This window comes from Simochromis diagramma, unplaced genomic scaffold, assembly GCF_900408965.1.
Source record: "Simochromis diagramma unplaced genomic scaffold, fSimDia1.1 OVJJ01000412.1, whole genome shotgun sequence".
Classification (NCBI taxonomy): Eukaryota; Metazoa; Chordata; class Actinopteri; order Cichliformes; family Cichlidae; genus Simochromis; species Simochromis diagramma.
This window is the reverse complement of record NW_024387238.1, coordinates 270,351-342,439: the sequence shown is the minus strand read 5'-3', so window position 1 is coordinate 342,439 and position 72,089 is coordinate 270,351. Positions and strand designations below refer to the sequence as shown.

General features: G+C 40.1%; 2 protein-coding genes and 1 long non-coding RNA gene across 4 annotated transcripts; all 3 read right to left on the bottom strand.

The window, feature by feature from the left end:
• Window positions 1-16,942: 16,942 nt before the first annotated feature.
• On the bottom strand, window positions 16,943-18,128 carry LOC120747000. The gene is made up of 3 exons (XR_005699013.1): window positions 17,858-18,128; window positions 17,440-17,472; window positions 16,943-17,060 (listed from the first exon to the last, which is right to left on the bottom strand). It is a non-coding gene; the product is annotated as an uncharacterized LOC120747000 (long non-coding RNA).
• Window positions 18,129-24,261: 6,133 nt separating this feature from the next.
• On the bottom strand, window positions 24,262-45,274 carry LOC120746994 (Down syndrome cell adhesion molecule homolog). Its single transcript, XM_040052569.1, has 18 exons — window positions 44,996-45,274; window positions 44,714-44,746; window positions 42,901-43,161; window positions 42,117-42,383; window positions 38,274-38,537; window positions 37,873-38,151; window positions 34,096-34,359; window positions 33,695-33,973; window positions 31,969-32,232; window positions 31,568-31,846; window positions 27,165-27,425; window positions 26,612-26,722; window positions 26,495-26,510; window positions 26,317-26,408; window positions 26,142-26,192; window positions 26,001-26,057; window positions 25,824-25,886; window positions 24,262-25,537 (listed from the first exon to the last, which is right to left on the bottom strand). The coding sequence occupies exons 1-18, from the start codon at window positions 45,030-45,032 to the stop codon at window positions 25,530-25,532; spliced, it is 2,886 nt and encodes a 961-aa protein (XP_039908503.1). The 5' UTR covers window positions 45,033-45,274; the 3' UTR covers window positions 24,262-25,529.
• Window positions 45,275-48,211: 2,937 nt separating this feature from the next.
• On the bottom strand, window positions 48,212-52,088 carry LOC120746995 (low affinity immunoglobulin gamma Fc region receptor II-like). Of its 2 annotated transcripts, XM_040052570.1 has the most exons (10): window positions 51,718-52,088; window positions 50,855-51,103; window positions 50,584-50,703; window positions 50,411-50,426; window positions 50,240-50,331; window positions 49,637-49,699; window positions 49,485-49,544; window positions 49,070-49,132; window positions 48,358-48,420; window positions 48,212-48,246 (listed from the first exon to the last, which is right to left on the bottom strand). In XM_040052570.1, exons 1-10 carry the CDS (start codon window positions 51,989-51,991, stop codon window positions 48,239-48,241), a joined length of 1,008 nt encoding a protein of 335 aa, XP_039908504.1. In that variant the 5' UTR covers window positions 51,992-52,088; the 3' UTR covers window positions 48,212-48,238. The 2 variants fall into 2 exon arrangements, with proteins under 2 accessions (XP_039908504.1, XP_039908506.1); XM_040052572.1 differs by lacking the exon at window positions 49,637-49,699 and having other exon boundaries at window positions 51,718-52,075.
• Between the last annotated feature and the right edge of the window lie 20,001 nt (window positions 52,089-72,089).

The window sequence follows — 72,089 nt, the reverse complement described above, 5'->3', positions numbered from 1 at the left end:
AAACCAAAGGCCAAACTGAGAGCTGATAACACAGCTGTTCCAGTAGGGGGCAGTGTGACCCTGACCTGCTCTGTGAACCCATCATCATCACTGGATGGAAATACTACTGGTACAGAGATGAGAATCCTCTGAAGCCCTGACCACACAAGATGCAGTTTTCCCACTCAAATGGACAAATCAGTGTCTCACAGGAAGGACTCTACAGGTGCAGAGGAGGAAGAGGAAACCCAGTTTACTACCAGAGGACAGCAGTCAGTCAGGATTGGGAAAACTGGTGAGTTTAACATGAAGTCAGATAAATTCCTGATTAAGGAGGAAGATGAAGAACAAAAGGCATTAACATTTTGACATTCATGTGTTTTTATTGTACTTTCTTGAACAGTAAACAGCCTCAAACAGGCCTGTTGTGACTCTGTATCCAAACTGGTCTGAGATATACAGAGGAGAGACGATCACTGTCAGATGTGAGATCCATGGAGGAACACTGAGTGGGATTATGATTGGGAAACAAACAGCATGATAAAAGCTCCAAATCAAAATGAAACAGGATTAGATCTGCTTCATCATCCAACAGTGGAAACTATCGCTTGTAAGGGCAGAATGAAAGTTCACAGCAGAAAACAACAGAGTGGAGTGATTCAGTCACACTGACAGTTTCTGACAGTAAGTAGAGTCAGAGTTCATTTAACCTGGAATAGAACAGTTTGTAAAAATGTGTTTTTATTAGTACATGTTGAGATATTTGACATGTTTAGATAGTCTCACTCTAAAGTTCATCATAAATATTTGTGAGTCAACATTTTGTGACATTGAATTCAGAGTTAAGGGATGAAAGATTGAGAGAAAATCTTTGTTGAACCAGATGAACCCCGTCCTGTCCTCACTGTGTCTCCACATGGCTGAGTCTGGAGCCTCAGTAACTCTGAACTGTGAGTTGAACATCCATGCAGGATGGAGCTTTCTACTGGTATAAAGCTGTTCCTGATCTATCAGAGAATACTCCAGTTATGAGCTGCTACCTGATGGCAGGTGGGACTGCACAGGATCCTACATCATTCATGGACAGACACACACAGCCAGGATATGTGTGCAGAGCTGGGAAGAGGAGACCCAGAGTATCACACTGATCACGTCAACCAAAGTTTGTCTGGTCTGCAGGTCAGTTTGAGGAATTTTAATCCTCATGTTGATGATTTGAAAGTCTGTAAATCTGGCTGCATGACTATCAGGACTCCTGTGAACTCTCTAATAAGTTGTGTCATCACTTTCATTGACCTTTCCCCCCCAACAATCTTGTTTTATAATGCTAACATCTGTGAGTTTTGTCTCTTCACTGCATGTTGTTTCCAGATGTTCATTCAGCAGCGTCTCTCACAGTGAGTCCTGACAGAGTGCAACACTTCACCTCTGACTCTGTCTCACTGACCTGTGAGGGAAACTTCACTGAGTGGAGAGTGAGGAAGTTCTCTGAGGACGGCCGACTGTACTCTGACTGTAGTAGAATGACTGGATCCACATGTGACATCAACACATCAAAGTCAGATACTGCAGTGTACTGGTGTGAGTCTGGATCAGGAGAGTTCAGCAGTGCAGTCAACATCACTGTACAGAGTATGTTATTATACATATTACTACTGGATCTGAATGATTAAACATCACATGAATTTGTCCCAGCTTTGCTGTATGTGAAGTCATTTCATGTTGAGCACGTGGATTACTTAATTTGATAGACTACTCATACAGTAAAAACCTAGAAACTACAATATTCTCTTTAGACGCAGAAAAAGCATTTGACAGAGTTAACTGGAAATTTCTATTTGCAACTTTACACAAATTTGGTTTTGGATCCTCTTTCATAAACTGGTTAAAAATATTATATAATTCCCCAACAGCTTGTGTCAGAACAAATGACCAGACATCCTCCAGCTTCTGTCTCTTGAGGGGCACCAGGCAGGGATGCCCACTCTCCCCTTCACTGTTTGCAATTTTTATTGAACCACTAGCAGCAGCAATTAGACAGAATTCAGTAATTAAGGGCATAAAATGCAAGAACGTGAAACATAAAATCAGCCTTTATGCAGATGATGTGTTACTCTTTCTCCAAAATTCACAAACCAATATCTCTGGGGTGATTGAATTGATAAACTCTTTTGCAAGAACATCAGATTACTCAATTAACTGGTCAAAATCTACAGTCCTACCTATTAATTGCTCCCTCCATAATTCCTCTTCTACACCACTGCAATCAGGAAATATAAAATATTTAGGTATTAATGTTTCTCCCAAGCTTACAGATCTAACTAAATTAAACCATATCCCACTTTTAAAGAAGGTAGAAGATGATCTGGCTAGGTGGAAATGTCTACCCATATCACTCATGGGAAGGGTTGCCGCTTTAAAAAGGATGGTCTTACCAAAAATAAATTATTTATTCTCAATGATCCCAACTAAACCGCCACAAGATTGGTTCAGATCTCTAGATTCATGTATGTCCAAATTCCTTTGGAAAAATAAACCCCCACGTATAAGCTTAAAAACACTACAAAAGACCAAGGATAAAGGAGGACTAGAACTGCCTAACTTTCAGCACTACTTCTTAGCCAACAGGCTTCAGTTTATCTCAGGATGGCTAAAACATACCCTCTTAGATGAACCTTGGCTAGATGTAGAACAAGCACTTTGCAATAATCTAGAGATCTCAGACCTACCATTTATCAGCTCAAACATCCAACGACATGAATGTTTTAAAAGCATCAACATCAGCTCTTCTCTGACAGCATGGTGGGAGTTTCTAAAATTGACGGCGTCTTCATTAATCCCATGCAAACGTACACCTATCTGGAACAACCCTGACATATTACAAAACAATAATATGATAAACTTTTCAGATTGGAGTGGTAAAGGAATCAAATATTTAGAACATATACTAGAAGGAACAGAATTTATTTCATTTGACGGACTAGTTACACAATATGAGATCAACAAGAAAAGATTTTTAGAATATCAACAAATTAAATCCATAGTAAAAAAGAAATTTAAACCGGGTCAAGTTGAACTACAAACACCACCAAGTGTGGTTCAATTTCTTACTCTTAAAACCCCCAAATTACTATCCAAAATATACAGAATGCTTTCTAAAACAGATGAATCAATATCACTTCCTATTGCAAAATGGGAAGCGGATTTATCAGTTAACTTAGACCTAAACTTCTGGTCTCAGATTTCCTTAAAAACCTTTCATCTAATTAGAAATCCCAGTCTTCAATTAATTCAATACAAAATATTACATAGAGTGCACTATACAGGTCATCGGATGTTCAAGATGGGCCTTACGTCTACCAACAACTGCTCACACTGCCAAACCAATTCACCGGACAATTATATCCACGCTCTTTGGTTCTGTCCACCAGTTAAGAAGTTTTGGCGCGAGATATGTGAAGACTTATCGAAGTATCTGAAATGTAACATTCCAACTTCCCCCTTAGTGTGTTTGTTGGGCAGCTTGGGCCTGGGCCCCCTTTCCCTGGCGGGTCGTGGAGTATGGGGGTGCCTACTGGGGTCAGCGGGGGAGTAAAAAATATTTAAAAAAGAAAGAAAAAAAAAAAAGGAACAAAACTAAATAAATGTTTCTATTTTCCCACATTTCCAAGTAATCTTAATGAACAGAAAGCTCATGTAAGGGTTAATAAACTCACAGCTATATGATCTCTTAGTCTGGTAGAAATAAAATAATTAAACTCACGAGTTTCTGTAACTGTGACGTCACTGCTGTCCTCTGTGTAGTAAACTGGATCTCCTCTCCCTCCTCTGCAGTGGTACAGACCTCCTTGTGAGACACTAATAACTCTGTTTGCTTCATTTCCTCTCATGAGCTGAGCTTTAGAAGAGACTGAATCACGTCTGAACCAGTCAAACTTCCAGCCAGCAGAGCCCTCCACAGAGCAGCTCAGTGTCACACTGCCCCCTGCTGGTATGACTGAACTTTGTGCTGTCAGTGTGGCTCTGGGTTTACTTGCTGTTGAAGAAACAAAAAGTAAAACATTAAATCATTACCAAGAATACTGTTGTCACAGTACTGATCAAACTTTAAACATTCGCTGAGTAATTAATCTAAAAACATAAACAGAAATTGGTAATCCTTCATGTAGTCATGGGAGTAGAGAACTGGATCACAGTAGTCCCAGTCCTGGGAATTGTTAGTCCACTTGCTTATTAATCCTGTTTATTGGTTCTTGCACTCTCGCTACGATCAGCTGATTCCAGTTTGTATCAAAGGAGGAAAATGGTGGTGCAGAAATTACTTTTATTGTTACTGCACAAAGGATGGGGACGATGGTAAAGTGGAGACTGCTGCAGGACAGAAACAACTGCATTAACGTGATCAACTGTTAACACAACTTCAGCTCTTCAAAGTACCTGCACAGACAGTACGCTAACACTAAGCTAGCCAATAACCCAGAGTGATGAATTTCAACAGGTAAGAAACTGATGAGCAGTCAGGCTGCAGCTCCGTTTCTACCTGTTCATGCCTCTACAGTAGAATCACCATGACGACCGATTTGAAGTCTCTTTGTGCTGATTTTGTGTAAGAACTTTTTTGCTTTACTTTTTTTGAGAAATGATCCCAACACTGATTCCAACAAAGAGGGGAAATACCTCCAACATGCACAAACATTTGACCTCACAGCCTCTAATTAATCTGCATGAATGTCTTTGATATTCTGCTCAGAGATGGTGGCGACTCTCAAAGTGGAGCCAATGAGAATCAATAAATTCTTATCCATTCCCATCCCTATCTGCATGTGACACATTAGACTGTTTAACAAACTAAAGATTTCACTGATTTATCATCCTCTTATCAAACTGTCATCTCTGTACATTCCTCTTTACATCGCTGATATTTAAGAGCCTCCATGGTGTCTCTCCTTTCTGTTTGCACAGTGAGAAAAACTGTTGTCCTGAGCTGCCTGCAGACAGCTGGATCATTGTTGGAGTTTTCCTGTTAAGACAGATGTAAACATGAAAACATGAAATGTCAGCATGAATCATGGTCCAACTCACATGAAACTGTCAGTCTGAAGGCATCACTCCATCCTGTGAAGAGATAGTCACTGCTACCCCAACATCTGTAGTCTCCACTGTGGGACACTGAAACTCTGCTGATCCTGTATTCACTGGATGTTGGAGGGCTGTTTGTGTTGGGTGCTGTCCATTCATATTTCCACACCTTTCCTTCACCTCCCTGAATCTCACATCTGAGAGTGATTGTCTCACCAGTGAATATCTGAGACCAGCTGTGCTGCAGTTTCACAGCAGCCCAAACTTTCCCTAACAAACAAATAAACACAAATAAACTGAAAAAAAAAATCAACAAGTAATAAAACAAAATCATATTTATAATGTGTTACTTTCATTTAATCATTAATTTGTGTTATTTCACAACAAAATTTCACCCTCACCTTGTTTCTGAATTGTAACTGCAGCACTGTCCTCTGTGGAGAAAACTGGATCTCCTCTCCCTCCTCTGCAGTAATAGATGCCTCCTTCTGAAATACTGATCGTGTGCTCTGATGTTCCAGCTCCTATTTTCTGACCTCCAGAAAACTGTGAATCACGTCTGAACCAGTCAAACTTCCAGCCAGCAGAGCCCTCCACAGAGCAGCTCAGTGTCACACTGCCCCCTGCTGGTATGACTGAACTTTGTGCTGTCAGTGTGGCTCTGGGTTTACTTGCTGTTGTGTTTACAGGGAAAAGTTTATCAGATTGTTATTTGCTTCAGGAAGAACTCTGTTATAGAAATGATCACACTTTACACATTCACTCAGTCATTTAGCTTCTAGCACCAAACAAAAAATATTTGCCTGCATGTGACACATTAGACCAGGGGTCGGCAACATGCGGCTCTTTAGTCCTTACAGTGCGGCTCTGCGTGGTTTGGGAAAATAAATTAGAAGTATTTAGCTGAAATGTATTTTATTTATGTTAGCTCTTTTTTAACTTGTAGTTCTAAATTGGAAGATTATTGTGATCTTGAAATATAAAAATACAATTCTATTCTATTATTTTTTCATCGCTCAAAATAAGCGTCATACCCGCCGAAACAACATGCATTTATTGAGACTTTCAACCCCAGGTAGGCCAATTATGGATCTTCGGATCCACATTATGTCAGCAGCTATTCTCCTCCGTGAACTATGTTAAAAACAAACACCGCTCACGCCTCACAGATGACAGCTTACAGTCCTGCGTGAAGATGAAGGCCCTGATTTGCAGACGCTGTGCGCAGAGGTTCAGGAGCAGAAGTCCCATTGTAAACATACCACGGCAGACCCGACGATGTTTCCATGAACACGCTTTTTCAGCATCTCTTTATTGACCACTTTTCACACACGGTTGTTGTACGCATACAGCCGGCTGTAGCTTTTCAGCTCACAGCCCGACACATACCAACAACAGCATAGAGAGCACAGACGTTAAGACGGCGAGGCGTGATTGCGGGTGCCGCTCAGGTGGGTCCGCCTCCCCTAAGCGGCACTGCAGACGACGCCCCACCACACACATTGACCAGGTAAAATACATATTTAGGCAGAATTTTGCAAATACCTATTTTTCATCTTTTAGCAGCATAGTGCTTTTTTTCCAATTATTTTTTAAAAGTCAGGTCAAGGCTCCAAAAGCCCAAAGGTGATATAAGGCTGGCAGCTCACCACAGTTTCTGTTTGCTACACGGATCATTTTAGTTCAGCTGGGTGTCTTTCCTTTTGTTATATTTCTTTAAGAGTTCAAAATGTGTTCATTACATAAATAAAATGTAAGTTTCTCTGTAGCACTTCATGGATTTCATAAGCAACACACCTTAGTTGTTCACACAAAGCATAGAGGTAAAAAAACCAATATATACAGTGTTATCTTCATTTTAGATGTCAACAAGTATTTGCGGCTCCCAGTGTTTTCGTTTGCGTGGAAATTGCGTCCAAATGGCTCTTTGGGTGTAAAAGGTTGCTGACCCTGCATTAGACTGAGTGTCTTCATACAAAACTACACTACAGCTTCACTATTCAAAGACGAATGCTGCACAAACAAATTACTTTTAGATGCTTTGTGTGCTCTCTGCATTTTCCTTTAATAACAGTCAAAAGTGACACTAAACTGAATGGTGTCTGTTATTGTGAGAGCACCGTGACCATCAGTCATCACTGACATGGTTCAAGTTTAGGTAGTTTTCTATAATCCTATAATTTAATTTCCAATGATGTAAACAACTGATCGACATAGAAAAACTAAAAAATCAGAGAGGCTGACAGACTCCAATAAAGCCTCCAATAAAATGAGACCACATGGGAGTCTGTTGAGTTTTATTCAACTAAAAAAAGATGGAGTCCAAATGTCAGTTTTGGAGGATCTCGTTTAGCGCTGCCTCTTGTCTAACATCTGATTGGTTACCGTGCACAGTAAGTCAGGACAGATCGATATTAGAAAATCGCTGCTATGAACTGATGGTACTGTGGACGTGGGGCAGCCAGGTATCCCAGCATGAATTTCAACTCACAAGCAGCAATGTTAGTGCTCTACACTGTAAGTAAAGTTTTAAAATACCTTGTTTTTCTGTCTCCAAGTACGGAATTTTTTGGACTGTAAGGCACACTTAAAATCCTTTAATTTTCTCAAAAATCGACAGTGCACTTTATAATCCGGTGCGCTTTATTTATGAATTGTAGTTGTGCTTACTGACCTCGAACTGATTTTATGTGGTACGTGGTGCTCAAAAATCAGTCAAAAAATGTTTTAGTACAACTTTGGTAAAAGCTACACCGCTTGAAGGATTGTCGGAGCATCACGGCTACCACAGTCAGAATCCTCAGTAATCTGCATTAAAACTCAGCTTCAGGTCCCAAAGTCAAAAGAACACATGTGGCATCACTGAGAGTTAAAAATGGTCTAAATTCTTTCATACTTAATAAAATGATCAGTGTTGATGCTTTGCTTGCTGTTGCTGGCCAGCTAGCTTTGCTAATTGTTAGCGGAGGGAATGTTCTGAGCTCACGATGCTACAAAGTATCCAGTCAGACAGTTAAACATGCTGTTCGTGGACACTGAAGACTGCAGCCTGTCTACAAATGGTTAAATGATCAGTTTTGAAATATAAACACAAACTGTCTGTTATCATGTTTGAAAGTTTACTAGAATAAAAAAATAATTAACATCTGATTTGTGATTTTATTTAATAAGCAGACAACTGATTGTCCCAATTAAAGGTTAGTTTAATGAAATAAGTAACTTGAAATAATCTGGATAAAGATCTTACATGATACAGTCAGTGTGATGATATCACTCCACTCTGAGAAGAAATAGTCCCTCCTGCCCCGGCAGCTGTATCCTCCACTGTCAGACTCAGTAGCTCTGATGATTCTGTATTCATTGGATGTTGGAGGTGTGTTTAACTTGGCTGCTCTCCATTCATACGTCCACTGAGCTCCTTCACCTCCCTGAATCTCACATCTGACAGTGACTGTCTCACCGCTGTATATCTGAGTCCAGGATGGCTGCAGGGTCACAGTGGGCTTACTGGGAACTGTTCACAGGAAAATATCCAGTTAGAGACAAATAGAAACATGAAGTCATTTTGAAGCCTGATTTTCTTTTTGCTGTTGTTCAGAGGAGAAAGATTTACTGCATCCTGGTGACATTTTGACTGTAAATGAAGTTGGATTTGAAAATCAGTGTTTACATTTATTTACCGTGTGGTACACGTGTGTGGTGGCCCACTGGTGTATCTGACTCACACAGCCTGTTCTCCACACACTCCACATTTATAAAGTGATCTACAAATCCTAACATTACAGCTAACAGCTGCATTTTCCCTTTGAAGAACCACTTACAGCTGCAGAGACAGGGAGTGAAGGTGGACAGTATATCCTTGTTTTTATGGCAACAAATTTACCTTGAAAGTGGTACAACTGTGTATAATATGATTCACAAGCAGAAAGTAAGATTTACAGATGTGTGCAGTGATTTGTGTGCAACTTTTCAGGTCTCCAGTTCACACAAACTATTGTACAAATGTGTCGACACAAACCTGAGTAACTGCTGATCATTGAGGCACAAATTTTAACGTCTGGATTGTTTTTTCAGATTTCTTTCTTTAAAATTCATCGTCCATAATTCAGAGATGATAATAAATATACTTAATACAATACAAGATGTCTTAATAAGAAGAAGAGCTTTTTTACCTTTTAAGAACTTTTTAACAAAAACTTTAAAGAGGAGAAAAGCAGCACAGGCCTGTGCAGGCCTACTTTAAATAAAGCATCATTCTGCAGGTCTGTTTGAGTTCAGAATAAGTAAATAAAATGTAGCTGTGGTCCAATAATTGTAAAATAAGAAGAATAATCATGAAAACTATTTGTATATAATTATGTCTTCAGTCCATTTCAATGAGCGATCATCTTCTGTTGTTTTCATGCAGCCACGGGCAGCCCTGAGTATAAAATACATCAGCTCAGGGTCGAAAACATAAAGATATTTATTGCACAATAACAGCATATCTGGTGATAATACACAGCTCACAACACCTTAAATACATGTGGACGAATCACCTGACATGCACAGATCACGTCTCGTGCCCACGTGGGGTTTTGAGTCTAATTTAACTGCCAGCTTCACACAGATCCACAAATGTGAGCTGCTTTCAAGTCCCGGTGTGAAACAAATGTGTACAAATCATTGCTTGTTAATCATATCGTGCACATTTGTAACGGTTTCAATACAAATTTGTCTCCTTGTGGAAAGCAGACTTTGTCATGTTGACATGAGTGTCAGAACGGCAGGTTTATCTCCAGATCCACGGCTCTGACCCACGGAGACCTCTGGCTGATGCTCAGTGTTCTGAGTTTGGCTCGTAGCTGCTAACTAGCTTTCTGCTCTGGGTCAACTTATGGCAAAGTGCAGAGATGGAGAGAGGCGAGGGAAGGTTACAGCAGAACACTTTCTTCCTCTGGAGGCGGTGAACACAGTGAACAGCTGGATACTAACATGTGGCTCACAGCTGGGCCTGTCAGACTCTCTCTGGCTGCAGTAGCTGCTGCTATAAACACACTTTTCTTTTTCTCACTCTGTAAACTTCCTCCTGCAGATGTTACTCTCACTCGCTGCTTCGCACATACGCAGAGAGAGGCGGTCCCTGTCTTCACCACAACATTCAACTAGGGGTGCAACGATACTCGTATCGATATTGAACCGTTCGATACAGTGTTTTCGGTTCGGTACGCATATGTATCGAACAATACAAAATTTTAAATTTATTTCATCAACTTTCCTTCTGACGATGCTGTCTGTGTTGAGCGCTCAGTGGATCTGCGCTCGACAGTGCAGCCTAGGCGGAGCAGTCGAACGCAGATTCACTGAGCGCAGGGCAAGCTAGCGAGACAGAAGTTAAGCTCTCGTTGCAACATGGCAAATTGAACCTCCCCCACCCTCATTCAGATCTGGCGTTTGGAACTATTTTGGTTTTCATGTGACGTATGACCCTGAAGGTAAGCGCATCATGGACAAAAGTAAAACAGTATGGTGGATGTGCCATGCAATGCTCAATTACATGGGTGGGAACTACTGCGTTAGCGCAGTTTGCTCGTTAACGTGTTGGCCGTCCAACCCCACGCACGGGGCGATCCGCGGTAGCTCGTTAACGGAGATTTGCCGTGTTGTGGCGTTAACGTCATTTCAACGAGATTTACGCTGACAGCACTAGTGGGAACACGATGAATATGACTGCACATTTACTCCGACATCATCCTAGTGCAAAGACAAGTGGAAGCAGACAAAAACAACAAGCATGCATGCTACAAACTTTACCTGAGTCATTTAGACAGCCGTTAGCACATGATTCTCCTTATGGGGACCTGATGTGTTTAATATGCTGCTGAGAATATAGCCCAGAAGAAGCGGATAGTATAGCTTTTATTTTGGAAAGAGCCATTTCTCTGTAATAAACTCTCTTTTCCAAAGATGAGTGATTCCTCAATCAGATATATATATATATTTTGATTACTTTGTTGTTTCAGCAACATTAAATTTAAAAACTGTACTTTTGAGTTAAAATATATATTTATAATTTTAATAAATGACAAATTAAAAAGGCATGAACATTTTTTTGTATCGAAAAAATATCAAACCGTGAAACCAAAGTATCGAACCGAACCGTGAATTTTGTGTATCGTTGCACCCCTACATTCAACCTGTGGCACGGAATACACGGAATACATTACCCATCAGGCCACCTTCTTAAAGGAAGGTTGGACTTTTATTTTTCATTTTTTCACCCAAAGCTTGCGGGAGCCACAGCTGAGGGGCGGAAGAGCCGCGGGTTACCGACCCTGATCTGACGTGATGTTAGCTGAGCTGTTGATGACCTCGGATGAAAACATGTTCAGGATTAACCCTTATGTTTGTTTGTTTGTTTTTAGGGCTCTATGGCTTAATACACAGTCTTTCATGTCCACTTAAAGTCAGTTTAATGTGAGGAAGCATTTAGAAAGAGAGGCCAAAAATATTTAACACAAATATTAAACACAATTTAAAGACTAACAGCAGCTAATGAGCAATAAATATGCAGTTTTTCTAGTCTTTTCTGGAGTTGATGCCACAAATTTTATTTCTACATTTCTATGGACGTGGCTCAGGGAGTTGGGCAGCGCATCTTTAACTGGAAGGTCGCCGGTTCGATCCCTGGGCTCTCTGTCCTGGTTGTTGTGTCCCTGGGCAAGACACTTTACCCTACCCTACTGCCTAGGGGCCGATGGCGAGATATGACAGCCTTACTTCTGTCAGTCTGCCCCAGGGCAGCTGTGGCTACGACTGTAGCTTTCCTTCACCAGTGTGTGAGAGTGAATGAATATTGGATTTTTTAAAGCGCTTTGGGTTCCTTGAAAAGCGCTATATAAATGCAATCAAGACAAAGGAGATTGTTGTGGACTTCAGGAGAATGCACACCCAACATGCTCCTCTGACCATTGACGGAGCGTCTGTGGAGAGAGTGAGCAGCACCAAGTTCTTGGGTGTGCACATCACAGAGGATCTCTCCTGGACGTACAACACCACAGCACTGGCCAAGAAATCACAGCAGCGTCTCTTCTTTCTCCGCAAACTAAGAAGAGCAGGAGCACCAGCCCCCATCATGCACACTTTCTACAGAGGCACCATCGAGAGCATCCTGTCGAGCTGCATCACTGTGTGGTTTGGAGCCTGCAATGCGTCCTGTCATAGAACCCTCCAACGCATAGTGAGAGCTGCAGAGAGGATCATTGGTGTCTCTCTCCCCTCCCTCCAGGACATTTACAGCACCCGTCTCACTAAAAAAGCCCTTTGCATAGCGGCTGATCCCACGCACCCAATGCAAAGCTTCTTCAAGCTGCTGCCGTCGGGGAGGAGACTGCGGAGTCTCCAGGCCAGGACCAGCAGGCTGAAGGACAGCTTCATCCATCAGGCTGTCAGGAAGCTTAACTCCCTCCCGATTCTGCCCCCTCTCCCCTCTCTCCTCCACGGTCTCACTGAACTCTGTCACACACACTCACACACACACACTCTCTGACTCACTCACTGGCCTGCACCAGTTACCAGTCACTTTGTGGAGCATTGGACTGCCATTACCTCATAAGACTTTGTTGTTACACTATCTCTTACCGTACATTACTATATCTCCATTTGCACTATTTGCCTATTTGCACTACTCTGCCTGGTTTGCACTCAATGTCATTTACCCTTATATTGTATATTGTATAGCTTTCTTGTTATATGTAAAATTGTATTATATTATTTAATTTTATTTAATTTTTTTTACTTTAAAATATTTTACTTGCATTTTTAATCACTCTTATATTTAAATGTTCATTTTCTATTTTATCTAGGGATTGAGAGTAACGAAGTTTCTATTCTCTGTATGTCCTGTACATGTGGCAGAATTGACAATAAAGTTGACTTTGACTTTGACTTTGACTTTGATCTATTATTATTATTATGAAACTGTATACATTACATTATACTGCATGTATAATGTAAAATTCTGTTTACATTATACATGCTTCCCTTAGGCAGTATCATTAGAAGACATAGCATACATTTTCACTGCTATGCTGATGATACCCAGCTCTATCTGTCCATGAAGCCAGATAACACACACCAATTAGTTAAACTGCAGGAATGTCTTAAAGACATAAAGACCTGGATGGCCGCTAACTTTCTGCTTCTTAATTCAGATAAAACTGAGGTTATTGTACTCGGCCCTGAAAATCTTAGAAATATGGTATCTAACCAGATTCTTACTCTGGATGGCATTACCTTGGCCTCCAGTAACGCGGTGAGGAACCTTGGAGTCCTTTTTGACCAGGACATGTCCTTCAACGCACATATTAAACAAATATGTAAGACTGCTTTCTTCCATTTGCGCAACATCTCTAAAGTTAGAAATATCCTGTCTCAGAGTGACGCTGAAAAACTAGTTCATGCATTTATTACTTCCAGGCTGGACGACTGTAATTCATTATTATCAGGATGTCCAAAAAACTCACTGAAAAGCCTTCAGCTAATCCAAAATGCTGCAGCAAGAGTCCTGACAGGGACTAGAAAGAGAGAGCATATTTCTCCTGTTTTGGCTTCCCTTCATTGGCTTCCTGTTAAATCCAGAATTGAATTCAAAATCCTGCTCCTCACATACAAGGTCTTAAATAATCAGGCCCCATCTTATCTTAACGACCTTGTAGTACCATATCACCCTATTAGAGCGCTTCGCTCTCGCTCTGCAGGCCTACTTGTTGTTCCTAGAGTATTTAAAAGTAGAATGGGAGGCAGAGCCTTCAGTTTTCAGGCCCCTCTTCTGTTGAACCAGCTTCCAGTTTGGATTCGGGAGACAGACACTATCTCTACTTTTAAGATTAGGCTTAAAACTTTCCTTTTTGCTAAAGCATATAGTTAGGGCTGGACCAGGTGACCCTGAATCCTCCCTTAGTTATGCTGCAATAGATGTAGGCTGCCGGGGGATTCCCATGATGCATTGAGTTTTTCCTTTCCAGTCACCTTTCTCACTCACTATGTATTAATAGACCTCTCTGCATTGAATCATATCTGTTATTAACCTCTGTCTCTCTTCCACAGCATGTCTTTATCCTGTCTTCCTTCTCTCACCCCAACCGGCCGCAGCAGATGGCCGCCCCTCCCTGAGCCTGGTTCTGCCGGAGGTTTCTTCCTGTTAAAAGGGAGTTTTTCCTTCCCACTGTCGCCAAAGTGCTTGCTCATAGGGGGTCATATGATTGTTGGGTTTTTCTCTGTATCTATGAAGCGCCTTGAGGCGACTTTTGTTGTGATTTGGCGCTATATAAATAAAATTGAATTGAATTGAAACACATGAGAAACTTAAATAACAGAAAGTTTAAAACTCACAAATCTCCACAACTGTGACGTCACTGCTGTCCTCTGTGTAATAAACTGGATCTCCTCTCCCTCCTCTGCAGTGGTACAGACCTCCTTGTGAGACACTAATAACTCTGTTTGCTTCATTTCCTCTCATGAGCTGAGCTTTAGAAGAGACTGAATCACGTCTGAACCAGTCAAACTTCCAGCCAGCAGAGCCCTCCACAGAGCAGCTCAGTGTCACACTGCCCCCTGCTGGTATGACTGAACTTTGTGCTGTCAGTGTGGCTCTGGGTTTACTTGCTGTTGAAGAAACAAAACCACAAAATTAAATCATCATCAAGAATACATTTCTTACAGAACTAATCACACTTTAAACATTCACAGAGTAATTTATCTACAAACACAAAGATTAATTAGTTTCCCTGCATGTGACACATTAGACTGTTTAACAAACTAAAGATTTCACTGATTTATCATTCTCTTATCAAACTGTCATCTCTGTACGTTCCTCTTTAAATTGCTGATATTTTAAGAGCCTCCATGGTGTCTCTCCTTTCTGTTTGCACAGTGAGAGAAACTGTTGTCCTGAGCTGCCTGCAGACAGCTGGATCATTGTTGGAGTTTTCCTGTTAAGACAGATGTAAACATGAAAACATGAAATGTCAGCATGAATCATGGTCCAACTCACATGAAACTGTCAGTCTGAAGGCATCACTCCATCCTGTGAAGAGATAGTCACTGCTACCCCGACATCTGTAGTCTCCACTGTGGGACACTGAAACTCTGCTGATCCTGTATTCACTGGATGTTGGAGGGCTGTTTGTGTTGGGTGCTGTCCATTCATATTTCCACACCTTTCCTTCACCTCCCTGAATCTCACATCTGAGAGTGATTGTCTCACCAGTGAATATCTGAGACCAGCTGTGCTGCAGTTTCACAGCAGCCAAAACTGTTCAACAAACAAACAAATAAACAAACACAAATATTTAAAATAAAAAATCAAGATGGAATAATATGTATATATAAAATTGACCAGTTATCAAGTCTTACTTTTAATTATTTGTGCCTCACCTTGTTTCTGAATTGTAACTGCAGCACTGTCCTCTGTGGAGAAAACTGGATCTCCTCTCCCTCCTCTGCAGTAATAGATGCCTCCTTCTGAAATACTGATTGTGTGCTCTGATGTTCCAGCTCCTATTTTCTGAGCTCCAGAAAACTGTGAATCACGTCTGAACCAGTCAAACTTCCAGCCAGCAGAGCCCTCCACAGAGCAGCTCAGTGTCACACTGCCCCCTGCTGGTATGACTGAACTTTGTGCTGTCAGTGTGGCTCTGGGTTTACTTGCTGTTGTGTTTACAGGGAAAGACAAACATCAGACTGTCATTTGCTTCAGGAAAAACTTTGTCATATAACAAATAAAGATTTCAATATAAAAACTCAATAATAATTTAAAAAAAATCCAATTTATTTTTATTAATTTACAATTTATGTATTTTTTTAATTCAGTAAGTGCTTAATAGGTCACGACCCTGGATAATGGGTTAAGAAGATGGATGGAGTTCAATAATAGATCTTAGGTTTCTCAGGTAGGTCGGTCCCTGATCTCAGTGTGATCATCACACTTGTTACAAACAGGCACAAACAGCACAAGAAAAAAAAGTTTCCTCAAAGCAAATTTGATGAGATTCAACAACTGGCAGCAGCACACATGAGGACAGCACAGGTATCTCAGCTAACTGTTAGCCAGCTAGAGAGCCAGGAGCTAACACTGGATGTATATAACATGATGGAAACTTTATCAGAGTGAATCAAGAATCAGGTGAGGCTGTTTTTATGCTCTGTCACCAAACTGTACTCCTAAATGCAGAGACAGGTGAACTATACACTGTTAGCTGATCTGAGGCCAGTTGATTGTGGTCGCTCTTATTATCAGATTTTTTGTTAATCTGTTTTTTATTTAAATGTTTGTTTTAAGGATCATGATCACATAAATATATATGCATATAAGATGCATAACCAGTGCACAGTCAGCAGCATTTATCAGTCATAATTCACACAGATGTTTTTCATACTGTATGCTATCCCCGACCCCAACCAGGGCTGTGATGTGATAACAGAACTCTTCTCTGTTGATGATCAGCCTTTTCTTTTTTCAGCATCTGTATTTTCCATCGTCAGACAGCAGCTCTGCTCATTCTGTATTTATTGATCATGTTTGATCCACAACTTCAAATAAATTATAAAAACAAAATAATTGTGTATAATTCTGAGCTGCAGTGGTGGAAACTACACATGTGCAGGTACTGAAGAAACTGAGATCATCACATCTGTGTTTAATGTTTGTTACGATTTTCTCTGATTTTGTTACTAAACTAAAACAAATAACAACATGACTCAATGAAATGTGTCCAACTTACATGATACAGTCAGTGTGATGATGTCACTGCAGACTGAAAGACTCATGGTGCAGCAGCTGTATCCTCCACTGTCAGACTCAGTAGCTCTGCTGATTCTGTATTCAGATGTTCGAGGTCTGATCATTGTGCCATCTCTCCATACAAACAGCGTCTGACTTCCTTCACATCTGACAGTGACTGTCTCACTGCTGTATATCTGAGGCCAGGATGGTTCGAGGATCACGGTGGGCTTATTGGGAACTGTTCACATAAACACATCAAGTTAGAGATTGATGGAAGCATAAAGTCATTTTGAAGCTGAACTGATTTTTATTGCTGCTGTTAAGAGTCAAAAGATTTACTGCATCCTGGTGACATTTGGACTTGAAAATAATAAGATGTGTTTTTATGAAACAAATTAAAGCAGTTAATTAATATTCTGAGTAAAACTACAGAGTGACTGCACAGACCTGCAGGATTTAACTCACTCACTGTTTATAAACCCATTTAGTATCTTAAATAAAACGATGCACAAACAGAGAAACAGGATGTGATTTAAAATGGTGCATGAAATATAAAATATCAGATTAATATTATACATATTATATAAATGTGAAGAAAAGAAAGAAACATTTCTCACCTTCAGCATTAACGTAGAAGAGAGAACCGAGCACTAAAGTAAAGATTAAACATCATCAGGATCAAACTGACAGAAAATCAAACTCGAAATGAACAAAAGTGTTTTTTAAAGATTAATTTTCACATGATGCAGTTACTGCTCATCAAAATATTTCTGTGCATAAAACACTATTAATATATGAACTTGTACACAACAATGAGTCAAGTGCAACAAGCAGCGATGTATCCAACACGATACTCAGACTAAACTGAACCAAGGAACCAGCCAACATTTGTCTGTAACTTTCATAAACATCACAAATATGCTTTGTTCAAACTCTCACATAAACACTTCAAACCAGTGATACACTCTAATTCTCACACATGAGAAACACTTTCATTAATCAGTGCCATTCAAACAATGTCACAAATGTACTTACACAATAACCCCGTCATGCAGAGCAAAGAGTGCCCCATCCTCACATCCAGCCCTGCTGCACTCTGATCCTCAGCTGATCTCAAACACTTTGACTTTACATCAATAATAAAAAGAGAAGCTGCATTTAATACAGATAAGAGCAGAGTGTTTCTTCTGACTGTGGCCTCTCTGTGCTTCCTTTCCTTTTATACAAACCTCAAACAGCTCCTGTAGCTTTGACCACAGCAGTTGTGTGACGTGTTCACATTTCCTGTCCACTGCAAACATGCAGGCTTGCTTCTGGTGTTTGCTTCTTACCTTCTGTTGTTTCAGGTCAGGTGACATATTTTACCAGCTCATAGTCATGTTTTATTATTATTTATTTTTATTCTTTTATATGATTTGTGCAGTGTCCTGTGTGGTCATCATAAAGCTGAAATATTTTATCTCGAGTCATCTTATCAGCAAATGTTTCTGAACATCCACAGACTTTTATTGTGTGATACATGAATGCTGTCTTCCCAAAATGTGTTGTTCTCAGTTTCTGGCCACCACACTCACTCACTCTCCAGGATTATCGACAGGCAATGATCTCAAAATATTTACTTGGTTTCATCTGTTCCCAATATCATATCAAATATGACTCATTTAAAGGTGCCAGTGTTGATATTTTGAACAGAAAATACTGACGGTTTGAAAGAGGAGTGAAAAAGTACATCTATGTCCACTGTGAATGACCAGAGGTGGAGCCTTATGGCATCAGCTGTCAGTCACCTACAATGTAGTTTTGAGATCCCTTCCTTGTGCCACAAGCCCTCCATGGTGCTTTCCTCAGGTGACCTCAGTAGGTCACATGATGGGGGGAGGAAAGGTCTCACAGTGTTCTTACCCCAAATCTCTGGTGATAATTTTTGAATAAGACAGAAGTTGGAAATTCTGAGTTACCAGTCGAAAAGTTTTTTTGTGGAACTAAACTCACATTTACCGCTTGGAAAGTCTGAGCAGACACACAGACTGTGAGTTAGCAATCCAAGATGGCAGCACTGAACCTAAAACAACAGTCAAACTGTAAACTTTTATTTGTGCTGCCACTCTTTTGTATTTTTGAATCACTAAATAAGCCAAACACAGAGCACATTAGGTTTGATTCATGAATGTGTTTTTTAAGTCCAAAAACTTATAGGTCCATAATGACCCACACCTTTTTTCACTGCTTGGCTCATGTGATGTCGTGATTAATTGTGGGTCTTTGACCCACTTAAAGTAAAACCCTCACTGAGGTTAAAATACCTGAGACTCTTTACTGTTTTATTTTTAGAAGTCAAAGAGCCTCTCAGATGAGAGGTGACACGTCTTCCAGAAAGTTAAAGAAGTTTAGTCACTTTCCTTCCAAACTTCTTAGACCACCATGAGCTGAATGACTGTGGTTCATACTGTTGCCTCACAGGAAGAAAGTTGTTGGTTTGAATCCACCAGCTGGGCTGTTTGTGTGAAGTTTGCATGTTCTCCCTCCACCTGTCTGGTTTCTCTCCAAAGTCATATATTATTATGTTAACTGGTGATTCAGGTGATTGCCTGCAGGTGTGAATGTGAACATGAATGGTTGTCTGTCTCTCCATAACCTGTCTAGTTGGACCTCATCTGTCACACTATGAAAGCTACTATAGGCTCCGCCCACATTAGAGTCCAAAAGGACAACACAGCAGTGAATGCTTTAAGGTGTGGTAACTTTGTGATTGGCTAATCCCCTCCATATGAGAATAAGGTGTACCTCAGTTTCTCACTTCTCATTCTCAATATACAGTCTATAATATTAGTAATAGTTAAAGCATGCAAACACAGCATCTATCCTTATTCTGTCAAACACTTTCTTACAAAGGTTATGATTAAGGTTTGTTGCAGTATCATCTACACACACTCACAAACATGTTGATATCCAAGTGTTTTAGATTGTTTAACAGCAGGTGTGTTTCTCTTTCCCTCCACTTTTCTGTGGGAAAGGTAAAATACATTAAGATGTTACTTCATGTTTTTATGTTATTTGCAGTTTTTATGTAAACATAAGTGCAAAAGTTTCAGTACATATCAATATGTTATGAGGCTTAAAGACAGGAAGTCTCTGTGATACTGCAGAGTCCAGCAGACAGTTTGGAGTCAAACACTGACGTCATCATCACAGGTGTAGGAACCATTTCTGTAACAGCAGCCAAACAGACACATTAGTATCAGTAGGTTTAGATGATTTACTGGCTCCTCTGCTGGTTACAAAGCTGTGATTATACTTTGGAGTTTTGTGTTATACTGTGAGGAACTGGCCTGTTTAGAAGTTGCAGTAAGAAGAAAAACATGTCTGTATATGATGTTGTGGACAGAGAGAGTGATGGATGATTTTATTTATGTCAGAGATAAATGAACATTTACAGCACGTCCATGCAGAGACTCTTAAAGACATGAGCGTGAGAAACAAGCTTTTCACCGTTTCTCTTGATGCCCACATGCTTTATTTATTCTTTAGTCCAGCATGTGTCATCACCACAATAAAGCTACTTTTAACCTGTTTTCACACATTGTCATACCTGCACATTTCCACTGTGCTGTGTTGAGATTAAAGAAGACAAACGTTAGATTCAGGCTGAAACCACAGGCTGCATTTCCTCTTTTCTTGGAGGCCCAGACAGAAATTTTGTGGTATCAGATTTTCAGCAGATAAAAATAAACCTACAACAGTCTTTTACACACATGCAGTCATCACAGTCTGCTCAGAGAAACAAAGGGGGGTCAGAAAAGAATTAAAGGGTGACCTGAACCACTAGGTTCACATGTCATATGTACTCTTGTCTACACGCTGAGGCATCTGTCAATTAATATTAATCTGAAACATCATCACCCTCCTTTTTTCTTCTTTGTGTGTGTGTTTGTATTCAGATTTGTGAAGTTGTGCCCTTAATCTTCATAACATCAAAATCAATAATCAAAAACACCAGCAAAGTGCATCATGATGAGACCCAGAATCAAAACATTACAGCAAAGCTGAATACACTAGTGTATATAACACCCAGCAGTGTGGTAAATTGTGCTGAGAGAGTATCTGCACCCCATAAGACCAAGAAGCCAAGAGCACCAGCATGCTGTGTGAGAAACATGCATGAAAGTCAGAACACCTCTGTCAGTGCGTTCACGTGGCTAGTGGGTCCTCTCTGTGGCTGACTGGCTGTTAACCCAGTGGGTGAGAGTTTCTCCCACTGCATCGGGCTGTATCCTTCTGCTGCACTAAAGGACAGTTTTGCAGCCATGTAGCTCTGCTCATGTCACGTGCAGCCTTCCCACATCACATAATTTCTGGGCATGACTGTGGAGTCCATCAGAGCCTCCATGTCCCTCACCCTGAATTGACAGCAGACCTTCGGGGTGTGCCTAGACCCATTTGGGCTTCACTCGTGGGGTCAGCTCCTGAGGCTGAGGGCTCTACAGTCTACAGCTGTTATATCAGTCATTGGGCGTCTCTGACATAAATATGCTGGAGCTGCAAGCTGTCATCCTGGCACTCAAGCAGTTTATGTCGTGACTGTTAGGGTACCATGTTATCATCAAGACAGAAAGCATAGTCACAGTAGCCTACATCAACAGGTAAGGGGGCCGAGGGTCTCCCCTCCTCTGCATGATAGCTACCAGACTGTGGCAGTGGGCTCACCCCGTTCTACTCACTGAAAGCAGTTTATGTGCCAGGACCATTGAACGTGACAGTGGACATTACAATATGTTGAGGGGGAGCCCAATCCAAGAGGAGTGGAGACTCCATCCAGAGGTGGTCCACCAGATCTGGAGTCGCTTCAGAGGGGCAGAAGTAGACCTTTTTTTCCCCCAGAGAATCGACACATTGCCATCTGTTCTTCTACCTGCAGACAACTTGGTGCACTCCTCACCACAGGCTCTTCTCTGTGCCTTCTCTCCATACCCCTCCTCCAGTTATTCCTTCACCAGGTCCAGACCGAGGAGTTGATCCTGGTGACCCCTCTTTGGCCACACATGCTAGTTTTCAGCTATCATGCCACTCATGACCAGGACACCCCTGGAGCTCCCTGTTCTGAGGGACCTCCTGTCCCAGGTGATGGGGTCACTGTTCCATCTTTTCCCAGTAGGGCTCAGGGTGACAGCCTGTACCCTGAGAGGGAGAGGCTCCATGCCTGGCCTGATCTAAAACTGAGAATGCTGCAGGAGTTTTGTGTGCTATCCACCAGGACTGCCTACTGCTTCCTTCGGGGGCTGTTTGCCTCCTGGTGTGCGGCCCACCAGCTGGACCCCCACCAGACCACAGTTAACATGATTCTTTGTGAGCTGCACACTCTGTCGGTCCAAAGGCAATGATGAAGGTGACACAGGGGTTATCCTCCGGCCTAACCCTGGGTTGCTGCTGACGACCCCATCTGAATTTCACCTGTCCAAGTCAGTTGAGTTATGAATATTCCTCACAGGGGACCTGCACAAGGAGGCAGCTGGGAGCCAGGTTGCCCTGTGCCATCTCTGAGCTTTGGCACAGAACTTCTTGCTTATCCGGCCGTTCAGGAAGTCAGACCAGCCGTTTGTGAGCTTCCACTATGGAATTCTGGTCAGACCCTTGTCTAAGTCTCAATTGTCCCACAGGGTTGTGGAGGCCATTCAGCAGGCGTATGCCTCTTCGGATGTTCCCCTCCCTTCCAGAGTGCGGACCCACTGTGTCACAATATTAAAAATTGTAATCACTTTCAGCCAATAATCCATATACATATATTTGTTAATTAAAATTATTAACCTATCACAGAGAGAGCTATGTGTGCATGCAGCTAAATTTGTCCACCACTACAAACAGTCACGTGTTAGAGAGCACAGCTCATGCAGTGAAAACCTTGTGTGCTGTCCATGGTGCTGAAATAATATCAGTTTAGTGAATTTAATATCACTTCTTATTAGTCGTGTGCAATACTGCAAGATTTGGTATCAATCTAATACCAAGTAAATACCAGGCCTATATCGCTGATACTGATACCAGTACCAATACTTTTTAATAATTACCATCATCAGTGTTGCTAATTCTGAATGAATTTTCATGACCTTTAAGACAGCCAGGTTGCTTCTTAGATGAAACTGCAGCAGTGCGTACAGGAAAGAAACAGAAAGTAAAGTATCGAGTTCATTACACTCATAAGGAAAAAGAACGTGTTGGTTGACCAGGTGGACTGGGAGACCATGACAGATACAATAAATTATAAATGGATTATGTCTCCCTCTATTGGCCACCAGCTGTAAACACAGTCCAGTGATTGTACTTGGAAGCTGTGTTCAGAGTCTGACATGAGAAATATGGGAGAGGAACTATATCTGTATGTCCACACTGACACTTACCCTTATTTACCATGGGCCCACCAGCGGAGAATGCGGTTTAGAAAAGAAGAGAAGCTGAGATTTACAGGGATATTTGGTGTATTACGGTACAATCACAATAGTGTAAGCATAGTTTGAGTTCCAAAAATGATAACACTTCACCCAGTCATGAAGAATTTTCTTAATACTGTTTGTTTAAAGAAAATTTTAACATATTTAAACGATGCCTTCTCTGTGCGATTGAGAAATAAAAACTGTGATATAGGCTTTTAGGCAAGAAGTGCAAAACAAATAATAACTTAAACCTCTGGAATTAAAGAAAGTGGTACAGAAAGAAGGCCTTATCTGTATAAGAAGAATTACCAGTACCGCGATGGTACGAGGGAAATTTCTTTTGCAGTTCGTCTGAAAAGCTGCACTTGTGCTTTGGCATCTTTTAAAGATCATCTGTTCCAACTGTGAGGCAGAACAACCACTCACAAAGCAGCAGCTCGGCGTGTGACATCACACATATGACTTGCCAATCACAGGTAAGAAATGATGACACGTGGAGCACTTGGCTCTCCACAATAGAGAGAGATTTGCAATATAAAAAGAAGGATATACAAAAAATTGAGTGGGCTAGGCTCAAATCCTTTTTTGTACTAGTATAGTTCATATTTAAAGTTGATGTTGTATTACATTTCATTTATGTTAAATCTGTTTCCACTTCACTATAAATCTGAAAAAACAGTCTGTTTTTTCCCCACTGTTGTTCCACTGTCATACGAATACAATAAAGTGTAACGACTGCCAGATATTGAAAGCTGAGGATTTTCTGGGGGAAAAAAGGCCAAAAGCTGTCACTTACAGTATGATTTCTGACACTTTTACAGCCAAGATTATGATACCTGGTAAAGGGTCTTTTAAAGGACCTTTGAACAATGATATCTGCTGTTTTTTGTCTGTACCGTTCGGCACTGTATTTTTGTCTGATATTTTTCTAAAGGAGAGTTTCCATCAGTTGTCACAGTGTGGTATTTTTCCCAGTACAGGTAGATCATATAAAATGTGCAGTCCACACAGAGAACAAGTGCAGTGCTACAGGGGCACACCTGACACTTTTGTATCCCTTCAACTAAGGAAATACTTTATATTTATATCTGACAATATCAGCATGTAGCTGTCAAGAGAACACCACTGTGCTGTTATTGTCTGCATTTCTTGTTGCCTCTTTGCTAAAACAAGTCATTTACTTTTTCTCTTCAACCACAGGCTGCTTTTCCTCTTTTCTGGGGGCTCAGGCAGAAATCATGAGTCATTTTCAGCTGATTAATAAATAGGATATAGCAGACAGTTAGAAAAGACATTTTTATCCACATATAAGCATCACGGGTCACTCAGAAGAACAAAGACGTTTTGTCGTGATATTATTTGATTATTTTTAAAAGCACCACAAATATTTTACACACATCAAACTGTAAACAGCATAAAAAGACACAAACATCACCTACAGAAAACTATTTGATCACACACAAAATGTTCTCTGTCATGGCCTCAGTGATGACATGAATAACATTGTAAAATCTGAACTTTGACAATAAGTTTTTGTTTTCTTATAAATCAGCAGTATAATGCATCATAAGACAGTGTAATATTTCATCCCTGTTTTTTCTCAGAACAAATAATCAACTAATTTTATTACATGTACATGGGGATTTTCACAGTTCAGCATCAATCATCAAAATCTGCTGAGGCAGTCCCAACAGCACACAGAGGTCAACAACCTTTGTCTTCTCAAAACTAGGCGCCTGCTAATGTCTCTCTATCTGCTGTCTTCCTTTCTCGTGTCCTTGCTGCCCATTTCTTCGCACACTGTGTTCTCCTTTCTGTCGCCTCTGCTTCTCACCTCTGACTTATTCTCCCAATTCTGTGTGTCTGCTCTATGTGTGAGTGTTTAGCAGCTTGACCTATGGCCTACTTAAATGAATAACGAATATAATGCTTTACTATCGTTAATACAACTAAATCCCTAATACTAAAATAATCTATTCTTACACTTTAAAGATAACATGTAAAATTCAGCAGGAAGTGAGTGAACATCTTATAGAAATAAAACAAAGAGACTGAAACAAACTCACAGAACCAAATCATGAAATTGTGTCTTGATGGAAACAATGTCCCACACCATCCACCCTCCACTTATTACAACAGAAATAAACACAATAGGATTTTAATACAAAGATGAACCTTATAATCAGTCTTCCAGTGTTGATATTAAACCAAGAGCATGTCATTGTTTACACTGACGTTGCTGACGTTGTTCGTGAGTCTTGAGTTTTGTTGAAATAATCTTTTTATGGACCTGAAACAAAATCAGAACAAATACGACTTCAAAAGTGAAAAACAAAGAAATAATGTTGCCAAAGATGTGATGATGCTTTCTGACACGTTCATGCTTTAATCACACAGAACTGATCTCATCTGTTTTATTCAGACATCACAACAGCAGCAGAACACAACTAAAGCCAATCGTATAAAAAGTGATTCAGCTCATCAGCTCCACAAACTTTAGCAATGATGTCACACATTTAACTGCACATGTAATCTGATTACTAATGATTCAGTCTGTGTAGAGTTCACATTTGTACCTGAGGCTGATTCAGGATTCACATTATTGTAGTCAGAGCTCTCCTCTGTGCCATCATGTCTGCCTGTTGTGATGATGGATTATTGTGTTTAATAACATGGAGACTGTCTTCCTCTAAAATTACACAAGTTACAAAAACATTCGACCAATTATTACATTTCATGTTTGTTGTACTCACTCCTCTTATCAAGACCTTCAAGCTGAAATCCAGATGTGACGTTGTTGTATTCATCTGCTGAAATAATGAAGTTTGATCAGTCAGAATAAATATTTACATTTCTTACAGCTCTGTTATTATCAAAGTTTATACTGTTTGTACCACTTCCAGTGTTTCCAGAGCCTCTGATTGGTTCATAGACTGAAAGATCACCTACAAGTCATTGAAAATAAGAAAGAGGGAAGAAAAATATTATTTATTTTTGTTTTTGTCACTGTTTGCTGGAAAACTGAGTGTTGAAAACTGTATTAAAGAGAAAAGTAATTTCTGGTCTCACCATGAAGAAGAGAGGAGTAAACCTGAGCTTCATTCTGGTTGGATGTTTGTTGTGAAGCAGAGCTTTGATTGGTGCTCTGAGACTGAGTGAGACTGAAACAAATAATGAAAATTTAATGAGGAATTCAAAGTTAGCTTCATTTGAAGTTATATAAATGAAACTAAACTGCTGCACCAACCTGTTACAACAGGGTTCTGTAAAAAGCACAAAGATTATTACATCAGTTTGTTTAAAAGTGTCACAGCATCAAAATAAATTATTTTTCCTTTAAAAAGTCAAACAGAAAATCTCTCACCCTTTATCTGTTTATAGCAACACATCAGCAGCAGCACGGCAATAATTCCACTAACAAGTCCGACGATGAACGGAACGATAAACGAACTTCTTTCACATCCAAAACCTGAAACTAGAAAATGTCAGATTTTGGATCTGAAATCTTAATATAAAGAAACAAAAACTGATGTTTACATTGAGATTTTCTGTTTCCTGTCAGAAACTGTAAGCATGACTCTGCTCTGTGGTTTCATGTTGTGACTCCTGTTCTACACTACTTGCAGTCTTACTTGTAGAGTTGTTACAGAACTAATTGTGAATTTATGTTGATTTGGAGATTTGCTGAAAGTGATTGTTTCACATTTATAATCCCACCTAGTCTCCCCTCCTTGGATCACATTCCTGACACTGATTCTCTCGACTCCACATTTTACATGACTATTCATGTTCAACCATTTCCAATAAGAACATGTTTACAATGCCAAAGAGGTTAACATGAGATATAATGCTGTTTGATCTTCATAGTAATCCTCAATCATCAATCTATTCAACATTGTTGCTGAATACAAACTCACCAGCTGTGTTAATGTGAACTTCTTGGCTGTCCTCTGTGTAGTAAACTGGGTTTCCTCTTCCTCCTCTGCACCTGTAGAGTCCTTCCTGTGAGGCATTGATTTGTCCATTTGATGGGGAGACAACATCCACTGTGGTATTATCTCTGTACCAGTAGTATTTCCATCCAGATGATGATGATGGGTTCACAGAGCAGGTCAGGGTCACACTGCCCCCTACTGGAACAGCTGTGTTATCAGCTCTCAGTTTGGCCTTTGGTTTATCTGCAGTTCAGTTTAGAAAAAGAACAAACAAATAAATGACTGAATCTAAATAATTTAAAAAACTAGATGGTGTCGCGGTTCGAATTTTGAGGAAGAGACATACGACTGAAAGTCCATAGTGGGTCAACACAAATTATTTTATTAAAACACATATATATGGTGAAGATAGGCTCTGCAAAACATCAAGCTCCATCTCCCCCTTACAATAGGTGGGTGTAATATTTATACTTATGATGACCAGTACCTCGCGTCACTAAAACAGAACAGTTCCTCTTTCAGTTCCTCCAGATGCATCCTGTTATTCTGCTTGTCCAGACTTAAACAACACTTGCAATCAGTTTACCCAGACAGGCTATGTGTCTGTGTCGTTAATCTAAGTGCATGACCCCCCTCTACATCATCTGTTACCAGGCAAACATCCATAGCAGCCTGCTAAATGCACACAGGCAATATGTAGTAAATTATACTGTAAACATGTAGGCAACCTTTCAATAGCTGAACTTTGCTCCATTGATCAGCCAGACATCGCGCTGCTCGTAGCTTCAAACCATTAATTAACTTACCCGAGCTTCAACCCTTTAATTATGCAATATGTGTATAACATGATTACAGTTGCACCTGCAATGAAAGATTATGTGCTTATGCTAACACCTGAAATACAGACTTTAATATAACCTCACCAGTTTCAATAAATGTGCCAATGAAATGATAACAATGATAAATCATAAATGATGCAACAGTAATAATAAGGATTATGAATAGTGACAGTAAAATAATATTTCATCTCGACAATGGAAATGGTGAACATGACCAAATCTTGATGACAAGATAAAATAAACTATAAACTCATTTTTATCAACACTGTAAAAGTTTTCTTAGCTGTACTTAAAAAGTAATTTGTCATGGTCTGGTGACTCTGTGTTTAAGAATGAACAAATGAATGAAGCCCATATTTGTCACTTCCAGTTGCCTGCAGTGAAAATGGACCCTTCCCACCTTACATATATTATACAAACATCACATTACAGGTCAGAATAGGTAGCATTTAAGAAAGGCAATGAAAATACACAACATCGGGGACAGAAGGAGAAAAAAAGGACTCGACTCAGACTGCGTTCCACTAGGAGAGCAGTTTGTGTGTGTGTGTGTCTGTGTCAGTTACGCGCATATGTCAAGAATCAAGAATCAAGAAAGCCTTTATTTGTCACATGCAAATTGCCCTACCACGAAATGAACAGCATTATGGAAAAACACTGAAATGTACAACACAACGGGCAAGTCGAGGAGGGGAAAGAAGAGACCTACTTATGCTGGGCTCCTATGGGAGGACAGCATGAGAACAGAAAACAAAAAAAAAAAAGACTCCTCTGCACAAAGAGCACATAAATGTCCACATCACAACATCATGAAGCACGTGACAAGCAACAGGGGTGGGTAAGGAGTGAGAAGTAAGCCGATGCAGACACAGCGATCCTGCCTTGCAGCTATTCATCCAGCGCTGGGCCCAGACCCGCCATCCGACTCGGCCTTGGAGATAAGCGTATGAGGGTGTTTGGAACAAAGAGCCTAAACACACCGGTCTGGTGGGCGGCCGCGAGGAAGGCGGCAGCGACCACTGAGCCAGTCTGGTGGGCGGCCGCGAGGAAGGCGGCGGCGATGACGTCCAGAACATGGCTGGCGCGACGACGCGGCAGCCGCAGGACCAGGCGAAGCAGAGGCTGAGGCTGAGGCCTGACCAGGCGAAGCAGAAGCTGAGGCCGGGCCAGGCGAGGCAGCGGCTGAGGCTGAGGCTGAGTCTGATGCCGGGCCAGTAGGCGCGGAAGCCCCTGGCTGAGGAGCGGCCGGGCCAGACTGGAGGACAGGGGACTGGAGGACAGGAGGAGACTGAACTAGAGTAGACTGGAGGGCAGGAGGAGACTGAACTAGAGTAGACTGGAGGGCAGGAGGAGACTGAAGAGTAGACTGGAGGGCAGGAGGAGACTGAACTAGAGGGGACTGGACTACAGGGGACTGGAGTGAAGGCTGAACAGCAGGTGAGTGAACTGACTGGACTGAGGAGACTAATGGATAAACAGAGGTCGGTGAGGCTAATGGCTGAGCTATAGACTGAGCTAATGCGGGAGATAAAGCTACAGCCTGAGCTAGTAAGGCCGGTGCCTGAGCAGGGGACACTTCAGCTAGCCTAACCAGGGATAGAGCTAGTGCGTGAAAGGCTGGATCAGGTGGTGGATGAAGTGGTGGACTGATGGGTAAGCAGGCTAGCTCTTCCGAGCCTCCAGAGCATGAGGGCACTGGCTGGAGAGCCTCGGCTGGGCCTCTGGGATGGTCAGGTTGGATTCTGGCTGCCCTCAGCCTAGGCGCCGGGACAGGCACGGGAGGTGGCTGGACACCAGTCACCCCCACACGAGAAACAGGAACGGGTGTGGCGGTAGACTGGGTCGCAGCTGCCCTCCTCCTGGGAGTAAGGGTCGTAACATCAATGACACGACAGTGAACGAGTAGAAACAGAGTGCTTAAATACACAGACTGATGAGGATGATAATGAGAGACCGGTGAGCACACAGCTGAACATAATCTGGCTAATGACACAAGACGAGCTGACACAGGAAAAGCAGGAAGTGAGCACATGGAAGTGGCAAAATAAACTGAACATGAACAAAACTGAAAACACTGGGTCACCGACCCAGGAACCCTGACAATGAGAAGCTAAGCAGGAAACATAAGGGAGGGAGAAAAATGTGACCGCCTCCGTCAGAGCCAAACGAGAAATGTTTTTGATTCTTTAAGGTTCTGTTATTTATTGTTTTTTCATGGTTTCACCTTTTGTATTTCTAGTTCCTTTTGTTATTCGTTAGGACTTTTGTATTAAATCCAGTCATGTTTGTGTATTTTATTTTAACAAATGGCAGTGTTTTAAAAGATGAGAGGCCACAATGACTTATTCTTTCTTATAAAATTGTAGATTTGCTGCTATTTGTTATTATTATTATTATTATTATTATTATTATTATTATTATTATGTCTGATTATTTCTGTTATTATTGTCCTCAGGTTTAAATGCTTCTTTTTCTTTTTAAAACTTTAGTTTTATCTGCTGTTGCTGTTATTATACATTAAAACACATACATGTAGTAATGATCGATTACAGCATTTGTGAGCAAAGTAACACGTAAAATACAGCAGTCCTGGTTAAAGTTTCAAATTTCACAGCATGAAAAAAGTTTCCATAACAAAATTAATTAAAGATACTCAGTATTTTATACTATTTCTGATTATTGGAACACACATTATGAATAAATGCTACTGGTTACAGTGATAAAGCAGGGAGGTCTTCACTGATACACTCAGAGACAGTAACTAACATCAAATATCAAAAATCACATCATTAATAATATCAGTAAATCAAACATATCCATCACTTATGTGATTCTACATTCACACACACACACACACACACACTGAACTGGACCATCTTCGGGTTCTGCGAGTGACTTTAAAGGGCTCAATCTCAATATCCTCCTGCTGGAGGTGACTGGTGGTGGTGATTATGGTAGTCATAGCAACAGTAACAATATTTTTATGTTATATTTTTGACTTCCCTCCCTCGATTCTTCTCCATCTGCTGCTTTGCTCTGGTGTCTTTTTTGGAGTGAAGCTGGTGTGGCTCCAACCATAAATGTTTTCAATTGAGCTCTAAATCTAATTGGTCATCATTGCTTTTTGTATTAAACACAGTCATGTGTGTGTTTTATTTTAACAAATGGCAGTGTTTTATGAGAGGACAGGCCAGAATGACTTAACAAAAAAAATACAAACTGTAGATTTATTGTTATTTGTTGTAAACTACTACTACTACTACTACTACTACTACTACTATTATTATTATTATTATTATTATTATCTCTGTTTATTTCTGTCATTATGGTCCTCAGGTGATGGAGCAGCAGGTCAGCATTGGCGTCTCTATACCAGCTGAAAGTTCATGACACAAAGTGGTGACAAACTGTCTACAATGAGGCTACTATCAGCTGCAGCTCTTTGTCTGACTAACAATGTAACATGCTTTGTAGACCATTGAATTCATCCTGTGCTGACCATTATGACATTTGTCAAATGGAGATCACACAACAAACATGACTTACTTGATGCTGACAATGTGAAGGCTTCACTCCACTCTGTTGAAGAATATGCGTCATCTCTGCGTCGACTCTTACACATGTAGTCTCCACTGCTGGACTCAGAAACTCTGAATGTCACATCATTATTGTGTGTCCACTGTGTGGGTGTGCTGGGTCCTCTCCATCCATACTCCCACTCAGTGGTTTCACCTCCTTCCTGCACCTCACATGTCAGAGTGATCGTCTCACCTCTGAATATCTGAGGCCAGTTGGGTTGTTGTTTTACAACAACTTTATTGGAAACTGTTCACACATATTAACAGTTGAGATACAAATAGAAACATGAAATCAACACAGAAAACTTCACATTGTATGTTTGATAATCATGAGTGAATGTATATTTCAAACTAAATGACTGAACTCACTGGTTTTCTCAATGGTGACATCATCACTTATATCAGTGTAGTAAACTGGGTTTCCTCTTGTTCCTCTGCAGCGGTAGATTCCTCCTTGAGATACTCTGATATCTCTGTTTTGTTGATCTCTGATTTTACCTTCATAGGTTCTTTGGGTTCGTCTGAACCACTCATATTTCCATCCATCAGAGCTCTGCACAGAGCAGGTCAGTGTCACACTGCCCCCTACTGGTATGATTGTTGTTCCTGCTGTCAGTGTGGCCCTGGGTTTATCTGATGTTATGAAAAAAGAAACATATACATTTTTCATCCTCTTGACTAAAAATACAAGAAAATACATTTAAACTTTAAAAACTCCCCAGATGAAAGAACAAACTTTTTTCTCTGCACTTTAAGACAGTTTGATTTTCTGTTGCTGAATTGTGTCTATGTCAACATGATGCCAGAGCTGCAGTAACTCTTACATCACAAAGTAAGCATAGTAAAACTATTTGTCCATTTTCTGGCCTGAAGAAGTTACACTGAATGTAAACTAATGGAGTTCACTGCTGAAGGAAACACAATGATGTGTTAAGAGGGAAATGTTTGGTGTTTGTTTTATACTGTATAATAGAAAGAAATCACCTTTTGTGAAGGTTTAAATGCTTCTTTTTCTTTTTAAAACTTTAGTTTTATCTGCTGTTGCTGTTATTATACATTAAAACACATACATGTAGTAATGATCGATTACAGCATTTGTGAGCAAAGTAACACGTAAAATACAGCAGTCCTGGTTAAAGTTTCAAATTTCACAGCATGAAAAAAGTTTCCATAACAAAATTAATTAAAGATACTCAGTATTTTATACTATTTCTGATTATTGGAACACACATTATGAATAAATGCTACTGGTTACAGTGATAAAGCAGGGAGGTCTTCACTGATACACTCAGAGACAGTAACTAACATCAAATATCAAAAATCACATCATTAATAATATCAGTAAATCAAACATATCCATCACTTATGTGATTCTACATTCACACACACACACACACACACACTGAACTGGACCATCTTCGGGTTCTGCGAGTGACTTTAAAGGGCTCAATCTCAATATCCTCCTGCTGGAGGTGACTGGTGGTGGTGATTATGGTAGTCATAGCAACAGTAACAATATTTTTATGTTATATTTTTGACTTCCCTCCCTCGATTCTTCTCCATCTGCTGCTTTGCTCTGGTGTCTTTTTTGGAGTGAAGCTGGTGTGGCTCCAACCATAAATGTTTTCAATTGAGCTCTAAATCTAATTGGTCATCATTGCTTTTTGTATTAAACACAGTCATGTGTGTGTTTTATTTTAACAAATGGCAGTGTTTTATGAGAGGACAGGCCAGAATGACTTAACAAAAAAAATACAAACTGTAGATTTATTGTTATTTGTTGTAAACTACTACTACTACTACTACTACTACTACTATTATTATTATTATTATTATTATTATTATTATTATTATCTCTGTTTATTTCTGTCATTATGGTCCTCAGGTGATGGAGCAGCAGGTCAGCATTGGCGTCTCTATACCAGCTGAAAGTTGATGACACAAAGTGGTGACAAACTGTCTACAATGAGGCTACTATCAGCTGCAGCTCTTTGTCTGACTAACAATGTAACATGCTTTGTAGACCATTGAATTCATCCTGTGCTGACCATTATGACATTTGTCAAATGGAGATCACACAACAAACGTGACTTACTTGATGCTGACAATGTGAAGGCTTCACTCCACTCTGTTGAAGAATATGAGTCATCTCTGCGTCGACTCTTACACATGTAGTCTCCACTGCTGGACTCAGAAACTCTGAATGTCACATTATTATTGTGTGTCCACTGTGTGGGTGTGCTGGGTCCTCTCCATTCATACTCCCACTCAGTGGTTTCACCTCCTTCCTGCACCTCACATGTCAGAGTGATCGTCTCACCTCTGAATATCTGAGGCCAGTTGGGTTGTTGTTTTACAACAACTTTATTGGAAACTGTTCACACATATTAACAGTTGAGATACAAATAGAAACATGAAATCAACACAGAAAACTTCACATTGTATGTTTGATAATCATGAGTGAATGTATATTTCAAACTAAATGACTGAACTCACTGGTTTTCTCAATGGTGACATCATCACTTATATCAGTGTAGTAAACTGGGTTTCCTCTTGTTCCTCTGCAGCGGTAGATTCCTCCTTCAGATACTCTGATATCTCTGTTTTGTTGATCTCTGATTTTACTTTCAGAGGTTGTTTGGGTTCGTCTGAACCACTCATATTTCCATCCATCAGAGCTCTGCACAGAGCAGGTCAGTGTCACACTGCCCCCTACTGGTATGATTGTTGTTCCTGCTGTCAGTGTGGCCCTGGTTTTATCTAATGTTATGAAAAAGGAAACATATACATTTTGAATCCTCTTGACTAAAAATACATTAATCATGAGTGAATGTATATTTCAAACTAAATGACTGAACATAGTTTTTTACTCTGCACTTTAAGACAGTTTGATTTTCAGTTTGATTTTATCTCAACATGAAAAAGGTGGAAAATTATATAAATATGCACATGATTCATTAAAAATGCATAAGAACAAACAATCATACCTAAACATCTCACTCTCTCCAAGGCCCAGGGCCGTAACAAAGTATTATTATCTATAAATCTATAAATAGCTGTGTTCAAACCAAAGCAGGTAGTTAAATAGTACATTTTTTATAAGCTTAGTTATTCAGGGTTTTTACTGTTCTATTACCATAATTGTGCAGCACCCGGTCCCCTTATCCAATAGCTGTAGAAGTTTAGAACTTCTCTTTATCTTTATCTAACTTTGTCTTTTTTATTTGTTTCTCTTAATACCAGAAGGTTAAGACCAGTGTTTGGACTAAAAGGTTCCCCTTTGTTAACTTTATTATTGTGTCTGTTTCTTGTATAGTTATCAAACCACACTTCCTGTTTTATTTCGGTAGTCATTAGTTTCTTGTGTCTTATGTTGAGTTTTACTTGAGTTTCACTTTTTCTTATTCACTCTGTCTCAGAGTGCATTTGGGTCCTCATCTTTCATCACGTGACAGGAGGAAGAACTTTGATGTTTTCTTTTCTGCACAGTTCAGATCAAAAACTTTAAACAGCTGTATTATGTTCAACGATTTATCCATTAATTAAATATAAAACACGGAATTAAATTTTCAGAGAAAATAAAGGGCACAAACACTGCATTAAGAGATTACACATATTTAGAAATGATTTTTGATTATGGAGGAAAAATTAGGTCGCTTCATTCACTTTTTCACATTGACTGGTGTTTCAAAATGAATTTTCTCAAACTTTGGAGAATTCAAGCTGTTTTATTGCAGATAAAAATTTTGGACTCACCAGTTTCCCTAATGATGACTGAGTCACTTTCTACTGTGATTGAATTTGTCCCTTTTATACGTCCTCTACAGCTGTAGATGCCAGCTTGAGAGGTCACATGTACTCTGTTTGATTCACTAGTTACTGTGGTCTTCTCTGAGTATGAACAAGGTTCTCTGAACCACACATTCAAAGTCAGCAGAGTGGTTCACATTAGTGATGGGATTTCCGGCTCTTTTTAGAGAACCGGCTCTTTCGGTTCAGCTCACTAAAAAGAGCCGGTTCTTTCGGCTCCGAACCGGCTCTTCAGGTTGTTTTGTTGCTTTAATTAATGCAATCATATTGTGTTTATTATGTTGATCTTTTTGTTAGGGTTTGTATTGTTGATTGTCATTTATGCTTAGAAATATCTACTTATATATGCTTAGAGTTTTATAATTAGTTTTAGATTGGTAGAGGTTTGATCCTTGATAGTCTGCAAACTTTGTGTGCATTAGAGAGCACTCTGGGAGCATGGGAGAGGTCGTACCTTCTCTTATTGTTTTATGGTAGGATAAACGTGGCTATATCTGTTTTAGGCTAAGTGCCTTTTGTTTAGATGAACTGTTGGACTTCCAGACCAGCAGGTTTAGGGAGGTCATTTATGGGGTCACACTCTGACCCCCCCCCCCCCCCCCCCCCCCCCCCCCACACACACACACACACACACACACTTACACAACACACAGGCAAGGTACTCTTTGTTTGTATGTAGACGTCGTATGTTAATGAACTTATGCATATTCATGTAACCTCAATAAAAGAGCAGTGTTACGAGGGAGCAGACGAGAGCAACTGGGGTCAAGCGAAGGAACGGCGTTTGTCCGGTTCTCTCCCGTGCACGAGAAACATGAAGCACATTGCCTACTCGTGTCTTGTTTTGCTGTGTAGCAAATTGTCCTTAACGCTCCAGCGAATAGGTTCAAGCTACAAACCTATCACTTTTTTTCTTTTTTTTTTGCTTGTTTTCTCTGTTTTTCTTTCGACAGGTGATCTGGGAGATTTTTTTTTCTCTTTTTAAGTGTCCTTTCTCACTGTCTCTCTTCCCCTCTGCTTTTGTTTTCCTTCATCTTTCATTCTCCCTTTCCTATCCCCCAGCCATGTCTGTCCCATCTGTAACAACTGAAAGTAAAATAAAATAAAATAATAACAACAAATGGACCAATACAGCAAGACCTCGATGATCCATTTGGTAAAGTAAATCTGTTGGGTATCTGTGTTGGCCTTGAGGCATCAATTCTGATGGCTAAAGAAACGGGACAGGCAAAAAAAAAGTAAATGACTGAATCAAAACCATTTAAATAACTAGAACATCACCAAATCTTGGTGATCTTGAAGAGATACAAACTGTACAGTCGTTTTGATCGAAGCTGTGAAAGTTTTATATTTTCTTGGCTGTATTTAAAAAGTACTTGAAGACTGATTAATAAGCTGGTCCGTCTTTAGGACCTGGGAGTTTAAAGGGATCAACCTCAATCAGCCTCCTGCTAAAGGTGAGTGGAAGTGACTCAGAGTTGTGAGAATGTTAATCATAGAAACAGTAACATTATTTTTGAAGGTATGTCTGTGTTTGTTTATTTATTTTAAAAGATGGCAGTATTTGATCAGATGATAGTTCAGAATTACTTTTATTATTTGTTTTTATGGAAATTGTACATCAATTGTTATTTGTTTTAATATATTCTCCAAAAGTTGATTCTGTTCATCTGGACGTATCTTTTTATGGGAGAAACGTTTACACCTACAGGCCAGTGGACACTCTTTCAAGGATGAGGATGTACACATCCTGGACAGGGAAGAACGCTGGTTTGAGCGCGGAGTCAAGGAGGCTATTTACGTGAAAAGGGAAAGACCATCTCTGAATCGAGGAGCGGGCCTAAGGGTACATCTTTCACCATCTTACAATGCTGTGATTGCAGCCATTCCCCAACTCTCTGTGAATGGTACTCATGGCCATTGATCAGTGGGTTTTGGTCAGTGGTTGTTGATCAATGGTCCTGAGAATTTGCATAATTCTGATTAAGGAACTGACCTCCGAGCCCATTGTTTCTTCAGTGGGTTGGTTTCAGTCATTATGCAAATGTACTGTTTATAAGATTGAGGAAACCTGCTGTCAGCTGAGACTGAAGAAGTCACTTGGATGAGTGACAAAACGTTTCTCCCACAAAACGCTACGTCCAGATGAACAGAATACACTTTTGGAGATTTACTTCCCTGGATGATTGAGAATGCATCAAGACGTTTGAATATATTATTTATTTATCCTGTTTCTGTCATCATTGTCCTCAGGTGATGGAGCAGCAGGTCAGCATTGGCGTCTCTATACCAGCTGAAAGTTGATGACACAAAGTGGTGACAAACTGTCTACAATGAGGCTACTATCAGCTGCAGCTCTTTGTCTGACTAACAATGTAACATGCTTTGTAGACCATTGAATCCATCCTGTGCTGACCAGTATGACATTTGTCAAATGGAGATCACACAACAAACATGACTTACTTGATACTGACAATGTGAAGGCTTCACTCCACTCTGTTGAAGAATATGAGTCATCTCTGCGTCGACTCTTACACATGTAGTCTCCACTGCTGGACTCAGAAACTCTGAATGTCACATCATTATTGTGTGTCCACTGTGTGGGTGTCCTGGGTCCTCTCCATTCATACTCCCACTCAGTGGTTTCACCTCCTTCCTGCACCTCACATGTCAGAGTGATCGTCTCACCTCTGAATATCTGAGGCCAGTTGGGTTGTTGTTTTACAACAACTTTATTGGAAACTGTTCACACATATTAACAGTTGAGATACAAACAGAAACATGAAATCAACACAGAAAACTTCACATTGTATGTTTGATAATCATGAGTGAATGTATATTTCAAACTAAATGACTGAACTCACAGGTTATCTCAATGGTGACATCATCACTTTTATCAGTGTAGTAAACTGGGTTTCCTCTTGTTCCTCTGCAGCGGTAGATTCCTCCTTGAGATACTCTGATATCTCTGTTTTGTTGATCTCTGATTTGACCTTCAGAGGTTCTTTGGGTTCGTCTGAACCACTCATATTTCCATCCATGAGCGCTCTGCACAGAGCAGGTCAGTGTCACACTGCCCCCTACTGGTATGATTGTTGTTCCTGCTGTCAGTGTGGCCCTGGGTTTATCTGCAGATATGAAAAAGGAGGAAAAATATATAAATATGCACATGATTCATTAAAAATGAATAAAAACAAACAATCATACCTACACAGATCTGAAGCTTTTCAGTCAGTGACTCTGAGTAAATGGATTTGCTCTAATGATATTATTGTGTTTAGCCACTTAGAAGCAATGCTGTAAAGAAGACTAGATCAAAATTTCTCCACAATGATGAGACAAACTGATTAAAAAAAAAAGATTACTTCAAGTCGTTGCTGTTAAAGGAGGTTTTACAAGCTACTGAATCATGAGGTGTGCTTAGTTTTTTCAGGACTGTAGAGACTCATGTGAAAGCTTTCTTTGCAACTTTGCATGTGATACAGTAGATGGAATGCAAAAGATTTGTTTTCCATTCACCCGAGTCTTCCTGAGAGCAAAACTTTGTAATGAGAAAGATTACTGTAGTAATGTGTCTGTAATAAACTGAGGCCATTTTCTAGCCTTTGGTTCGGCTTCTATGACCTGAATAAAGGTGCAGCATCTGGTGCTCATGAGGCCAAACATCTTTCCTGAAAATCTGCACAAACCTCAAACCAAAATACACAAAAAGAACTGGTGACAATTACACAAGCATAGCCCCTGATAATTACACTTTTTCATTTTAAATCCAAGCTTTAAATTCCACGCTATTTCCCAGAATGCAACACTGCTCTATTTTTTTTTTTTTTTTTTTTTTGTGTCCCGTTTGGATCTTTAGCCATCAGAATTGTTGTCTTAAGGCCAAGAAAGATGCCAAGCGGATTTATTTTACCAAGTGGATCATCATGGCCTTGCCATATTGGTCCATTTCATTGACCTTTATTATAATTATGAATTTATTTTATTTTCAGTTGCTACAAACGGGACAGACATGACTGGGGGATAGGACAGGGAGAAAGAATGAAAGAAAGAGAGGGAGAGAAAGAAAACCAAAGGGGAGAAGAGACGGTGAGAAGGGGGGGAAGAAAGAAAAAAAAAAAAAACCAAACAAAAAAAACAAACACCTGGGTCACCTGTATGGAGAAAAAAAACAGAAGAGAAAGCAAACAACAAAGAGCAACATAATAAAAAAAACCAGCACCATCACAATAAACTAGCTAGCAGTAGATATCAGTAAATACTAAATAATAAACGATATTGTGCAGCACGCAAGATAGACAGCGCACAATGTGCTTTGAGGCAGCAGCCAAGAAAGCTGTAGTCCGCGTCTGTGAATACCCGTGTGTACACCTGTGTGCATACCTGTGTGGATCAGCATGCTTGCATTCCAAAGGTTTCTCCATGTAACGATCTGCTAGGGAGTGTGGGGAGCCACAGCCCCGTCCTCCAGGGCATGAAGCAGGTATGGAGGAGATCAAAACTCCAGACATCCAGAGGCCCCCAGAACACAAGAGACCAAGGAAGACCAACAGAGGGGCAGCCGCGCCACTGTCCCAGTAAGAGCTGAGGAGAGTCCCAGATGAGGGCTCACTCAGCAGCCGCGGAGCAGAAGCCAGGGGGAGTTGTAGTGACGCGCCCGTGAGCTCCGCCGGCAGCCAGCCGTGCCTGAGTGACCGAGCCCCAGGCCGAGAGGCCGGGGGCACCCCACTTCCGAAGTGGCCCGAGCGAGCCCCAGGCTCCAGGCCCCGATAAGCGGCCGCCAAGGAGTGAGCCGGTGTGTACCCGGACGCCCACCCCCAGACACAAAGAACCACCAATGCACCGACACCTGAGGGAGTCTGCCACCGGCAGGGGAAGTGGTGGTGGGTGGAGATAGGCCTCCAAACCTTGGAGGGCCTGAGATGTCCCCAGAGAGGTGACGTCTGATACCCAACCTGACATATAGACACAGACATACAGGCACACACAGACACAAACATCCATTCCCACCCTCATGCTCTCATATGCACTTACTCCACACTCAACCAACGTGGAGACAGACATAAAGAGACGCTGTACACACGATCACACTCCCCAAGCGTACTCTACGAACCGGGTCTAGGTACCCTTGCCCCTGGAGGGGGGAACTGCACCCAGACCCAGGTGGTGTTACCCTTTTCCCTGCGGTGGGGAGAGGCAGACCGCCCCGACTCCACAGCAGCAGGGAGGCCCCACACTCCAGACCGCAGTCAGACGGCCAACTCCTCCTCCTAGCCCCCCCGCTCCAGCAGGTCGCAGAGAACGGGGGTGAGAGAAGACTCCAAACCTCCCTCCACCCGCTCATTGTAGTGTTGATGCATGTGTGTTCTAAGGTGCAATTAAAACCCAGGAGGGCATGGAGCTACCTGCCAGAGAGCAGCAGGTAAGCGCATAGTCCCTCCTGCTAGCCCTCAATGTCTACGTGTATTCAAAATTGAGAGGTGGGCAACGACGCCAGGGGTGAGGTGTACACCCTGATGGTAACTTGGACTCCGTGTATCGTGCCCACCCCCAAGATCCTATATGTATGTGTAATGAGAGTGTGAGTAATGTGAATGTCTAAGTTGTGGGATAAAATTGAGGCAGAGGCAGCCAGCCTACACTGCTCTATTTTTAAAAAGATATGTTTAGTTCCAGTGGAAACCCAAAGCCTTAATGCAGGGATAAAGGAACATTTAAACAGCTTCCTAAGAAAGTCAAAACTGGACGGACAAAAGTTTTTCTATAGTAAAGAAACTTTTTTGTACCATTTTTCAACAGTAATCTGCATCCACATGTAAAACGTGCATTGAAATATATTTATTTATATTTCATAGAGAATCCATTGTCTGTTAGTTGGTTTTGTCATTATTTTTTATACCCAAGTCATACATATGTATCTAGTTATTTTGTGTATTTATTTTTAATATTTGAAAGCTTTTATTTTTTATAACCTTTGACTACATTTCCTGTAGTTTTGAAGGAGGCCCTGCTGGGGAGAGATGAGATTATGCTAATGATCCTGTTACAGAGGTTAAGCACAGTAAAAGTGCTAAAATGGTTCAAATCTTGCTTGATGTATTCAAAGACACTGATTCTTTTAAAGCTGTGTATGTAGAAGCCCAATCACATGAAGTTGCTGAACTGAATTTATTTTTATTTAAACAGTGTTGGAGAATAAACTCAGCAGGCAAAGCAACAGCTGACTCATCTCCTCGTTGACACAACACAGTTTGCAGCAACAGTGTGAGGCCAGACCAGCTACACACAGTAAAATGAAATGGCTTCTTTCTCCGGCTTTGATCCCCCAAATTTCATAAACTGTGTCCTGGTGGTTTTAATGTGACCTCACTGAAAGACAAACAGGCTGAAGAACTGCTGGTGTCACTGCTGTGATTGTACTTTCTGCTCTCAGTGTGGCTCTGACTCTGACTGGCACCAAACACAAGGTTATAATCTCACACAGGCGATCTGTCTTAGCTCAAAACTACACAACAGACGCACCTGATTTGTTATTTTTTCCTTAAAACTGTCATCTCTTTATATTCCCCTTTAAATGAATCATTGTAGAGTCACAATGCACTCAGTTGTGTGTCTGTTTGCACAGTGAGTTTCTTGGAGGGTCTGAATTGTTTTTTGATGTCAAGTTTAAAACAGGAAACTTCAGTTTGAATCATAGACCAACTCACATGAAACTGTCAGTCTGAAGGCATCACTCCATCCTGTTAAGAGATAGTCACTGCTACCCCGACATCTGTAGTCTCCACTGTGGGACACTGAAACTGTGCTGATCCTGTATTCACTGGATGTTGGAGGGCTGTTTGTGTTGGGTGCTGTCCATTCATATTTCCACACCTTTCCTTCACCTCCCTGAATCTCACATCTAAGAGTGATTGTCTCACCAGTGAATATCTGAGACCAGCTGTGCTGCACAGTCACTGTGATCCTGTTACGAACTAACAAACACAAACATCACTGTTTCCAGCAGCAGCTTTTTGTCATACTTGTTTGAATGATTTGTTGTGCATTAATCTTTCAAAATAACCGAAATATCAGTGTTCGGATTAACTGTGTAATTGTACAGACACACTTAATAGGTTAACCTGTTAACTACTTTAACATTTTGATAAGCTGTATTTCCGTGTTGGTTCCTCTGCAAGCTGAAATTTCAAAACTTATGGCTTCAATATAATGTATTATATATTATTATAATTTAAAAACAGGTGCAGTGATCTAGGATGAATATGCTATTTTTATGTTTCATTGTATTTTTTCTGTTCAGATCAATACATTTATATATTGCTATTTCACTGATTAGGTCTTCTAAACATTTAAAAAATCTGTAAAAACATACTGAACAAGAAGAAAAAGACAGAAAACTCAACGCCTCCATCTGTGCCTGTACAGCCACCGTTTAAAATGGATCTCTTTGAGACTTCTTTGTTTTATTTCAAATGAAATGTTTACACTCACCAGTTTCCCGAACCGTGACTGAGTCACTTTCTGTTATGGTGACAGTTTTCCCTTCAGCTCTACAGGTGTAATTTCCTCCTTTAAAAACAGAGATCGCTCTGCCTGACTCATCAGTTATTATGGACTTTTCTTCAGATGACGTTTGTCTGAACCACTCATATTTTAAGTCAGTAGATTCCTTCACATCACAGGTCAGTGTCACACTGCCCCCTGCTGGTATGATTAAACTTTGTGCTGTCAGAGTGGCCTTCTCTCTAAATTCTGTAAGTTAGAAATACAAAAAAAAAAAGAAAATTACAGTCTCTTTGATATGAAATGTGAATAATGTTAAATCACTTTTTCAGTGTCAGTGATGGTCTGGGCGTCATATCCATGGAGGGAAACACAGAATTCTACAGGCCAGGAAACTCCACCCTGACTTCCATAAGGTACTGCTTGGACCCACTGTCAGACCCTGTGCTAGTGCAGGTGGTCCTGGGTTTCGCCTGATGCACGACAATGCTCAACCTCCTGTGATGAGACTATACAGGCATATCCTGGAGGATGACCTAAATTCAACTGAACACCTCTGGGGTATTATGTTTCCGTCTATCGGGCACCAAATTTCACGATATTTGCACATTTGCAGTTTCCAAGTGTATTTTTCGATTCAAAACTGAGACATTTTTGTTAAATTTGTTTGTATTTATTCTGTTCTTGTTCTACTGAAATAGCACATTCAACATATTTAAACTATTTTCATCACACAGTATTAAGAGCTTTCAGTCATGTTACCAGCTCACTACCCTCGTGGGCAAAACATGATGTCCAATAGTGGACAGTCAGTAATGCTGGTGGGAAAAAGTAGTCAAGACTATTTGGATCATCTATCCACAGAAGAAAGACGAAGATATGAAGAGAATTTCTGGGTCTTGTGATTCATATTCTGGCAGCTTTATTTAAATCCCTGGAAATGTTTAAGTCTCTGCCAGAGAATAGTATTCATCCTTGCAATTCACAGATTCCAAGAGTATTTATTTCTATTATTGTCTGTGTATTTTTTTTTTATAAATACACCTTTGAGTCCTTCAGTTAATACAACAAAAGTACATTGTGATAGTCTGTACCCCAATACATTAAACAGGTGAGGCAATATGTCTGTTCTAGTTTTGACATGAGTGGTACTGGTTTACCAATTCAGTTTGTAAAAATTATTAAATAAATGCACAGAAATAAATCGTATGTCAGAGTGTATCAGTAAATCACACTCTGGCTCTCACCTGGTAGTTTTAAAACTGAAATTTATTACATTTAATTTCAAATGTATCGTATAAAAATAAAATAAATAAAAAGCTCCCTCAACCTCATCCTCCAGTAATTCCCTCTTCCATTTTTCACTTTCTGTTATGTTCCAGTACAGGTGGAGCTTCACGTATGCTGGGAGCACTGCAGCTCCAGCCTTAAACACTGAGACACCTAAATCTCCATACTGGCACATCAAATGCTCAGTTAAATCTTATTCAGTCTGATTCTTACTGAGCCACATCTCTGTCATATATATTGACCACTTGGCCACACTCAGCTTGCTCACTTCTCCCTTCTACTTTCTGTTTGTAACCCCAAATTTATTCTGACTCAACCTCTTCCTGGTTTTGCTGAAGAAACCAGAAAGATACAGAGAGCCAGGGGCTTTCTCTCCATGGATAACCAGCCCTCCACATTTATCACAGTAACCTGCTTGGTATCTATAGAAGTATACTACTTAATAATTTAGGTTCTAAGTTCAATACTGTTAATATAAAAAAGAGCAACAAAAGAAAAAAACACACCTTACCTTCAGCATTTCCACACAAGAGTTTACTGAGCACTAAAATCAAGATTGAAACATCATCAAAGTGACAGAAAATCATCTCATTATGAACTAAAACATTTATAAGAAGGTGAATTTTCAGACGACACATTCCTGCTCATTCTCTAATCGCTGTGCTTGTAGACTTTAAACTGGTAGTGTAAAACAACAGATTGTAGCACTAATCAAATTCTCAAACTTGTTCTCCTGCTCAAAAAAATAAAAACTGGTTCTTTATTCATAGAAAAAAATCAGTAATGTACTTACAGAATAGCCCCAGTACACAGAGTAAAGACCACTTCATCCTCACATCCAGCTCTGCTGCACTCTGATCCACAGCTAATCTTTAAGTGTTTTGGTTTCCAAAAATAATTAAGCAGAAGAAAGAGCTGCTGTACTTAAATATAGATAAGACTGTAACTTCTTCTTCTCAGTGGCCTCCACGCTTCCTTCCCATTAAAACTGAGCTCAAACATCTGCTGTAACTTCGACCGCAGCAGTGTTTGTGTTTCCTGTCCATTCAGAACATACATGTTTGTTCCTTGTGTTGTTCCCTTTCTATTTTCTATTAAAAATGTTCTGTTACAGTTTTTAAAGTCAGACAGCATTTTCACTCAGCTTATAGTTTTACTCCTTTCTTTTTTAACCAAACTGCTGTGGTCCATTGGATTGTTATCAGAGCAGAATATTTGTCAGGTTTTTGGACACTGTCAGCGGCTGGATGTCAGCATATTTGACTCTGACAGTCCTGAGAGGCTTCATGCAAAACATGATGGACTCTAGCTAAAGTGAACACACTTGGTTTGGTCTTTGCTGACTAAAGAATAATCCTACTACGCTGCAGAAAAAGATTTTATTTGACTTGTTATCAGTTCTCACAGTGTGGTATTTTTTCCCAGTACAGGTAGATCATATAAAATGTGCAGTCCACACAGAGAGCAAGTGCAATGCTACAGGGGCACACCTGTAAATTTATATCCCTTTAACTATAAGAAAACGACTTAAACGGAAATTTATATTTGAATTATGTCCATTGAATGGGCTGATTACATCTGTAGAGGGTGAAATAGATGAAGAATAAAAAACAATGTTTGTGTGGAAAACTACACCAATCAAAATGATCCAGTTCTTTTCCAATATGCAACATACTGTGTGTGTGGTTTCCATTTCACAAAGACTTTAACTTGTAGACTCATATACTGTACACACTTACACTGTACACATTTAAACTTAAAACCAGATGACCAACACATGTTCTTTGTTTATGGTTTTATTATAGTTTGCAGATATTTTTAACTGAATAATAATAATTTAGTGAATTGCAGCAGAAGCTCAAAAAAGCCACATATCAGGACTTATTGAAATCCATCTTTATATGATGTTGAGGGCAGAGAGAGAGAGACAGAGTGTTTTATTTAATTAATGTGAACAATTACAGCAGAGACTCTTACAGGCAGCTGCTTTTCAGCATGAGAAACAAGCTTTTCACAGTTTCTCTTTATGCCCACAGATTTAATGGCCACAGTGACTTTATTTGAAATCTGTTTTCACATAGTGTCATGCAATGTAGCAGTGACAATTATTACTATCACTCCAGTATGGACAGGTCATATAAACACGTGTGATGCACACAGAGAGCGAAAAGTGAAATTCCCACTGTGCTCTTTGTCTGAATTCCTTGTTAACTCTCTGCTGTGAGCTGATAACATAAAACAAGACATCTGCTAGAGTCAGATACTCATGATCACATATTTCACACTTTGTTCTCACTGCTGTTGGAACATGTTAGATACAGTCAAGGTTTATTACAAAATGTTTATAAAAAATATATGAATATAAAGAGCATGAATATTAAATAGGAATACACCTGCATTTGTTTTATACTATAAGAGAGTACTATGTCTATATCAGGGGTCGGCAACCTTTCTGATGACGAGTGCCATCTAAAATTTCCTCAGAAGTCAATGTGCCATATGACTGCATTAGCAATAAATTTAATAATGCTCTATATTAACAGTTACACACAATACAGAACCACTTTATAGAATTATATTTGTTTGCAGATGTTTGCAGCTATCAGCAAATAGTTATCAGCTATTTTGAAACAACAAAAAGACACTTTTTATCCATAACAGCAAATGAACTGTACAACAGAAAATGCAAAGGCTATTTATGGTCTCCTCACAACAATGATAAGAAAAATAAAATGGGCCAATATGGCATGTTTGTTAATACAGAGACACACGTGTTAATGTTATTATTTTTTAATGCACCTTCTCAGATTAACTCACTGCGTGTCGTGCCCAGGGCTGGATTGGGACAAAAAATCGTCCCGGGCATTTTTGCTAGAGACCAGCCCACCAGGTATTAAAGCCATAAAGCCTGAATGAAAGCAAACACTGTTGTGACCGTGATGTACAGTCTTGTTGGTATATGTATGATTTCTATACATTTTACATCAGATAAAAACTTTGGTTGTAAGATTCAGATAATTATTTAATAAAAGCTAGACATTTTAAATGAGAATAAGAAAGTATTTCTTTGTGCCCCCCTTTCCCTGTTAATGCCCTACCTGGACCCCTGGCAACACTTTGCTAGACCCGCCCCTGCAAAGTTACCAGCTGTCAGCTACTTAGAAAAGGATCCTGGTGTTATTTGTCTCTCAGAAACAGTTCATAACTTCCCTTCAACTCATCCATGTCACCTAAAAGGTAAACCTGTTTCTCCATCACCTGTTCAGCTCTGATGATCCAGTAAGGACATCTCCTGGTTTCATCTTCATGTTTCCCTCTCACCACATATCCAAACCGATATCATGACCAGCAGCTTTTACAGCTGTGGCTCCAGCAAACATCAGCTGATACTAGAAATTAATATTAAATAAATTCTAACAGCTGATCAAGCTTAAACGTGCTGCTGTTTAGCCTGACATCCGGCGGTTTCCTCTTTCTGGTGCAAAGTGGGCGATAAACAAGCAAGAGAGAAAAGCCGATCAGCTGATCATTGATCAGTTTCATGATTAAGTAGCAACAGGAGAGAATAAGAGAAGAAGAGGCAGCTGTGCAGCAAAGACACAGAATAAATCCAGCTTTGTGTCTTTTTCCATTGTAGCTGAAGTCTGGGACAAACTGCGTCCCCTCTCAGCTCAACACGAAACGCCTGATATTTTCTCTGAAAATGGGTCTCTCAAGTTATTTTCACACATTGACCAGCATCTGGCCAATCCACCACCTTTCATTGTTTATACCGTTACAAAAAATCATCGGCCCATAAAAACGAAAAATCAACATTGGCCCACCGAGCAAATGTCCGATGGCTAGTCCAGCTATGGTCATGCCATCAGTTAACCCTTCGCGTTCCAGCTGTGGCACGCGTGCCCTGGTTATATATGATATTATGATGTAATATTGTAACTGTACATAAAGCTGAGCATGTCTAATATTTGGGCAGCAGAGGAGCAAGAGTGGCTTCATAAAAAGCTTCTTCTTGGCTTTGCTGCTACAGCTCTCCTCACTGACCTGTAAGACAAGCACAAAAAGACAAAGTGATTTCCAACATGTAAAGATATTATGAGCTGAAGACATTCAATAATGTGAAGAATAAATCAGCCTGCATGGCAGCAGAATTACTGAGAGAGCTTCCTGATGTGACTTCAGAATAAACTGCTGCATCAGCTGCAGGACTTGATGTTCCTGTGAATGAAGAGAAGATCATTGAAAAAAAAAAAGAAAAGTGTGCGTATGTATGTACATATATGTACATGTGTGTGTAGATATATATGTATGTATATGTATGTGTGTTTGTTACTTGTAGTTATTACTGCCTGTTACCTGTGGTAATGCAATTTATAATTCTTTATAATATAATTCTGTATTCAGTTATGAAGGCTCTAATTGTTGTTTGCGAGCTGCCGTTTAGATGCTTGTATGTGCCCAGGGCTGTTGATGGGTCTGTATGCAATGATGGGCGTAGCTGCGGGAAGTTTGTTTTTTTTTGTTGGTGAGTGAGTATAGGGGTGGGATTTAATAAGTTTTCTTCATCCCACTCCTTTTTCAGGCAATTTTTGTTTTTTGTTTTGTGCATTTTATGTTCAATATAGGTATTTGTTGTGCCTGAAAATGAACAAATAAATGAAATGAAATGAATGAAAACAATAATATCATTAACCAGGAGGAAAATTAATGTCTGCACTAATGCAAAGATAGAACTAGATTTTATTAACCAAGTAATTAGTACGCATGAAGACCTAAATACAAATATTAATATAAACAGATTTACATTTTAAGAGCAGATAAACATGATGAACAATATTCAGTGGAGATGATGGCAGACTTTGCTCACCTTTGTTTTTCTTGGCTTTTTCTTTTTTGGGCGGTTTGACCTCAGCATACATCAGACTGTCCTCTAAAAGAGACGTCAGAGCTCAGGACACATTTGTTCAGCACAGATATGATGACAAGAACATTACAGAGTAAAAACATGAGAGAAACTGTTTAGTTTGGGGACATATAGATGGACAATACCATACTGTACAATAACAATATCATTCTGTATATGAAGCAGACAAACTTACACTAAACTCTGAATGGCCCTCGATGTGTATAAGATTCAGTCTGCTGATGTGTAGTGGTCGTATGTAGTAGCTAAGCTTGCTCAGTGAATAACTAAACTCCATGTTGACCTATAATTACCTGCAATATAATGATGTGATGACACATTCAAGTACAAACACTGAATGAGACTGTTGTGACTGTACCTGCAGCTCCTGTCTTCACCTCAGAGTAAACAGCACTCTGCTCTGCTTTATGATGCTTCCCTGTGAAGATGATCAGATAAATTAAAATAATTAATTATTTTTTTATTGTAAAAATTTTCTAAATATCTTTCTGTATTGGTTTGCATACTAACCCTTCCTTCTGACATTTGTGATTTCAATAAGAGCATATGTGACATCTTGGGGTTCATCTGCACCTGAAATGTAAAAATCTATAGTTACAGAATTGTAAACATGTTGCACTTACTTTCTTCAAATCAAAAATCTGTTTCTTTTTTAGCTCTTACGTATATTTCAAAATTTTAAAAAATCTATTTTATCATTTTCAGTGTTTGCTAATTGTATGTTCGATTCATAGAGGTTAGAAACCAGAAACATGCATATTTAAAAATAAGTGCAAAAACAGAAAAAATGTCTGTGGTGCTGTGTGATCAGATATTTTCAGAGCATGAACCCATCATGGTGTTACTGTTTGTGTTGTTCTGATATGAAACAACAACATTTGTGGATTCTTTCAGTTGAGTTAAAGATACAATCAGGTTGTAAAATCCTGTTTGTCTCTGATCTTTTGTGCATGTAGTCAGTTGGTTATTTGGATGTTTGTCCAGCTGGATTTTGATAAATGTTCTTTGAAAAGCTGCTGAGCACAAACTGAACCTAAGAAATGTTCCTGTTAATGGAGACTGAATGAAAAGTCAATATTAATAATGATAATAAAGATCGGTTTAAGTGCTGACCAGGATGAAGAGAGTTGTGTTCATGAGTTTCATTCTGGTTGACTCCATGATTTGTGGAGGAGCCCGGACTGTGACTCTCAGACTGGATCGACCTGAAACAGGAAATAAACACAATAAACTCAAAAGTAACTGATGTTTGTTTAAAATTATAATAAAAAGTATTTTACCAACCTGGTGAAGCAGGAATCTGTGAAAGAGACAAATGTTATTACACATGTTTGTGATGTGAATTGTTCCATTTCTATTTTGTGTCATGAGATCAGAATACATGTATATGTGTGAATAATTAAAGTGTGTGTAGTAAATAAACTCTGTAATACAGCATGAAAAGAAGAGGCTCTTACACTTGGACTGTCTGCAGCGATACAACAAGAGCAGGAGAATAATAATGAGAGAGACGCCACAAACCAGTCCAACCATCAACCACACAGGAGATGAAGAGCTGTCAGCTCCTGACACAGTTACTGTGACAACAAACAATAATACATATATTATTAGTAAACTATAATAATAGTGAAAATTTCATAAAATTGTTATTTAACATCCTTTCAAAACAGAGATCTTATTTTCCTTCTCAGTCATCAAACATCCATCAGATGTTTTGATCCTGCTCACCTTTAACTGACATCCAGCTCTGTGCTGACTCTCTTCCTGAGTACTGACACTTGTAGAAACCTTCATCAGACTTTGACACTGCAGAGATCTTCAGCTCCCCTCGGGGATCATTTTGAAGAAGTTTGTCATTGTGATAGAAAAACACATTGGAAAGTATTTTTTGTGTTCTCAGACTGCAGCTCAGACTAACAGAAGCTCCCTCAGTCACAGGATGAACAGGACTCACCAGGATAGGACCATTATCATCATCTGTGACACAATCACACACAATTGTTTCAGGCACATCAGCTGCTGCACACTTTTAGAAAAAGCTGACATTTTTATAAACTACTGTATGTGTCCTATTTTTACCAAATAATTTCTGTAAAACTTGTTTTTGAATTGTGATCTGTGAAACTTCATCTCTTAAGGTCTGGGTTAGTTTTTGCTGCAACAGGAACAACACAGAAGCATTTCACTAAATTAGATGATTATGTTCATGTTCATATGTGACTGCTGTAGCAGTGAGGTGTGGTTTCAGCACAGCTGCAGGAGCAGAGATGGAGCAGAGTATTCATGGATATGAGCACAGTGCAAGTAAAATAATGCAAGTTTGCTGCTCTGATCTCCCTGACTTGCTCTGCACAGCATAACCTTTGATACGACTGCACCTTTTCACATTATAGTCTTTAGAAATAACCCTGATAGATTTGCGCGTTTTGGCTCTTGGCACTTTTTTGCAAATTGGTTTATGGCAAGACTGAATGAAAAGAGATGAACGATCAGAACAAAATAAACAAGAATCACATTCACAGCAAAGCTGAAACAAATGTTCATGTGATGTTCAAGTCATTAAAATCCAATAAGAATGTATAATAACATACTCTGTACAGTGATGTTGACTGCATTGCTGAACTCTCCTGATCCAGACTCACACCAGTACACTGCAGTATCTGACTCTGATCTGTAGATTTTGCATGTGGATCCAGTCATTCTCCTACAGTCAGAGTTCCGCTCACCGTCCTCAGGGAACTTCCTCACTCTCCACTCAGTGAAGTTTCCCTCACAGGTCAGTGAGACAGAGTCATAGGTGAAGTGTAGCACTCTGTCAGGACTCACTGTGAGAGACGCTGCTGAATGAACATCTGGAAACAACATGCAGTGAAGAGACAAAGCTCACAGATGTTAGGATTCAAAATTCAATTTTAAAAAAGTAATATTAGCAAAAATAAAAACAAAAAAAACTCTCACTTTATGCCCTATAGAGGTTTTGATGTTTTGATGGACTCAGTCAGGAACAGTTCAAAGCATGATTAGATATCATCAATAGGACAAGACACATTTTACAGGTGCTGTGGTCACCCTGATGACATTTTCAACTGAATGCTAACTTAATTCTCAGGTGGAGATAAGTTCCCATTCTTTTACTTGAATGCAGCAGCAGACTCAGAATGGCCATCCTCTTCCTCCTCATCAGTCATTTCTTGGTCTGGATTTTATTTTGTTCCATCTTAAGCTTCTGACACTTCCTTATCTAATCCCTCCTCACTGTCAGCTTCCTGGCCTGGGTCCTCCTCACTAGTGTGGTGATCAAATATGTAATCAAGAGCCTCACAACAGGGTATATCGACCTTCCATGACGTTGCCACACAGTGACCTTTGAGCAAGCCCTCAACAAAGCAGTATACACCAAAGCTATGAGAAAAGTTCAGTTCTGTTGAAACAATGTTGCAGCTGTCTGTGAGAAATGCCAACACAGGTGTGTGTGTGTGTGCGTGTGTGTGTGTGTGTGTGTGTGTGTGTGTGTGTAGGTGTTAAGGTGTAGGTGTATGTGTGTGCGTATTTCCAGTTTTTAAATCGGTTAAATTTGACTTTAATGCAACACGAGGGTTAAAAATGACAATAAAGTCTGACTACTTGGAAGTAAAATATAAAAAATGAGGACCAGCTCAAGACTTTTACACATTGCTTTCTATTCCCTTCCTCTTTTATGCCATCACTGTAATTAAAAAGGGAAAAGGTAACAAAACAGGAACAAGTAAATTCAGTTTGGCTTGATCATAGTCAGAAATGAAAAGATTGATTCTTCTCCTTAAAATAGTTTTTAAATGGGTTTATCACAGTGAGAGAGATGTTGGTGAATTAAATGATGACATCATATCAGCTCAATGAAACGATAAACAGAAACAAACTGACCTGCAGACCAGACAAACTTTGGTTGACTGTGATCAGTGTGATACTCTGGGTCTCCTCTTCCAGCTCTGCACACATATCCTGCTGTGTGTGTCTGTCCATGAATGATGTAGGAGTCCTGTGCAGTCCCACTGCCATCAGGTAGCAGCTCATAACTGTAGGATTTCTCTGATAGATCAGGAACAGCTTTATACCAGTAGAAGCTCCATCCTGCAGACGGATGTTCAACCTCACAGTTCAGAGTTACTGAGGCTCCAGGACTCAGCCATGATGGAGACACAGTGAGGACAGATCCTGTTGGAAAGTAATGAATCTTTTTTTTTTGTGAAGTTGTGTTTCAGTCATGTTTACGTTGTGACTCCTGTTCTACACTACTTGCAGTCTTACTCAAGTCATGCGCGGCTCAGCTGGCTGGAGTGTTCACGCACATCTTCAACCTTTCCCTCTCTCTGTCTGTAGTCCCAGCCTGCTTCAAAATGGCCACCATCGTCCCTGTACCCAAATCCTCCACCATCTCCTCATTGAACGACTGGCGACCTGTAGCCCTGACCCCCATCGTAAGCAAATGCTTCGAGAAGCTGGTCTGCACTACCCGACTCACTGGACCCTCTACAGTTCGCATACCGCCACAACAGGTCCACTGATGATGCCATAGCCCTGACACTACACACTGCCCTGTCACACCCGGAGAAGAGAGACACGTATGTGAGAATGCTGTTTGTAGATTACAGCTCAGCATTCAATACCATCGTGGGCAGCATCACCTCATCCCCCGTCACACTGAACACTGGTGCTCCACAGGGGTGTGTACTGAGCCCTCTCCTGTACTCACTCTACACCTACGACTGCACAGCCACTAACAACTCCAACATCATTGTGAAGTTTGCGGACGACACTACAGTGGTGGGTCTTATCACCAATGGTGATGAGACAGCTTACAGGGAGGAGGTCAGCGCCCTGACCCACTGGTGTCAAGACAACCATCTCACCCTCAACGTCGCAAAGACAAAGGAGTTGATAGTGGACTTCCGGAGGTGCAGAGAAGTACACACCCCCATCACCATCAGCGGCGCTGTTGTGGAGAGAGTGAGCAGCTTCCGGTTCCTTGGAGTACACCTGGCTGAGGATCTTACGTGGTCAGTACACACAAACAAAACAGTGAAGAAGGCGCAGCAGCGCCTCTTCTTTCTCAGGAGACTGAAAAGATTCGGCATGAGCCCCCGCATCCTCAGGACCTTCTATCACTGTGCCATTGAGAGCATCCTCACTGGATGCATCACCACCTGGTATGGCAACAGCACCGCCTACAACTGCAAAGCTCTCCAGCGAGTAGTGCGGTGCTCTGAACGGATAATTGGAGGTGAGCTTCCCTCCCTCCAAGACATCTACAGGAAGCGGTGCCTGAGGAAAGCGGGGAGGATCATCAAGGACTCCAGTCACCCCAGCCATAAACTGTTCAGACTGCTTCCATCAGGAAGGAGGTTCTGCAGCATCCGGTCCCGTACCAGCAGACTGAGAGACAGCTTTTTCCATCAGGCCATCAGACTGCTGAACACGTCATAGACACCTCAGCTTCACTACTGGAACTTTAACATTATGCACTCCATACTGTACAGTAACGCCACTGTTTTGCACATGTCTCACTCTGTATATTTTATTTTATTTATTTTATATATTTTATTTATTGTTTACTCTATTTAATTTGTAAAATATGTGTACACACACACACACACACACACGTAGAAAAATATTTAGTATACACATCCAGAAATGCATATACTATTATATATTGTACATATATTTATTAGTTTCAGATGTAGCCATTCTTGTATTCTGCTTGTTTACATTATTGTATTTTGCACAACTCTGTTGCTTGTGAAGCTCGCACACAAGAATTTCACTCACATGTACTGTACCAATGTACCTGCACATGTGATGTGACAATAAAAGTGATTTGATTTGATTTGATACTTGTAGAATTGCTGCAGAACTAATTGTGAATTTATGTTGTTTTGGAGATTTGCTGAAAGTGGTTGTTTCACATTCATAATCCCACCTAGTCTCCCCTCCTTGGATCACATTCCTGACACTGATTCTTTAGACATTTTACACGACTATTCATGTTCAATCCTAAAGCTTCATCTATTCAGCATGGTTGCTAAATCCAAACTCACCAATTTTTTAAATCTTAACTGAGTCGCTGTACTCTGTGTAGTAAACTGGGTTTCCTCTTCCTCCTCTGCACCAGTAGGTTCCTCCCTCTGAGACACTGATTTTTCCATTTGATGGGGAGACAGCATCCACTGTGGTATTATCTCTGTACCAGTAGTATTTCCATCCAGCTGATGATGGGTTCACAGAGCAGGTCAGAGTCACACTGCCCCCTACTGGAACAGTTGTGTTATCAGCTCTCAGTTTGGCCTTTGGTTTATCTGCTGCCCAGTTTAGAAAAAGAACAAAAGTCAGTGACTGAATCAGAACAATTTATACAACTAGATGGAAATGTTACAGCAAACTTTGATGATGGAGTAAAACACGATGTACAAATGTCACACAAAATACTCATTTTGATCACAACCGTGAACATTTTATATTTGCTTTGCTACAATTCAGTCTGTATGTATGAGAGTTTATTGATCAGTGATGAGAAGATGAGAGTTAAACACTTTGAAATAGTTCTTTTAAATCCTAATGAGTCAGCAGAATTGTGGAAACATGAACATTTCTGAGTTTGTCAGCTTGTAAAAAAAGTCTTCTGACAGTAAAGAGCTGCAACATGAAGTCATAATGTTCAGATCACTGCTGTGATGCACACATTAAACTCTTTCAGGTTCTTTGATCTACTGTGTTGAGTCGGGACTTTCAGGTTCATATATTTAACATTTTCTGTTTGACTCTCAGGTTTTTTATGGCATTTTGGGTTTTATGCTTTTCAGCAGGTACCTCTGGGTTGGGTTTCTTATGTTATATCCTCAGACTTTCTTATTCTAGTATAGCTACTGGAATCCTGCTCATGGTTATAGTTTGATCACATTTAAGTCGTTGAGCTTTAATTTATATTTATGATTGTCAATTTTTTTTTATAAGTTGGAACAAGTCTGCTTAACTTTCATAGACTACTATTTATTTACTAAAAACAAAACCCACAACTTTTCATTGTAACAGAATTTTTCTTGAATCTAGATGCAATATGAGATCGTGGTCGGCATAGAAAAATTGTAAAGTTAATGCTCTTTTTTGTAGCTGATAACAAAAAGGTCTTTTTTGTTATTTAAACCGCTGAACGTAACCTTGTTGTGAGCAGGTTATTAGCAGAGTTGTGGTTTAAAATTGGCTGGAAGTTTTCACTGATTCTTTTATTTACAACATGATATAAATGCCATAAATGTAAATTCACTGTTGGACAACTTGTTAAACTGTACCTTACTAACATCACAGCGTTACAGCAACACAAAGCATAAAATGCATAAATGTTTTGGTTTTTTTGAACTTGATTTTAATCTGCTGCTGAGCCTCTTTACTCTGGAACTGCAGCTACAAGAACAAGAATACCTGATCAATCAGTCAATTTAATTTCACTTTGATCTGCAGAGAACATTAAAGTGATTTTGATTATTAAGCTGTGGGACAGTAACTGATGTTTATTTCTTATTTGATGATGTATTGAAATAAACGTTTCAGAGCTCTGATGTGGAGCTGTCACTTTAGAAAAAACTGCAGCACTGAGAGTGCACTCAGCAATAAATGAGTAAAATAAATAACTTGAATTAAAATGTTTATTTTACACCTCTGGATAACAAATCACTCGATTAATGACTTTCTGCAAGATTATCTGTTTATTAATCAGGTAATCATTGATCACTTGTATTATTTATACAAATGTTGCATTTCATTTTCCCATTTTATTTACTTGATAGTTTTTAATCACAATTTTATCATCGCTTGCAACTTTGACAAAGATAAGCAGAAGAAGGTGGATGGATTTTATGATATTTGTTTTATTGTTTTGTTTGTGTTTTGAGATTTTATTGAGCCAGCTAACCCAAAGAAAGCCTGACTGTTCAACCTAGTTTGTTATAAAGACCACTGGTTAACTTTAACTTCTTTTTTTTTACCAGCACTTTTCAGTTTGCTGATACCTTTGTGTTGGGTGATGGAGCAGGGTAGTTGTCTCTTTGAGTTGAATCTTTTTAATAAAACCTTTTATTTTGAAAACTGCTCTGTTTGACAGTTTCACCTAAATTGGAGTTTCATCATCCATCTACAGATTTGTACCCAGCTCAGGCAGAATGACCAATTTATACAAAATACAAGAGAACCAGAAAAACAAAGAACAGGATTTAAGTGAAATCTGAGAAGAAAACTCAACAACTGGAGATACTAACAGACTACAATAAAGGCTCCAGTAAAATTTGTGCTGTGAGCGGAAAAAAGATGCAGTATGCACTGTGACCATAATAACTAAAATCTGAACAAACCTGACTTCTACTATAAAACATTCCTTCTGTGGGCAACAACATGCATGGACACAGAAAAACATTTCCAGAGTTTAACAATCAGACTGGATGTGGTGGAGCAGCTGAGGCAGATCCAACATGTGTTCTGTATTTCATCTTTCATGTATTAAAGCTGCAAAGCAGCTTTGATAGGGTTTGTTCTGTCCTGGAAGTTTCACTGTGAGTGTATTTTTTATTTTTTAAAAGCTGCTTTATAAAGAGTCTATGGATATAAATTGTTGAACTTACATGATACAGTCAGTGTGATGATATCACTCCACTCTGTGAAGAAATAGTCCCTTCTGCCCCGGCAGCTGTATCCTCCACTGTCAGACTGAGTAGCTCTGATGGTTCTGTATTCATTGGATGTTGGAGGTGTGTTTAACTTGGCAGGACTCCATTCATACGTCCACTGAGCTCCTTCACCTCCCTGAATCTCACATCTGACAGTGACTGTTTCACTCCAGTGTATCAGAATTGAGTTTGGTTGCAGGATCACAGTGGGCCTAATGGGAACTGTTCTCATAAAAAATAGGAGATTATAAAGTCATTATAAAGGCATCATGATTTTTATGTGTATTGCTAATGACAATCAAATCTATTGTGCCCCCTGCCAACAAATGAATGCAGGTAACATCAGGGTGACTCTGACTCAATTTTCTCTCTTTTATTTTTTGAACTTACAGTAAATGCCAAGGCAACCCTGACAACAGACAGCACATTCATACCAGCAGGAGGCAGCTTTACACTGAGCTGTGCTGTAAAGAGCTCTGCTGACTTAGTATGTGATTGGTTCAGACAGACAACATCTAGAAATAAAATACAGATTAGCTGTTGGATCAAATAGTGATCACAATCTCTAAAGTAAGAAACTACAACTCAAGCACATTTTAGTCAGAAGTCTGCAGGACAAGAAAAAAACACAACTACGGGGTGTCAAGTCCGGCTGTGTGGTAGGCAAATTAGGAGCCAATTGCAGGACTCAGAGATGAAGGGGTAATCTGAAAGAGGCAGCATTATTGTTGTAGGCTCTAAACTCAAAAATACAAAAACCACATAAGGCAGAAATTAGAAAATGGGGGACCAGTAAGTTTGGAAACCACAAGGAAAAACAGAATTCTCAACATGAGGGGACAATGCAACAAAGAACAACAAAGCAACAAAGAACAGAGCGAGACACAGACAATATACACAGGAGGAAATTAAGGCAGTGTAGACACATCTGGGGAACACAGCTAAACAGAGTCAGACTGACAAGACAGGGGAAGGGAAAGTTAACATAATACACAAGAGACTGGAGATTATCAAAATAAAACACACAAACTGAGACTCAGACCACGACACGTAGACTTGACACTGGGACTGAGGAAACAACATAGAAAAGAAGCACAAAAGATGATAATGCTCAGAGAAACTAGGAATATAGAACATTAACAGAAGACTTGAGCTCAAACTTTCACTCATCATAACCAAGAAAATAACATTCAAAAGTTGTCAGACAGTACAATAAATAAATCATCACAATGTTAGTTGTTAAGTTTTTATTTTTATTTTTTTTATTGTTAAAGAACTCTGAAGAACTGAGGTCTTCTTGTAAACGTGAAAATGCAGAAGTAACTGGTCAAAGTAAATAGCTGTCATTTGATTACAAAACTTCCTGCTGCAAGCTACTTACAAAGGCACATAACATATAGTGACTGTGTGTTTATGTGCTCACTGTCAGTCTTACAAACAGCTTTGGTTTGTGTGCATCTGTTTATTTTGCAGTCACTTTTCTGTTATCGAAGGAATTATTGCTTTAATTTGTGTCATGAAAGCAAAACTTTATTTTTTACATTTGTAAGTCAAATTGTCACTGATAAACAATGGATGTTATTGTGCTGTTACAAATTAAACTGGACTCAGTTTTGTCAGTTACTCTTCCTTTTTCTTTAAGTTCCCACACATCTGATTTATAGTGTTTTATAACTACTATTAACTGTTTAAGGCAGGGGTGTCAAACTCAAATACACAGTGGGCCAAAATTCAAAACTCGAAGAAAGTCGCGGGCTAACATTAATATTTATTGGAAAAAAAATCTTCCTTCAGATATAAGAATGAATCTTTTCTTATGGACTCAAATAGGTTTTGCTGGAAAACTGAATATGGAACAAGCAAAGCTCAATACTAAACAATATATATATTAGCTGTATAATACCAGTAGGCCAGCTCTAATAGTAATTTGGTATGGCTTCGCGGGCCAAATGTAATTAGGCTGCGGACCAAATTTGGCCCGCGGGCCAGAGTTTGACACCTATGGTTTAAGGCTAATATATATATATATATATATATATATATATATATATATATATATTGTAAGTCAAATTGTCACTATATATATTCTTTTTTTTTTAAAGGGTAATATTAAAATATTAATATTAAATATTAAAAAAGGACTGCATGGTGGCAAGATTAAAGAGCCTAAATAATGTAGGTGATATATGTGTTTTGGTCTTCACATAAGTGCCTTCATCTGGATTAGATACGTACACAGAAAAGAAACTTCTAGATGAAAGCAACAACCTCTTCAGTAAATACACAGTCTGCTTCATCAATGACTGGAACATCCGCTCATGCAATTACACACTTGGGCTCATTTAACATGTTAATATGTTAAATTAAATAATACATAAGTGCTCCAGCAATATTATACATATTCTATAAAGAGGAAGAAAAGAAAAAATCTCACCTTGAGTATTTCCATAGAGACTGTACTGAGCACTAAAGTAAAGATGAAAAAGTGATGAGGCTCAAACTGACAGAAAATAATACTCACGATGACCTCGGGCTTTTTGCAAAGGTGAATTTTCAAAGTTCATCAAAAAGTTTCTGTGCATATAAAGTAATTTTGGGACATTTCAAAATGTAAGGAAACAAAAAAACTAAAATTTTAAATTAATGTAACAAATTTCAAACAATAAAAATGAGTCAAGTGCAAAACCCAAAGGTGTATCCAACAAAACGCTCCACACTAAACTGAGCCAAGATACAAACCAACATTTTGCTTTGAAAATCATCAAAAAATGCAAATATTCTCAGTTTAAACTCTCAGTTAAACAATTTAAACCAGTGATACACTGTGATTCTAACAAATATTAAATATTTTCATTGATCAGTGTGATTCAAACAGTATCAAAAATGTACTTACAGAAAAACCCCGTCATGCAGAGCAAAGTGTGCCCCATCATCTCTGCACTCTGATCCACTCTGATGTGATGCAGATGATCACAAAGTGTTTTGTATGAATAATAAATGTAGAAATAGAAGCTGCAGTTAAAACCAGATACGATCTGCTTTTCACTGACTTTTTTTTCTGTCTGTCACCTCTCTGTGCTTCCTTCGCTTTTACACCTACCTCAAACAGTTTCTGTAGCTTTGACCACAGCAGTTGTTTGACGTGATTAAATTTCCTGTCCATGGCAAACACATATAGGTTTCTTTCACATGTTGCGTTTCACATGCATCATAGTAGATCTATAATATACAAATGTGTTCTTTTGCTTCAAGTCAGTAAGTCACTTCATAGTTTTTGCCTTTTACTTCTGTGAAAACTCTCACGACATTTTTAAAGTGTCCTGTGAAACCATATTAAGTTGCAATGTTCTTCTTCTCTCAGGTCTCTGGAAACTTGGAGTCATCTTACCAGCCAGTATTTTTATATCTACAGATATTCATAGTGTCATTTTTAAATCTTAAAAATAAATAAATAAATAATCATACTCCTACCTTAGGGACTCTGCAATCACAGCAGTAGTCCTGTTCTGGACTCCATCTGAACACAATGTCTTGGTCTGATCGGACAAAAGTTCATATGTGTTGTTCTTATGCAGTGTCCTTTGTGCTGTCTGAGCTGTAACTCAATTTTATTTATTTATTTTTTTAAAGTAAATGTCAGTCAGATGTATCTCTCTCTCTCTCTCTCTCTCTCTCTCTCTTTCTCTCTCGCTCTCTCTCTCTCTGAATTCACATTTATACTGTCTTTTCATTTATTTATTTATTTATTCATTTATTTATTTTAATGTCCAACAACCAAATCATAGTTGCATTTTTATTGTTGTTTAAATGGTCACAGGTTTTCTACCTTATAAATATCACAGTTTTGTAGAATTTACAGCTTTGTATTTTTTTGCTTTTGATTGGTTATAACAAGAAATATGTTAAGATTTTTCCTCCATACGTGATAAAAACATATATGATGTATTCTATTGTTAGATAAAATGTTCTCATACAGCACTAAAGTGAAAAAGCCTCAGAATAGATCTGTGAATGTTCTCACTTTGTGCTGGAAATTTGTTTAAATTTGGCTGTGACCCCAAACACAGGAAATGGCTCACTGTGTGGCTGAACTGTAGCTAAGGCTTGACACGAAATCTAAAGACAACATTTATATTCACAGTTACATTTATTATCCGACGACATATCAAAGTAACATTAAGCACTGACACATTTGATCTGAGAACAATTATTTGTCTTGCGTGGACATCAATGTAAAGATTAGACCTGAGCATCTGACTAAATGTCAAAAATAAGGAAAGGAAATCCATATATGTGATGTGAAAAACTTATTTAAAAGCTGCAATTTAAAAAAAAATGTTTATTTTGAAAACTACATGTTGTGGATCAAGTTTATGTAACTATGTGGAAATTTGAAGTATGCATTTCTAGTATTTAATTAACAAAATGTTTTGAATTAAACATTTTAAGAAGAATTACATCCTTCTTAATACTAAACATTGATATTGATTACAAAGATATCGATTACTTCTACAAAAACCAAAGTCCAGCCCTTTGACCAAACTATTTAATTATGTGTAGAAACACCACATCAGAAGATGCTGTGATGTATTACCTAACTGATGGGGATGACCATATGTCTTGTTCTATAGCCTCATTGTTTTTGTTCAGCCACTGCCAGAGCCACACACCATTTGACCCGTCGGTAACTATTACTTCTTTCCGGAGTCCCACAGCTTCACCCACCACTTCATCTTGATGGTTCCCTGCACCTCAGGGCATCCAAGAACACAGACACATGTAACTGAGTGATATATGAGCATTTACAGCATGTCCATGCAGAGACTCTTGAGGGCAGCTGCTTTTCAGTTCTCTTGATGCCCACACAGCTTTTTTTTTTTTCAGTAATCCACCATGTGTCATCATGACTACAGTTTTTTATCTGTTTCACAGAATATTATGCATACTTAAATGTAGCAGTGATAATTATTAGTATTATTTCACTACAGATAAATCATATAAAAATCCACACAGAGATCAAAGTGAAACTTCCACTGTGCTTTTTGTATCTTTTGTCAGCTCCCTGTTGTTTGCTGCACGCTGCTCTGTGCTCTTTTTAACAGACCACTTTGGCTGAAACCACAAGCAGCATTTCCTGTTTTCTAGGTAGCCTGACTCAAAACCATGATGTTTTTCAGTAGATTAAAAATAAGCCTGAGGCAGAATAGATCTTAATCTGCACTTTTACACACATGCAGGCATTGGAGCCTGCTCAGAGGAACAAAGATGTTTCCAGTTTGATCTTTTAATACTGCTTGATATTGCTTCTCATCACTGTGGTTTTTTGTAGATCTGAATTTAATATATTTTTGTTTCATTGTTTTAAAAGTTTTGCATTAGTGAAAAAGTCTACAGTATTCTGTATTTGCAGTTTATATTGAGAGATTTATCTAATGACACAAACAGATGTCAAAAACAGTCTGCTCTGGTGCTCAACAGCTCCAAAGTTCTTCATGTGAGCAGTTGCGGTTGTTGATTTTTGACCATACACTATGTACTTCACACATGATTGCAGCGCTGCAAATATAGTGCTGCAAAGTAGAAAAGGCAGAAAGGCAGCTGCAAAGGGACAAGAGTCACACACACACAAACTCTCCACAATCCATTAAGAATTTGATAATTCAATTAATTTCAAAATACTTTATTAATGAATGGAACTTCTACTGAGACAAATAGGACATACAATAGGACTTCTGGGGGTGACACTTCATGACACTAGGGGTGTCTCCCGTTTTGACCCCAGCTTCTATGAATCTTGTGCTCAGAGCGTGTTCCTGTGCTGCCATGGTGCCCCTGTTCAGTCTTTCAGTCCAACTTTGTCCAGCCAATGGTAGGATTTCTGAATGTCAGCCACTTCCTCTATCTGCCAGTGGTACATACCTATCGTACATACCCCGGGACCTATCGTTCCATGATGGTTCCTTGTCTTACTCCTTTCTTGGGTTTCTGCTGCCTGAGGTATTCACTAAGCATGTGATCCTTGTAAGCCATCTTCCTGATGTACTCATGGATGTTTGTTGCCTCATTAGTGGTTCTGGCAGTCCTCTGCCTCCTTTTTCGTTTAGCTTATAGTTTCAGGGTGTTGGACTTGGGGTGAAACTTTCCATGCATGGTCAGGAGCTTCCTTGTCTTGATGTCAGTGGTTTCTGTGTTCTCCTTTGGGTAGCCTTATTATTTCAACAGGCTTTCTGATCACCAGCAGGGCATAGGTGTTGATTTCCTGGATCTTGTTCTTTCCATTCAGCTGACTCCACAGGACTTGCCTTATTCTCTATTATTATTATTATTTCCTAGCGTGATTCCCACTGACATATAGGTACTTGCAGCTGTCCTTGATGTCTACAATGTTGCCTTCTGCAATCCTCTTAGTTCTGACTACATTCCTTCTCTATGTGACCTACTGACTACACTTCTCCAGTCCAAATGACATTCTGATCTAGCTGCTGTAGATCCTGGCATACACCTGGATGTCATCCATGAAGAGGGGGTAGCTTAAAATTGCTCCATTCTGTAGTTGGTATCCGTCTTGTCAATGATCTCAAAGAGGGGGGTTCAGGCTATGCAGAACAGCAGTGGGGACAGGGCTTCTCTTTGGTAGATCCTGCCCTTGATGGCAACTAGTGCAATTGGCTTGAAGTTGGCCTCTGGTATTGTCCAACACATTTCATTTCATTTCATTTTTTATTTTGTTTCACACATGGTACAGCAGTAATTCATTTCCTATACACAACCTTCCTTTCAATTAAAGTAACACTGTTTCCATGCATGAAAAGGAGCAGGAAGAAGAATAAATTCTTATTGACACCTGCCCCTATCTGTGATAGTACAAGTAGGCACTTACAACCAAAATACACTCTGACGCTATTCTGCACACAGCAAAACAAAACAAACAGAACAATATACTCAACAATGAGCAGTATCACTAAATATCAAACTAAAAGGATAATTCTTTCTACAATTTGATTCTGTTATTATCAGCTTCTTCTTCGTCCTGCACACCACCCTCAGCCACGTGGACAAGAAACAGGGTAACTATGTGCGAATGCTGTTTGTTGATTACAGTTCAGCGTTTAACACAATAGTGCCCTGCAGATTGTTCACAAGCTGAGGGATCTGGGACTTAACAGCCGTCTGTGTGCATGGGTGTTGGACTTCCTCACTGGCAGAACTCAGGTGGTGAGGGTGGGTAGATGCGTCTCTAACAGCATCACCATCAACACAGGGAGCACCTCAGGGATGTGTCCTCTCGCCACTGCTCTACTCCCTCTACACTTCAGACTGTGTGGCCACCCATGGCTCAACACCATTGTGAAGTTTGCTGACGACACAGTGGTGGTTGGGCGCCATCTCCAACAACGATGAGGCGGCCCTACATGGATGAAGTGAAGAATCTGGCATCGTGGTGCCAGGACAACCACCCTCCAGCTGAAACGTCGGCAAGACCAAGGAGCTGGTGGTGGACTTCAGAAGGAGTCAGCACAGAGACTACAAGCCCATTATCATCAATGGAGCTCCAGTGGAGAGGGTGCAGTCCTTCAAGTATCTTGGTGTCCACATCTCCTCAGACCTGACATGGGCTGCCCACATTCAGGTCCAGACCAAAAAGGCTAGGCAGCGCCTGTATCACCTACGACAACTGAGGAAGTTCAGGGTCTCTCCAAAGATCCTCAGGATTTTCTATACAGGCGCTGTGGAGAGCATCCTCACACAGAACATGACATCGTGGTTTGGGAACAGCTGTGTGAAGGACCAAAAAGCTCTCCAGAGAGTGATCCGTACAGCAGAACGCTGCTGCAGGATTGCTCTCCCCCCGCTTCAGGACACCTACACCAGGAGATGCCGGACTAGAGCAGTGCAGATACTGAAGGACCCGTCCCATCCTGGCAACAAACTGTTCCAACTTCTGCAATCTGGCAGAAGATTCCGCATCATCCGGGCAAAGACAGAGAGACTCAAGAGGAGCTTCTATCCCCAAGCCATCCGTCCCCTAAACACACACACCCGCCCTCTCACATCACTATAATTGACTGAGACAGGACTCTTCCAGACACTCTAATCCCAGACACAATGTACATTCCAAATTCCTTTAATTTTAAATATGTTTATATTGTCTATCCTGTAAAATAGTCAATGTCTATTCTTATTAATGTACAGAATTCACCTGCTTGCTGCTACTACTGCACATTCACTCAATGTATATATATATATATATATATATATATATATATATATATATATACACATACACACACACACACACATACATATATATATATATATATATATATATACACACATATATAGAGCACTAGGTGTGGTGACTCCCAAGCTAGGCGAGTGGCTCCAGCAGATCCCGGGAATAACATCGGAGATCTCTGTCCAGAAGAGCGCAGTCCTGGGAACAGCTAAGATACTGCGCAGGACCCTCAAGCTCCCAGGCCTCTGGTAGAGGACCCGAGCTTGAAGGATAAACCGCCCGCAGGGGCGTGCTGGGTGTTTTTATAATGTTCTTCCTCTACCCCCCCACCTCCCATTTTTGCACATGTCGAGGAGCGTGTCAGGCTGCATTTCACTGTGTGTTATACTTATATAACTATGCATGTGACAAATAAAGAACCTTGAACCTTCATATTATATATATCATTTTATTTTTATAGCAGATTTTAAATTGTTCAGTGTTCATCAAGTTACTTGATAAAAGTAATCAGTAACTAATTACTGATTACTTCTCCAAAAAAGTAATCCAGTTACTTTACTCATTACTACTCAAAATTAATTAGTTAATTACTCAGTTACTTTTAAATACATGATGCACAACCTGAACAGGTAATACAGCAAGAGACACTTCAGCCCAATTCTATTTTTTCTGCATAATCCATCATATAAAATGTAATCGAATGGAAAAGTCTCTTTTTAAACTTGTTTTATTAGTTTTAATCTTTAACTTTATGCACATTGCATCAAGCAAAAAAATAAATTATGTGCAACAAGTCTTTGACTTGAAGAAATTTGTTTAACATTTAAAGCTATTTTCTGCATATCACAGCATATAAAATGAAATCATTTTTTGTGTTTTGTCACGACTGGGGCAGCAGCCGTGTGAAGTGTGGAAGGAGGACTCAATTGCAGGACTTAAGATCTGAGGATGGTTTATTAAGAATACTGAACAGAAAGTGGGGATGGCAAAACAGAACTAAGGATGAACTAAACTGGGAGAAACTAAACCAAGAGTAGCAAACCTGAACATGAAGGGAGGACAGCAGGGAGAACACGCAGGGGATTCACAGAGTAATGCAGTGTACGCAGGGTAACACAGAGGATGAACACAGACGACACGACGAGGAACAGAGGCAAACACACACTATGGCTGTATCCCAATTCAGGGTCTGCAGCCTTAAAGGCCGCATTTTAAGGCAGATTACGTCACAGCGACGCAACGAAGGCTGTCGCAATTCGAAGGCTGCTCAAAATGTGGCCCTCAAATGCGTCCTTCATTTCCCTGAATTTTAAGGCTGTGGCGGTGTAGACTTCGTGGCCCAACATATCCCAGAATGTATAGCGCGGCGGTGGGTGTGGATAATTTTGCCGAAAAAAAACGGCGGATGAGGGGCGCCCGAAGAGTAAACTTTAAGTAAGTACTGAATATTATGTCACTTATTTATGTGCAAATGTTTAATAACGAAGAACATTAAAACATTACTGTTGGCCACATGTCGGCAAAGTTATGTGACATTAGTGACGTTTGTACTAACTTGGTTTAAAGCCTTTACTTTAAAATATACGCCGTTCAATAGCTGAGCTTAATCTTACAGAGAATGATCAAAGCTCATGTAGAAACAAACAAACAAATGAACAAAAGATTTTCTCCTTCATTTCTGTCAAACAAAGCTGTATGAAACGTTTCCAGCTGTTAGTATCATGGTTGCTAGGCAACCTGGGCAACGCAACGGAGGCTAGAGCGTCCCATTTCACAAGCCTCGCACTTCCGGCCTTAGCGGTCTATAAGTACGCGGCCCTTGAGGATCGTTGAGGCTGCGTACTTTAAGGCTGTAGATCCTGAATTGGGATACAGCCTATAAGGGACACTGGGAAATCACACACAAGTGGGAGACACAGCTGGACCTGATTAACCTGACGAGACAGGGGAACACTAACACCAGGGACCAACAGAGGGAGCACAAACCCAGAAACCCAGTATCTAAAACACAAAACACAAACCATCCCAAATAATAATGAAGATAATAACAATAAAAACACCAAACACAAAATCACTGAGTCACGGACTCAGGATCATGACAGTACCCCCTCCCCTCAAGGGCTGGCTCCCGACAGCCACAGAAAAAACACCACCAGAACCGGGTGGGCAGTAAGGGGTCCAGGACGGAGGGACCGGACCAGGACAAAAATGGAGGCCCAAACAAAACGTTCACAAAACACACAGGGGAGCAGAGACCGAAACATAGTTCAGGTGGCCAGCCTGGGGGCTGATAGCACAGAAGGCCAGATTGGGACAGTCCAGGAGGCCGGCCACGAAGAAGGCCGCGGCGGCGCTCAGACAGTTCAGGAGGCCGTCCACAACGGCGAGGACGACCAGCCAGCGGCCTAGAAAATGGCCAGTGATGACGAGGTGCTAGACGTGGACCGGATGGTGGCATGCCAGCAGCAGAACCAGGCAAGGATGAGAAGAAGGATGAGGCAGAAGCTGCTGCTGAAGCTGAACCAGGCGGGGCTGGAGCTGATGCAGAGGCCGGGCAAGGCGGGGCTGGAGCTGATGCAGCAGGCGATGATGATGAAGCTGCTGCCGCAGGCGAGGATGATGAAGCTGCACACACGTGTGTGTGTGTGCGTATATATGTATGTATATATATATATATATTAGGGGTGCAACGATACACAAAATTCACGGTTCGGTTCGATACTTTGGTGTCACGGTTCGATATTTTTTCGATACAAAAAAAAATGTTCATGCATTTTTAATTTGTCATTTATTAAAATTATAAATATATATTTTAACTCAAAAGTACAGTTTTTAAATTTAACCCTAACCCTTGTGTGTGTTTTTTATTTTGACAGCGAATGCGCACCTGCGGACCACTTATGTGCAGCCCTGGTTATTTAGCTCATCATATTGCAGCCACAGAAATTCTTTTGTCCATGAACCATAAAGCTGCACTTTCTTTTTGCCTTATAGTCTGATTTGTCATAACTTCTCCGTTTTGTGGTAAGCTTTTCTTTGGCTGTCACTTCTTCACCCTGACCTGTCTTATTTGGCTCAGCAGAACTGAAATGCTTTTACACGCTCACTCACATAAGCTCAGCGATTCTCTGCGCGATCAACCTCTCACATGTTTAAGCTGCGGGAGATTTCACTTGTCATGTTTGCATAGTAAGCTAACGATTAATAAGACGATGTCAGAGGAACTGGTGCACAAATTATCATCACTCACAGATCAGTGCTGTCGCTCTCTATAACACAGTTCGCACGATTGCAAAGTGAAAGCAAAAAAACAAGCGCAATTCAAACGCGACTTCAATATGTCACATATTGACAGTGGCTCACCGATGCCAATGACATAATTACCCCAGCTACATTTCTGAAAGAATGCAAAAGCATTGACATATATTTTTCCTACAATAGCCCGACGGGCAAGGAAGAGATAGATTTTGGTAGCCCGACTGAAAAAATCGCTAGCTCCGGGACGTCGGGCTAGCGATATTGCAAGCCCTGTATCTGATTGAGGAATCACTCATCTTTGGAAAAGAGAGTTTATTACAGAGAAATGGCTCTTTCCAAAATAAAAGCTATACTATCCGCTTCTTCTGGGCTATATTCTCAGCAGCATAAGGAGAATCATGTGCTAACAGCTGTCTAAATGACTCGGCTAAAAGTTAGTAGCATGCTTGCTTTTTTTGTCTGCTTCCACTTGTCTTTGCACTAGGATGATGTCGGCGTAAATGTGCAGTCATATTCATTGTGTTCCCACTAGTGCTTTCAGGTTAACACTGGCATCCCCAGGCTTCTACCTACCTACCTAAACCCCCACACAACATTATTTTGCGTTTCTACCTATAAAACCCAGAGAGACAGTCAAATGGTGGAAGTGGAAGCTAAACTGGCTAGTCATTCATATGTATATTAGGCTGTTAAGTAGGAATTCTGGAGGGAGGGGAGTGGGGGTGTGTGATTGAGGGGGTGGGGGAGCTGCTAAAAGCTGTGAACTTCTTGATGCATTCTCAATCATCCAGGGAAATAAATCTCCAAAAGTCACCAACTTGGAGTGTTTCCGTTTGCCATCTTAGGGAGAAATCAACACACATGGGTGTAGGTCCTTTGTTGCTGAGATTTATTGATAAAAAGTACAAAAAACCAACCATTTGTACACATATTTACAAATAATAATAAAAAGTGAGTGAGTACAAACAATTCAACATTTTCAGCAATCACTCACAATCCTGGCACTGCCATATCTGTAGTCTGCATTTACCACATGTATATCTGTAGCAGTGAACACATTGCAAAGTGGCCTGATTTCTCTTGCATTTGTGTTTGACCTGACACGTGGCTCGTTGTTTTGTTGTAAAGGGTGGCAGGGCTTGGCTTCCTTTTGGTAGTGGAGCATTGACCAGTCGTCCATTGTGGCATCAATGTGATCACACCTTGTTTTGTTGTAAAGGGTGGCAGGGCTTGGCTTCCTTTTGGTTGTGGAGCATTGACCAGTCGTCCATTGTGGCATCAATGTGATCACACCTTGTTTTGTTGTAAAGGGTGGCAGGGCTTGGCTTCCTTTTGGTAGTCAGACAGATCGCAATGAATTCACCACTCAGGTATGTTACAGGTCTTTTGTGGTTCTATGTTTATGTGTTTCATTGTGTGTAAAAGGGCTATGGAAATAACAATTTATCTTATTTCTTAGGTGTTTTCAACCTCTGCTGCCACGCTGACGGCGTATGCGGCCAAACGGAAGAAGACAGTCTATATTCTTAGCAGCATGCACAGCGTGGTTCAGACTGATAACACCACCAAAAGGAAGCCAAACACTGTCACCCTTTACAACAAAACAAAGTGTGGCGTGGATGTGATGGACCAGATGGTTCGGGAGTACACTGTCCGCAAAGGAACACGGCGCTGGCCAGTCGCCGTGTTTTATAACATGATTGACATGGCAGCACTGAATGCACATGTGCTTGCAACAGAGTTGGCTAACTCTCATGTAGCTGGGAAGAAGGCAAGAAAAGAACAGTTGCTTCAGGCACAACCCTCCAAACCTAGCCCTGGGAAAAGAGCCACGTGTCAGGTCAAACACAAATGCAAGAGAAATCAGGCCACTGAGCGATGTGTTCGCTGCTACAGATGTGTTCGCTGCTACAACAAGGTGTGATCACATTGATGCCACAATGGACGACTGGTCAATGCTCCACTACCAAAAGGAAGCCAAGCCCTGCCACCCTTTACAACAAAACAAGGTGTGATCACATTGATGCCACAATGGACGACTGGTCAATGCTCCACAACCAAAAGGAAGCCAAGCCCTGCCACCCTTTACAACAAAACAAGGTGTGATCACATTGATGCCACAATGGACGACTGGTCAATGCTCCACTACCAAAGGAAGCCAAGCCCTGCCACCCTTTACAACAAAACAAGGTGTGATCACATTGATGCCACAATGGACGACTGGTCAATGCTCCACAACCAAAGGAAGCCAAGCCCTGCCACCCTTTACAACAAAACAAGGTGTGATCACATTGATGCCACAATGGACGACTGGTCAATGCTCCACAACCAAAAGGAAGCCAAGCCCTGCCACCCTTTACAACAAAACAAGGTGTGATCACATTGATGCCACAATGGACGACTGGTCAATGCTCCACTACCAAAAGGAAGCCAAGCCCTGCCACCCTTTACAACAAAACAAGGTGTGATCACATTGATGCCACAATGGACGACTGGTCAATGCTCCACTACCAAAGGAAGCCAAGCCCTGCCACCCTTTACAACAAAACAACGAGCCACGTGTCAGGTCAAACACAAATGCAAGAGAAATCAGGCCACTTTGCAATGTGTTCACTGCTACAGATATACATGTGGTAAATGCAGACGACAGATACCATGGCAGTGCCAGGACTGTGAGTGATTGCTGAAAATGTAGAAATGTACTCACTCACTCACTTTTTATTATTATTTGTACATATGTGTACAAATGGTTGGTTTTTTGTACTGTACTGTTTTTATC

Excerpts from the sequence above, each read along its gene's own strand:
- LOC120746995 (XM_040052570.1), bottom strand. The coding sequence starts at position 51,991 with ATGTTGTTTCCAGATGTTCATTCAGCAGCGTCTCTCACAGTGAGTCCT. Across the intron at positions 51,104-51,717 it reads AGTCAACATCACTGTACAGA|ATGATGATAATGGTCCTATC; the intron begins GTATGTTATTAT and ends ATTGTGTCACAG. Across the intron at positions 50,704-50,854 it reads GAGCTGGATGTCAGTTAAAG|TAACTGTGTCAGGAGCTGAC; the intron begins GTGAGCAGGATC and ends TTGTTGTCACAG.
- LOC120746994 (XM_040052569.1), bottom strand. The coding sequence starts at position 45,032 with ATGAAGTGGTCTTTACTCTGTGTACTGGGGCTATTCT. Across the intron at positions 26,193-26,316 it reads TTACTCCTCTCTTCTTCATG|GTGATCTTTCAGTCTATGAA; the intron begins GTGAGACCAGAA and ends AATGACTTGTAG. Across the intron at positions 26,058-26,141 it reads CTCTGGAAACACTGGAAGTG|CAGATGAATACAACAACGTC; the intron begins GTACAAACAGTA and ends TCATTATTTCAG.